Source organism: Saccostrea cucullata, unplaced genomic scaffold (genome assembly GCF_032062105.1).
Source record: "Saccostrea cucullata isolate Sc308-1 unplaced genomic scaffold, CSIRO_AGI_Scuc_v1 ctg220, whole genome shotgun sequence".
Lineage (NCBI taxonomy): Eukaryota > Metazoa > Mollusca > Bivalvia > Ostreida > Ostreidae > Saccostrea > Saccostrea cuccullata.
This window is the reverse complement of record NW_026931323.1, coordinates 419,874-474,102: the sequence shown is the minus strand read 5'-3', so window position 1 is coordinate 474,102 and position 54,229 is coordinate 419,874. Positions and strand designations below refer to the sequence as shown.

At 34.1% G+C, this 54,229-nt stretch overlaps 5 protein-coding genes across 8 annotated transcripts; 1 reads left to right on the top strand and 4 right to left on the bottom strand.

The window, feature by feature from the left end:
- Positions 1-9,288: 9,288 nt before the first annotated feature.
- Positions 9,289-10,779, bottom strand: LOC134232181 (uncharacterized). Its single transcript, XM_062714126.1, has one exon. It carries the CDS (start codon positions 10,777-10,779, stop codon positions 9,289-9,291), a length of 1,491 nt encoding a protein of 496 aa, XP_062570110.1.
- A 10,162-nt stretch (positions 10,780-20,941) lies between these two features.
- Positions 20,942-26,494, bottom strand: LOC134232199 (semaphorin-5A-like). Of its 4 annotated transcripts, none has more exons than XM_062714146.1 (6): positions 26,379-26,494; positions 25,651-25,735; positions 23,789-23,968; positions 22,828-22,998; positions 21,580-21,732; positions 20,942-21,486 (listed from the first exon to the last, which is right to left on the bottom strand). In XM_062714146.1, the coding sequence occupies exons 2-6, from the start codon at positions 25,706-25,708 to the stop codon at positions 21,416-21,418; spliced, it is 633 nt and encodes a 210-aa protein (XP_062570130.1). In that variant the 5' UTR covers positions 25,709-25,735; positions 26,379-26,494; the 3' UTR covers positions 20,942-21,415. The 4 variants fall into 4 exon arrangements, with proteins under 4 accessions (XP_062570130.1, XP_062570131.1, XP_062570133.1 ...); XM_062714147.1 differs by lacking the exon at positions 26,379-26,494 and adding an exon at positions 26,260-26,281; XM_062714149.1 differs by lacking the exons at positions 23,789-23,968; positions 25,651-25,735; positions 26,379-26,494 and adding an exon at positions 23,567-23,607.
- Positions 26,495-28,159: 1,665 nt separating this feature from the next.
- On the top strand, positions 28,160-31,567 carry LOC134232198 (transcription initiation factor TFIID subunit 9B-like). Its single transcript, XM_062714145.1, has 6 exons — positions 28,160-28,288; positions 29,301-29,437; positions 29,736-29,876; positions 30,167-30,242; positions 30,581-30,715; positions 30,962-31,567. Exons 1-6 carry the CDS (start codon positions 28,168-28,170, stop codon positions 31,156-31,158), a joined length of 807 nt encoding a protein of 268 aa, XP_062570129.1. The 5' UTR covers positions 28,160-28,167; the 3' UTR covers positions 31,159-31,567.
- A 3,521-nt stretch (positions 31,568-35,088) lies between these two features.
- LOC134232197 (norrin-like) lies at positions 35,089-37,452 on the bottom strand. The gene is made up of 2 exons (XM_062714144.1): positions 36,543-37,452; positions 35,089-35,548 (listed from the first exon to the last, which is right to left on the bottom strand). Exons 1-2 carry the CDS (start codon positions 36,705-36,707, stop codon positions 35,315-35,317), a joined length of 399 nt encoding a protein of 132 aa, XP_062570128.1. The 5' UTR covers positions 36,708-37,452; the 3' UTR covers positions 35,089-35,314.
- Positions 37,453-45,656: 8,204 nt separating this feature from the next.
- On the bottom strand, positions 45,657-47,141 carry LOC134232178 (uncharacterized). The gene has a single exon (XM_062714125.1). It carries the CDS (start codon positions 47,139-47,141, stop codon positions 45,657-45,659), a length of 1,485 nt encoding a protein of 494 aa, XP_062570109.1.
- Between the last annotated feature and the right edge of the window lie 7,088 nt (positions 47,142-54,229).

The window sequence follows — 54,229 nt, the reverse complement described above, 5'->3', positions numbered from 1 at the left end:
CTGAATTACATGTTCTAAAATCATTTCAAATACTCTTTCTATAAAAGATATTTATGGGATAGTATGATACTCAATTTATGCAGTTTTTCTCTCATAACCGGAAGTTGTCGTTTTAGTTTCCGGTGGGACTGATATATTTCAAAAATACAAATAAGATGTTATAATGTGATGCAAAAAATGTTTCACGCAAGAAAAGTTAAAAATTCATTTCAAATACATTACGTATAAAAAATATTTATGGGAGAGAAAAATACTGAAAATATGCAGTTTTTCTCTTATAACCGGAAGTTGTCGTTTTTGTTTCCGGTGGGACATATATATTTTGAAACTACAAACAAGGTGCTATAATGTGATGCAAAAAAAGTTTCAAAAAAGAAAAGTTGAAATTTTCGATTTCTTTGATCACTTCCTGTGACGACCGGAAGTAACGGCAGACAACCTTACCCCGATTGGTTTTGCCTACAGTACCGACCAGACCCTACCTGACACAAAGCAGTCCCAGAGCAGTCCCGGGGACTGCTTTCTGGGACTGCTAAAGCAGTCCCACAGCAGTCCCAGAGCAGTCCCACAGCGGTCCCAGAGCAGTCCCACAGCAGTCCCAGAGCGGTCCCAGCAGTCCCAGCGGTCCCAGAGAGCAGTCCCAGAAAGCAGTACCAGCAGTCCCAGAGGGCGGGGTTTATTAATGTAATGGGCGGAGCTAACTCAGAAATGAGATTTCCAATAAACAATGGGATTATAAAAGGCAGTTGAAATTGATTCTGGGTAGTATGCCAGGAATCCTTACATGAATGCGAAGGTCATTTATTAACAGTACGCGCAGAGAACCAATTTGGAATAATATTTATCAAAGGAAGAAGGCTTTCACACCTACATGTATAAAATTAAACTGCACATGAATATTACACCAGAGCAGTCCCAAATTAAAATTCATTAAAATTAAAATTTATTATCTATTTATTAAAATTAATCAAAATTATCTGGTATATAAATAATTCCATTTCTTTATTTTCTTTGATTGATACTGTTTCCCATATTAATTTTTTCTACAGAAAATTAAACGTGAATTATTTATTTTCCACCAGAACAAGCTTTAAATAGATCTTATCGTTATATGGCCAATTTCCATACTATCGGGATACTCTAATAAATTTTCTTAAGTATTGGGGCTTTTAAAAAAAATCTTTGTTAATTTTGCCCAGTATTATTTTTCAGTCATGATTATTTTTACTTTCATGTCAATTTAATTATTTTAAATTTCTCTATCTCTATAATAGTGTGCTTTAAGTTTTAAGTGCTTTATTATTTGTAAATGTTAGAGTGTATATCTGAAAATCACCAGAATGGAACCCTCAGATTATGTTCAAAATTAATTAATCCTGAAAGAAATTCATACACATTTCTTTTCTCAATTTTATTTTTGCTTTACATAGATTGAAATTAGGATCATTGTTGACCAGCATGTTCAATGATGTGAAACGCTGATATGTATACACAAATAACATGAATTGATTTTCTGCCCAAAGGCGATTAAAACCGCGAGTGTTGATACCATTTTTATACACATTAATCGGCCAGGTAAACAGAAGCAAAACAAAAAAGAAATATATCACAATTCCCGGTATTTTCAACTGTTTATTTTTAAAATTAATGTACTCTTTTAATAACTTGTTTATAAATTAAAAACTACCAGTAATTCATAAATAATTTCCCCAGTGATTATCCACATTGTTTATTTACGGAAGAATGGTAGCATTGATTTATTAATTTTATTTTATGGTCATTTAATAAATTGTGAGGTTTTCTATTTGAGGGTTAAAAACATGTTCCTTTTTCAATTAAAAATCTTTTATTTAAGTGTAATAATTATTTTTAAATAGTAGCAATTCAAATTTTTAGTATCTAATTTTACATTAAATACCCCCGTAATAAAAAGGCCTACATGTTGATATTTTTTCTCCTAAACCTTATCTTATATCTTATATTTAGGAGAAAAAAAATTAATATTCTCCTCAATTCCTTATTTTACAACTTTATTTTTAAAAAAAATTTTTCTAAACCACATTTGTGTAAATATACAGTCTAGGTAAATATTAATTAACTATAATAATCTCTACTTATTAAAAGATTGTAAGAAATCCTTGCTTTTTAAACAGATTAAACTCATCTCTGCTGCAAGTAAACAAAACAACAGGGGACCTGCAAATTCAGAATACACAAGGGGGCGGAGCTATCATGTCACTCAGAACCTTTTTTCACACATGAGTGAACAAAGCAGTCCCAGAAAGCAGTCCCAGGGACAGCTGGGACTGCTGGGTCTGCTTTTTAGAGCAGTCCCAGAGCAGTCCCATAGCGGTCCCAGAGCAGTCCCACAGCAGTCCCACAGCAGTCCCAGAGCGGTCCCAAAGCAGTCCCGGGGACTGCTTTCTGGGACTGCTTGGGTGTCAGGTTGGGTCTGGTCGGTACTGTACTTATCAAGATCTATTAATCATATAAGTTTGGTTTCTTAATCTCTTACCGTTTCTGAGATATGACTCGGACAAAAATTTTTTGAAAAAAGCGGAAATTGGACATATCTGACGACCGGAAGTGACTTTTGAAAAACTGGAAACTGCATCTGAAAGATATTTTTACTCTCCATCATCCCTGAAAATTTCATGAGAATCCGTCCAGTCATCTCTGAGAAATCGTCAAAACAAAAAGGCAAAAAAATAATAATAATAATAATAATAATAACTAGAAACTCTTGTTGCTACAGCAACAAATAAGGTCTTCCGTTCTCCTCTTTTATCTGTAAGAAGAATATTTTTGTATTTAAAAAAAAAAAATGCAAAAAAAAAAAATATCAATTCCTCCATCTGGTCTCGATCCCAAAACCATTAGTATGAAAGTCGGACACGCTAACCACTGAGCCACCAACTTCCACAACATTTCAGGTATTTTGTAAGCTTAGTATTTTAAGGTTGAAGGAAATAGTTTCGTAGTGAAAGAAAAAAGTTTCGTAGTAAAGTCCGGTCAAATTTCTTAAAAAACTGAGATATTCCCTGTTTGATGTGATATTTGATGTAGAAAAATGATTAGAATAATTATGAGACACATTTGCAGAGAATCAAAGTGCTTGCTGAAAACAAATGATGTGCAACATGTAGGTATTACTATGACACTTAGCATATACAGAGCTGTAAATGCGAAACTAATACACGTGGTCAGTTGCAGAGGAAAATAAGCTGAAAAGCCGTAAGCCTTACAAGAAGGTGAATGACCCCATATCAATTGGTGAATTTTCTTTAGGGCATAGATTGAGTTACAGAATACTGGGAGTTCTACCCTGCTCGGAAAAACAAACCAAAATCTGGGTAGTCCCGGGGTGCATTTTTTGGTACATGTGCACTCTACTATGCAGATTACATGTAATTTGTTGTCATAATTTGTGAGTCACGGGCATTTTCTCAACATTGCAACGTACAAAGCGAGATAACTGCAATCTATCTAACCTATCTGAATTGCGTAGAAATTCATTTGATAGGAAACATTGTTATTTCCCAGATTCCTTCAATTAATATTAAATGTAACTAAAATTGAAATAAATTCTACATATAAAAGAAATCAAGAATACTTGGTATCAAAATTTCGTATTAAAGCAGGAGAATCGAATGCTGTTGACAAAAACTGAAGAAATAGCCAATGCAAGTTTTAATTAATTTTTATGCTCATCAGCACCTAGATTTCAGACAGAAAAAAATGTAGTTTTTTCCGATACTCATTAGAATTTCATTATATACTTCAGAGACTCACCGTTACACCCTCAGGACACTTACTTTGATGTGTCTTCTACTGCAATCCTTAAATTTCATGTTGATATGTCGTGTCGTTTGAGTTATACAAAATTTTTCTATGTTGGTATTTTTTTTTTTGAAGATAAAAAAAAGGGAGAGGGGGTATATTAGTATTTGTTAAAGTGAGAGATGTAAATATGTCCACGAACTCAGGCTTGATTGTGACCTTTGGGTGAATGGGGTTAAAGGTCAAGGTCATTTATCGAGGTCAAAGGTCAAGGTCATAAAAAACCTTATAAACTTGAGTTTAATATTTGAAGCTGAATCAAGCTAAATATAATAAAGATTTTTTTAACTATTAAGTAAGGGTCAAGGTCAAAGGTCAAGGTAAAATATCAAAGTCTAAGGTCAAGGTCATTTGGGGGAAAGACATATATAAGCAATTTTAATACTTTTCCAATGACCTTGACCTTTTGATCTTGACGTAGTTTTATTTCTTATATTCGGAAATTGTTTTTTGTTTTGACTGATTAGATGCAATAATGTAATGCAAGAAAAAAAATGGAAAAAAAGTTGAAATTTTCGATTTTTTTAAATCACTTCTTGTGACGACCGGAAGTGACGTCGGAGGCATTTATCCCTATATCTGTTGCCCACTCTTCAAGGTTTATTATTCATATAAGTTTATTGTCTTGATCTGTTACCATTGCCAAGATCTGGCTATGCTTGCTACTCAGTTTGAGGACAGGAAATCACGTGACCGGAAGTCAATTTTTAAAAAGATATTTGTAGTTACTCGAGACATTAGCAATCTGAATAACGTCTAAAATCATTTCAAATACTCATTCTATAAAATATATTTATGGGATAGTAAGATACTCAATTTATAAAGTTTTTCTCTCATAACCGGAAGTTGTTGTTTTTGTTTCTTTTGGAACGGACATATATCGGATCTAGCTATGATAACTTCTCATTTTCAGGACAGGAAATCACGTGATCGGAAGTGAGTTTTGCAAAAATTCTTGACGTTAATGTAGACAGTTGCAGTCTGAATAACATATCCAAAAATCATTACAAATACTTTATAAATAAATGATATTTATTGGAAAGAAAAATACTGAAATTATATCGTTTCCCTCTTATAACCGGAAGTTGTCTTCTTTTGTTTCCGGTGGTACTGAAATATTTCAAAACTACAAATAAGATGCTATAATGTGATGCTAAAACAGTTTTATGAAAAAAAAGTTGAAAATTTCGATTTTTTGGATCACTTCCTGTGACGACCGGAAGTGACGGCGGACGATCTTATCACAGTTGATTTTGCCTACCCATCAAGATCTATCACTCTAGATAAGTTTGTGTCTTAATCTTTTACCGTTTACGAGATCTAGCTATGATAACTTCTCATTTTGAGGACCGGAAATCACGCGACCAGAAGTGAATTTTACAAAGATATTTTACGTTACTGTAGATATCTGCATTCTGAATAACATATCCAAAAATCATTACAAGTACATTACGTATAAAAAATATTTATGGGAAAGAAAAATACTGAAAATATGCAGTTTTTCTCTTATAACCGGAAGTTGTCGTTTTTGTTTCCGGTGGGACTGATATATTTCGAAACTACAGAGAAGATGCTATAATGTGATGCAAAAAAAGTTTCAAAAAAGAAAAGTTGAAATTTTCGATTTTTTTGATCACTTCCTGTGACGACCGGAAGTGACGGCGGACAATGTTAACCCAATTGGTTTTGCCTACTTATCAAGATCTATTACTCATATAAGTTTGGTGTCTTAATCTCTTACCATTTCTGAGAAATGACTCGGACAAAACTTTTTTGAAAAAAGCGGAAATCGGATATAACTGACGACCGGAAGTGAATTTTGAAAAACTGAAAACTGCATTTGAAAGATATTTTAACTCTCTATCATCCCTGAAAATTTCATCTGAATCCATCCAGTCATCTTTGAGAAATCGTCAAAACAAAAAGGCAAAATAATAATAATAATAATAACTAGAGCAAAGCTCGTTGCAAAGCAACGAGTAGGTCTTCCGTCCGGTTTTGACCGGAAGTGCCGAAAGTGACATCAACAAAATAAAGCAATGAGCTAAGTCGTCTCCAGTGACTTTATAATTTTGTATAAAGACATTCAAAATAAGCTATTTTTGGTTACTTCCGGTTTGACCGGAAGTGACAACGACGGACGGAAAATTGATTTTTATACACCCACAGACATATGTTATCCAAAAACTTGTCAAGAAAGGCAAAAATACGCGTTTTCCGACTACTTCCGGTATGGCCGGAAGTGATGACGCCGGACGTATTTTGACGACTCAGCTAGATTAGGCTTGTCATTTTGAACAACTTTGCTTCTTTGAAGTATTACAAATTATCAATACTTTTCGAGATATCAATTAAAAACTTATGGCCCCTCTAGATCCCTTATTTTAGGGGTCAGCCCTTTTTTCGAGATATCATTTGAAAGATCTCAGAACTATTCACAATTTTTGCTCTATATGTTTTAACAAAATATTTACAAGTAAAACGATATAATAGAAAAAGTGTTAGAAATTTTAAAACGCTCAATATGACTTTTTTCAGACCATACCGAGCGTTAACATGCAGTACTTCCGGTGAAAGTTAACAACACAATGCAAATCTACATTTGTTGCTCTATCTTCCAGAAAAGGTTTCATCTTCCTGTGGTGAGCGGTTTTCAAGAAGAGCGACGGACAAAATAACCCTTAAAAATCACAAAATTGCGAAAATCTTCGAACCGGAAGTGACGTCATCAAAATGAAAAAAAATGCATCAAGTTTTTTATATGTTCTATCAGACTTGAAAGTTTCATAAAAATCTAATGAGCCGTTTTTGAGAAATCGCGTGCACAAAATCGGTAAGAAAAAAAATAATAAGAACTAGAGGAAAGCTCATTGCAAAGCAACGAGTAGGTCTTCCGTCCTGTTTGACCGGAAGTAGCTTTCATTTTCAACAAAAATGAGAAATAACGCCTAAAAATGATTTGAATCATCAAAAGCTATGTTAATTAATGCAAAAATAAGCAATTTTTGCTACTTCCGGTTTAACCGGAAGTGACGACGACGGACGGAAAATTAATTTTTATGCTCCCAGAGACATATGTTACCCAAAAAACTTGACAAGAACGACAAAAATACACGTTTTTGACTACTTCCGGTTTGGCCGGAAGTGACGACGCCAGACGTGTTTGGACGACTCATGTAGATTAAGCTTGTCATTTTGAACAACTTTGCTTCTTTGAAGTATTACAAATTCTCAATACTTCTCGAGATATCAAGTAAAAAATTTTGGCCCCTCTAGATCCCTAATTTTAGGGGTCAGCCCTTTTTTCGAGATATCATTTGAAAGATCTCAGAATTCTTCACAATTTTTGTTCTCTATGTTTTAACAAAATATTTACAAGTAAAGCGATATAATAGAAAAAGTGTAAGAAATTTTGAAACGCTCAATATGACTTTTTTCAGACCATACCGACCGTTAACGTGCAGTACTTCCGGTGAAAGTTAACAACACAATGCAAAACTACATTTGTTGCTCTATCTTCCAGAAAAGGTTTCGTCTTCCTGTGATGAGCGGTTTTTAAGAAGAGTGACGGACAAAATGACCCTTAAAAATCACAAAATTGCGAAAATCTTCGAACCGGAAGTGACGTCATCAAAATGAAAAAAAATGCATCAAGTTTTTTTTATGTTCTATCAGACCTGAAAGTTTCATAAAAATATAACCAGCCGTTTTTGAGAAATCGCGTGCACAAAATCGGTAAGAAAAAAAATAATAAGAAAAACAGTGGAAAAGAAACAAACGAATAACAAGAAGGTCTTCCGCCGAAGACGGAAGACCTTAAAAACAGTGGAAAAGAAACAAACGAATAACAAGAAGGTCTTCCGCTGAAAACGGAAGACCTTAATAATAATAATAAAAAGAAAAAACAGTAGAATCACTATAAGGTCTTCCGTCTGAAACGGAAGACCTTAAAAAGAAAAAACAGTAGAATCTCTATAAGGTCTTCCGTCTGAAACGGAAGACCTTAATAATAAAAAGAAACAGTAGAATCACTATAAGGTCTTCCGTCTGAAACGGAAGACCTTAATAATAATAACTAGAGGAGATCTCGTTGCGAGCAACGAGTAGGTCTTCCGTTTGATTTTTGATAAGGTTATAAAACAACTTTAAATGAAAAAAAGTGTTCAGATCAATTATTCAAAATACGTGAGAACACATTTAAGAGTGAAATCTATCAATTTCAAACAACTTCCAGTAATATAATTCACTTCCGGTGTGACCGGAAGTACTTAAAATGACCTATGACTCCTCTCTGAGCGTTTAGGAATGATCCCTGATAATTTCGAGGAAAAATGCTCATTTTTTGGACTACTTCCGGTTTTGAAAAAATAACTTCCGGTGGACATAATTTTACTCGAGACACTCTATTTGCCTCCATTAGAAACATTTAAAAAAGAAAAAAAGAAAATTTTGCATATTTTTAAATTACTTCCGGTGGACGACGGACGCGACGGAAGCAAAAACTTTATATCCTTCTCAAATCTAGGAGTCATAATCTATTATCCCTGAAAGTTTCAGGACTCAATCTTCAACCGTTTTTGAGAACACTCTCGGACAAAATGACACTTTAAAAACAGAAAAATTGCCATATCTCGCGACCGGAAGTGACGACGGCAAAATAAAAAAAAAACGCATAAAGTTCAAATAGTTTCCAATCATTGCTGAAAGTTTCATGAAAAACTGTCGAGGCGTTCTCGAGAAATCGTCTGCACAAAATCGGTAAGAAAAAAAAGAATAATAATAATAATAGTGGAAAAGAAACAACAGAATCAGTAGAAGGTCTTCCGTTGGAGACGGAAGACCTTAATAATAATAAGAAACAGAGTAAAAACAATACGTTCCCCAACTTCGTTTGGGGAACATAATAAGAAACAGAGTAAAAACAATATGTTCCCCAACTTCGTTTGGGGAACATAATTAATGGATAAACTTCTGCCAAGTCTTTAGTCTACAAAAACTGTAGACTACTGCAAACTTAAGGAATTTTCAAGATATACGTTTAACTTTACAGCCGTTTTTGCTCGAGTACGATCGAGTCAACCATTTTTTGTCACAGGTGATCTAGATATTGACGTCATTTATCATTGTTACGTTAAAAACAATGAGCAAAACATTTCGTTTCATATGCTATTTATAGAACATGTTTATGACTCTTTGTTTGCCAAATTTCATTCTGATCTGAATTGTGGTTTCGAAAATATAGAGGTTCGCGAGCTTTTTGATGACCCCTCGTATAGTAAAACTTAATCACATTTGTGGCATAATCTGATAAAAGAAAAATTCATTCAAAATTAAAATGTATGGAGTACAATGAAAAGATATTGATAACAAGTGCATGCACTCTACTTGTAAGGGTTTATAGTTTTTGTTAATTTTTGTGAGACATAATTTAGCAGAATTGTTGTTAATCTATATTCTGTACTGAAACACTTTGACATGTCCTTTCAAGTATCCTACCCATAGTGTAGACCTGTATAGGGACAGTGAGCATGGATATTTAATTTCATCCTCTGTCAGCAAAAACTTCAGGAACAACCCTTCAGGACTCAGTAAATGGATCTGGTTGTTGTTAATGTCAGGTACGAGGATGTTACAGAGGGAGTCACACTCTGCATTACCTGGCCTAAAGTCCTCTGAGAGGTTTTGTCCACGGTAGACAGACTTCATACGACCAGAGGGAGACATAATCACTAGTTCACCTGTTGTTTCACTTGTACTGTTCACAACACAGATATCTTTATTTTTGTTCTGTTTGACTCTAACTGGCAATGTAAACAGTCTGGTCTGACCATCCTCCTGGTACTCATACTCATGGATGACGTCACCTGTCACAGTGATGTGTCTCACCAGACGTCTGCTGTTTGAATCTAATTTATAAAGATCTGATTCTAAGTCTGTCAAGGTGAGCAGTAGGCCACCGTTTATTGCCTGACAGATTCCGACTGGTCCCAGTGGTTCTGTACTGATGATTGTAGAGACAGATCCTGATGGTGACAGACAGCTGATGGAATTTTTACTGATGTTAGTGAAATAAACATCTCTATTATCAGTTACACATATGTCATTAATTTTAGTATTAGTACTAAATCTATGTTCTTTTGTGCCTTGTTGATTGACTTTTTCTATGTATTTTGAATTTAGTTCATATATGTAACATTGGTCCTCACTGAATTTCTCCAGAGAAAGTATTCTTTTTTCTCCATGTTGAAATTTATTTTCTTGAGTTGCACCAATATTATCCAAGTCCAATGTCTTTCCAACCAAAGATTCAAGAAATTCTTCATTAATTTCACCTCTAGTGAATCTCACCGAGTGTTCATATTTTGTCATATGAACCTCGACTTCAGACAGCAATTTTGTCAGTTCTCTGTGGTTGTCAATCAAGCTGTAATCTGACATGGTGCTGTTGTTCTCCTCCATAAATTTTAATGTGTCCAAAATTCCTTTCTTTTTCTTCTCTAATTCAGATTTCACATGATTCAGTTGATCATTCTTTTTAACTGAACTTTCTTTCATCGTATTTTCATGGTGATTTTTTATTTTTGTTAGCCTGGCCATTATCTCATCATAATGTTTCTGAAGCTTTTCAATTTCAAAGTCACACCGTTGCTTATTTTCTGTGATCTGTTGTGGAATCTTCTTTAGCTTCTCATCAACGTTATGTAGATCTTCTTCCTTAATCTTTTTCAGAAATTTATGTAAACCTTTTCTCCTTTCGATGGCAGCCGTAGATATAGTCTTCCAGGCATGATCTCTATGGTTAGATTTTGCACAATCACCACAAATGAATTCATCACAGTCCTCACATATCATATCAATCGGCAATTCATGAGTTCCACACATTTCAATGTGATTTTGAGGAGAGCCTAATGGATATATTTTGGTGGTGTGGGCAGCCATGTTTGTCGGGTGTATCTGAATAACCTAATTTTAGCATGCAAGTTAGATAATCAAAGAAATTGTGATGTTAGATTTTAATTTTATTGATTATCATACCTAGATGTGCAATGAAATATAAACACACAGGTAAATGCATAAATTTTAACATGAAGTATTCTTTTGAACCTTACAACAAGAGAATATATGGGATCTCTGAGCTATATATATATATATATATATATATATATATATATATATATATATATATATATATATATATATATATATATGTATGTATGTATGTATGTATATATATATATATGATTCTAATTGTGTAATTAACAGAAATGTCCTATGGATAAAAACAGATACATGTATTAGTTGTACATTCTACTGCATTCGACTTTTCACCCCCTCTTGCACTTGAAAGAATCAGGGGCAGTAAGCATATATGAGCTGCCCAATATTTTAAAGAAAATTTTATACCAGTGCTATCGTTAAGTTGGTTTATTTTTCATATAACGAGATGTCCAGTTTGATGTAAACAGCAATAAAATTTTCAACATTTGATTTGTAGTTGAGTTATCACGATGTGAAGTTGTGTGATTTTTCCGGAATTGAGAAATTTCCATCAAATTCTCACATTCCAAACAAGATTTAGATATGGCCGCACGAAAACAACAGAGTAAAAATTTAATAGATTGTTTAAAATGACATAATAAATTATATCCCAAAATATCATTCTGTTGTTCGCATGCGGCCACCCTGAAAAATATAAAAAACGATGTTTTTTGAGGCCGATTTTGATCGCTTCCGGTTTCGGTTTTTATATTCAGACGTAAACTAAGTTGGAGGAAACAGAAAATATGACAGTAGATTTATCGAAGTTCTAACCATTTAACAGGTAGGGATGAATTGAAAATCAGAGCAATTGTAATTTTACATCCACTACTTATATGCACTGTTCAAAATTAAATCCCTCCTAAACTTATTAATGATAAAAGATTCGACATGACAGACTCTGCTAACTCCATGAACTCGGGGGGGACGGTAATCAATGCATGTCAAACAGTTGAAAATAGAAAATGTGTATTTAAAATATATTAAACAGGAACACAACGTGCTATCTTCTTTCAAATAAAAACTAAATTATAAAAAGTTGACTTATTCATCGATTCTCTTTGATTTAGGCCCGAATATTCATGATTCATGAACCCTCGATCGGCCGGTTGACCTGCATGATTAGCCGCGTTTTATCAGTTGTGAAAATCTTTACATATACGGCATTAAAATATAAATAGGGCCTACACTACATTTCTATGTTGGTGTTTATTACATATTTTTCTGTCTGATTACAAATACAACCGATTCTAGCGTTTGTGTATTCAAGAGACCTTACCCTGGTACCTGTGTACTTTGTGTAAATGTATGGTGTGCTATAATGGGTGCAAGATGTTTCGGGACCACGACGTTTCAGGACCTGACTAATACGACGTTTCGGGACTAGCGACAAGACGGTTCGGGACTTGGGTAAAGACGATTCGGGACTTGGGTTAATTTTTTTTTCGGGATCTCAACAAATTATTTTATTTCATATATAATTCATATATATTTCATATATAATAGTCAAAAATAAAAAAAAATTGTAAGAGTTTTTTTTTTTGTTGTTGCAGAGACATATAAAACCATTGTAAATATAAAACCATGGTTTTATATGTCTCTGGTTGTTGTAAAACTGTTAAAGAAATAAAAAAAATTAGTTTCTTAAAAACAAGCTAACATCACTAAATCTAATTAATGTTCTTTGCAGAATAAATAATAATTATAAATAAAATTCTTTCTATTTTTCTTGTGGGAACAATGTATTTTTTGTTTTTTTTTTTTTAACCAATTAATTAAAATATTATTAACATAAAATTAAACTTTTGTAAGTATTAAAAAAAATAATTAGATTACCAAGGAATATTTTAAATTTATTTAAGTCACCATTTAAATGAAAAAAAATGTTTGTCATTACAAGCTTCATCTTTTTTGTTTTAATTTAAAGTACCCAATAATGTCCTTGCCTCTGATTTTATTCATTAAACTCAAAAAGGTAAATCAATAAAACTGCTATTTAAATTGATTTCTTGAATGAAATAATTATATATTGTACCTGGTAATATTAATAAATTATTCCCTTTTTTCATATATAAAGAAAATCTTATGCAAATGTATATACACTGTACAAGTAACCCCCCCCCCTCTCCGTCCATAGTTAAAGACAAAATGCGCATACATAATATATATAGTAATTTAATTTTGATATTCATATTTTAATTGTAGGATGCCTGGAGAAGGTCCAAAACGATATCCTGTTACTTGAGCTGTTACTTGTTGGTATTGTCAGTGCTGTGCCCATGTGACCTCAATATTGTGGTTTCTTGGCTATGAAAGACACACAAACTTTGCAGTAAGACCTACTCAAGACTGGGCTGACTACCTTGAGGATGCAGAGCTCTGTGCTTCCTGCAGTAATGAATGGCTCATCAGAAAGTGAAATGGGTGCAACGGAAGAGTGACATGAATTGCAACATTGGTTTATTGAGAGTGAACATTATTGAGAGTGAACATTCTGCAGATTATAGGCGTCTCCATATGTGTGAAAATTCTCGAGAGGAATGTTAAACAATATACAATCAATCAATCAATCTGCAGGTTATGATATCCACTGCATTAGACTCCCATTGTTGTTTTCAACAATATAGTGGAAGGCTGTGTATATATTGTTATTCATTAATTGTAAATAGGGATTTTTATGTATCTATGATTTTTAGCTCACCTGAGCCGAAGGCTCCAGTGAGCTTTTCTGATCAAAATTTGTCCGTTGTCTGTCGTTGTCGTAGTCGTTGTCGTTGTTGTCGTTGTCGTTGTCGTCGTCGTAAACTTTTCACATTTTCATCTTCTTCTCAAGAACCACTGGGCCAATTTTAACCAAACTTGGCACAAAGTATCCTTGGGTGAAGAGAAATCAAGTTTGTTCAAATGAAGGGCCAGGCCCTTTTCCAAGGGGAGATAATCATGAATTAGAGAAAAATTAATGGCATTTTTAAAAAATCTTCTTCTCAAGAACCGCTTGGCCACTAAAGATGAAACTCATGTGGAATCATCTTCAGGTAGTGTAGATTCAAGTTTGTTCAAATCATAACCCCCGGGGCAAGGGTGGGGCCAAAATGGCCGACCCAAGTTTTACATAGGAATATATACGAAAAATCTTTAAAAAATCTTCTTCTCAAGAACCACTGGGCCAGGAAAGATGAAACTCATGTGGAATCATCCTCTGGTAGTGTAGATTCAAGTTTGTTCAAATGATGACCCCCGGAGCTAGGGTGGGGCCAAAATGGCCGACCCAAGTTTTACATAGGATTATATAGGAAAAATCTTTAAAAAATCTTCTTCTCAAGAACCACTGGGCCAGGAAAGATGCAAGTCATGTGGAATTGTCCTCAGGTAGTGTAGATTCAGGTTTGTTCAAATGATGACCCCCCCTGGGGCAAGGGTGGGGCTAAAATGGCCGACCCAAGTTTTACATAGGAATATATAGGAAAAATCTTTAAAATCTTCTTCTCAAGAACCACTGGGCCAGGAAAGGTGAAACTCATGTGGAATTGTCCTCAGGTAGTGTAGATTCAAATTTGTTAAAATGATGACCCTTGGGGCAAGGGTGGGGCCAAAATGGCCGACCCAAGTTTTACATAGGAATATATAGGAAAAATCTTTAAAAATCTTCTTCTCAAGAACCACAGGGCCAGGAAAGATGAAACTCATATGGAATCATCCTCAGGTAGTGTAGATTCAAGTTTGTTCAAATGATGACCCCCGGGGCTAGGATGGGGCCAAAATGGCCGACCCAAGTTTTACATAGGAATATATAGGGAAGCCTTTTAAAATCTTCTTTTCAAGTACTTCAAAGCTATGATTAGTGTTATTTATATGGAATCATACTCAGGTAGTGTAGATTCTAGTTTGTTCAAATGATGAACGCCTGGGGGGGGTGGGGTAAATTCAAGCCCGATGTGCTCAGGTGAGCGCTGTGGCCCCTGGGCCTCTTGTTTTTCTGTTTAAATAGTGATTTCTTAACATTTGTTATATAATCGAGAAATTAAAATATAGTACATTGTACATCCCAAAAACATATTAGATTCATTGCATGAGTTTAACAAGTTCGGTTGTAAATATTGAAAGATTAATTATGTACATTGACAAATGAAATGATTTGTTATTATCATATGATTATACTTCATGAATAATTGTTATCAAAATTAATATACTGATGTAAAATGCATAATGCATCACAAAATGTTTCTCAGATAATAGTAACAATTATAGTTTATTACGCAATGTGTTTATTTGCATATTGAACTTTTTAATAATTAACATGACTATATACAAGTACTTGTTATTTTTTGTAATACAATGTAATTACAAAACCTTTCCAGTCAAACATGTACTAGTATAACTAATTCTTTGATGCTTATTATGAGTAAATGTAGTGTATAAGGCATGAGTGGTGTGATGTTAAACTTCTATGATCTTTTTGGTAAAAGTATAGGTGAGTGATGGGAGTTCTGGAATTTGTTTATGCAAACTGAAATCCCTTTTTGTTATTTTTGTCAAGTTTAATGAATTTTTATTAAAAATGTTAGTTGAATACATTTCTTGTTTGTTCACTTTGTGCATTCAATGTATTTTTATGTTAAATACATACAAGCAAATTCAAAGAATTGTGGTGCCCCGCTTTCGGTGTCTTTGTGAGTGAGATGTTATTTTTTCTGACATATTGTGTCTAATATGAACACCCTATCATATGTCATTTATTTAGAAATTATCATTGAAATTGATTTTTTTAAAGGTTGAAAACCCTAATCCTGACCGTTAAAAACTTATGGCCAAAGTGAAAGTTTTTAAAGTAGGTCAACTCCAAGGTCAAGATCAAAGGGTCAAAGTTGTTGGTATCCAATTAAAGCTCCTGCCACAAAGAATATATATGTGAAATATGAAAGTCTTATTATCTACCGTTCAAAAGTTGTGACCAAGGTTAAAGTTTTTTAAAAGTAGTGAAAACTCCAATATCAAGGTCAAAGGGTGAAAGTTGTTGGTATCCAATGAAAGGTCTTCTCAAAGGATTACATATGTGAAGTAGAAAGCCCTAGCTCTCACATTTCAAAAGCTATTGTCAAGGTTAAAGTTTATTCATAAGTACGTAAATCTCAAAGGTCAAGGTCAAAAGGTAAAGGTTGTTGGTATCCAATGAAAGGTCTTGACTCAAAGAATACATATGTGAAAAATAAAAGTCCTAGTATCTACTGTTTAAAAGTTGTGACCAAGGTTAAAGTTTAAAAAGTAGTTAAAAGTAGTTAAAAGTCCAAGGTCAAGGGGTAAAAGTTGTTGGTATCCAATGGAAGGTCTTTTTACAAGGATTACATATGTGAAGTATGAAAGCCTTAGTCCTCACCGTTCAAAAGTAATGGTCAAGGTTAAAGTTTTTTCATAAGTACGTGAAACTCCATGGTCAAGGTCAAAAGGTCAAAGTTGTTGGTATCCATTGAAAGGTCTTGCCACAAAGAATACATATGTAAAATATGAAAGTCCTAGTACCTACTATTCAAAAGTTATGGCCAAAGTAAAGTTTGGAATTTTTGTGTAAAAGTGGATTAAACTCAAAGGTCAAGGTCAAAAGGTCAAATTTGGTGGTACCCAAAGAAAGGTCTTGTAATAAGGAATACACAAGTGTAATATGAAAGTCATAGCTCCACTAAATCAAAAGTTATGGGCAAGGTTAAAGTCTTTGTGACGGACAGACTGACAGACATAGACTGACAGACAGATGAATAAGATTTAATGTCCCCCCGCTTTCGCGAAAACTGGGGACAAAAACAACTGTTTTACATTAAAATCCGTTTTTTCACCACTTTTAGCTAAAAAAATGGTTTCTATTCACATGTTTAAGATCATTTCTGTTGTATTTGTATTAAACATCCATCTTTTATTTCTTTAATCATATTTACAGGGGAAAAAAATTATTAAGAATTTCCAGAAATCAGTGAAAATAGTGTTATTTTTGTATTGACCCCAAAATGTCTTAATAGTGGTTTTTTTCATCAAAATATGTCTAAAAAGGTGTGATTCAATCATAATTCTTTTAATATTTATGATATTTTGTCCATTATGGTTGGGGCATATTTAGGGTCTTAATGCCCCTGATTCTTTTTTTCACTTGTATTAAGTTCCAATAATCGAACATGTCGAAGGACCTTCTGGCAATTTGGTTTTGCATGTCAAAGCTGAACAGCCTCTGTATCTCAAATCAATAGGAAATTCTAGCTAAAACTATGCTGATTTTTCTTTTTTAAAAAATGGATTTCCATCATTTTATATCTGGTGACAACTTGTGGTAATCAATTTATGCTATTTTTCGTATGACAGCATCTTATAGTAGTACTATGATTTTAAACTGAGAATATCTTGGGAGAGGTATATTGTACTATGTTCTGTAGATAAAATTTTAAAGTATTTCTCTATAAGTCACTTTATAAAACTGTTGTCTACTTTTTTAAACCAATCTAAAACAATGAAACTTATACATGTACATTGTACAAACTTCAATTTTCATTATATAAATTTGCTGCCAGTTTGGTCAATTGTGGCCGTTCTTTTGTTAAGCAGATTTGTAGAAGATATCCGTATACATTGTACAATGTATTTTCTATACTAGCTGTACAGAATTATGCTTTGAACTCATTTAAAACATTTATCCTTATCACTGATGCCTAAATCTGGGTCAGTGCCCTAATAAGGTGATAGTGGATCGACCAGAGGTTGAGATAAATGTAAAAGAGCCTACGTGGAAGGAATTCAAAGAAGTGGACATGAGAGCAAGATCAGGCTCAGTTCCGCGACCACATTGGCTACTATACATAGTGTATAAGAGGTGCCCAAATTAAAGTTACTGAGAAGATTGTGGCAACTTTTTCGAGTAATCTGAAAAAAAGGAACGATACAGAATGCTGGAAAGAGGCAGAGGGATGTTTTGTACCGAAAGAGGAGAATTCGAGGAAAATCAACCAGTTTAGGACAATATCTTAAGTTTGCTAAATGTGGAGGTGAAAATGTTCATGTCAGTACTATAGCAAACGAATATCAGGGTACATGGTGGAGAATAGATACATATATCCTTCTATTCAGAAGGCAGACATACCTGGGTACTCCTGATGCCTAGAAAACACAAGTATCATAAGTCAGCTCATCAAGGACGCCAAAAACGGCAAGAAAAAATTGCAGCAGTGTGGGTAGAACTAGCCAACACGTATGGATCTGTGCCCCACAAGCTGTTGGAGTCGGAGATGAAGCGGTACCATATACCAGAGAAGGTTCAGGGGATTGTCAAGAGCTACTTCGGGGAATGCAGATCCGGTTCACTGTGGATGACTACACCACATCCTGGTAAAGAGTAACTGGTTTAATGAATCCCCCACAGATAAAGATAGCATCGAGGACACAAAGAAGCTCCTTGCTTGGTAAAAAAGGGTCAATGGAAGCGGCGTACCTGGAAAATATAAGGCATGGATCTATCAGCACGGGGTCCTACTAAGACTTATGTGGCTGCTCCTCATATATGAAATTGTAACTACTACAGTCGAAGCCATGGAAGGGAAAATTAGTGGGTATCTGAGGAGATGGCTAGGAGTTCCAACATCATTTACATCGATTGGACTCTACAGCAACTCACCCAGTTACGCATAGCAGTTTCCTCCGTGGTGGAAGAATTCAAGGTAGCAAAATGCCGCTTGGTAATGACGTTAGTGACTCAGCAGATGACAGGGTTGCACGAGCAGGGATCCAGACAAAAACATGAAGAAAGTACTCCGCAAAACATCAGTGGATCAAGCAGAGAGTATGCTATACTCACGAGATATGATTGGAAAACACAAGCACTGGCCATGGGCGACAGGGCGTGGGAATTTCACACTTCCAGCAGTAGTCAAAAGCAGCATTATCAGAGAGACGCACCATGGTTCAAGGTGAAGTTCGGCGCACTGAGGAAGATCATCGGATAGCAAAATCAACAGAACTTGGAAAACAGGGGGCCTGGATGTAGTAGGACTTCAAAGAGCGGGAATTAACCTTCTTCTAGGGAGAAAGCTGATGGAAAACAAATCCAGATAATAATGATGAACAATCAACTTCCATCCTCCAAGCTCCCATCTCACAATATTTCTCAACTTTTGATCAAGGCAGTTCAAAGATGCAAAAAAAAAAAAAAAAAAAAGAAACGTAAAAGATTTCCGAAATTAGACTGATAATATTTTGACGATTTGCAGAGTTTGAAGAGGTTTATCTTAGAAAACGGAACAGAAATATAAATGTGCAGTGCCTGTGTTCAACTGACAGAAAGAATGTTATAAACAGTATCCAACATTGATAGATTTTTTATGCATAAGGACTTTAAGCTGTTGAGTAATAAAGGAATCAACAACATCACAATAAACTGTTTTGTTGCTGTTCAAAGATGAAAAACAAAATTGGGTGAAGAGCTAAAGACTAATAGCCATTAGCACCCATGCGTTCTTTTAATATGAAAAACCAAGCGCTTCTGAAGAAAGTGGGTTAAAATCAATCGAAGTGCTAGTGAGAAAGAAGAACAGACGATTGATTCTGTACCAAAAAGTCATTAGTGATCGATGTTGTTGGAGTAAGTTACCGCTTAAAAGAAATCCGAGATATTTTCATCATTTTTTAAAAATTTTAACATTCACTATGAGTTGAAATATAGATTTGATCATTTATTGGAAAGTTACAGTTTTGGTTTCTGTAACTAGGAATAAGTTTCATTACTTTGTGAAAATTTGGATTCAATGCATGCTTTAAGATATTTATATCTTTGTTCTGTATTATGAATCCATAAACGTACCCGAAGAAGTCCAGTTAGTCATTAAGAATACTATTATTTTTATAAATGGACTGATTTTAAACTTATTGGACGGTTACAGGAAATTTATTATTGCATTTTTTGAGTCTTTAAAGAAATAGAACATATTCAGTTAAATAACAAATCAAAGATGATGTCGTAATAATGTTTTAAATATTGAAATTAAATGTCCAAGTTGTACAAGTATTACTTTACAATGTTATTAATTCCAAATTCTGCACCAATTGTGACGTCAGTCCGCCATGGCCGCATGTGCTGGATATTGACATATTTCAACTTTTCCTTGTTATATGTAATAATGCTAGCTGCTGTGTATCCCACACTATAAACTCTATATAATATTATTTAAGAAATGAATTTAATTTTTGAAGATTCATGAGGTTATGAACTACGATGCTTTATGCCGGCATATTTCATGAAGCGCGTTAGCGCTTCATGATAAATATGCCGGCGTGAAGCGTTGTAGTTCATATACCTCATAAATCTTCAAAAAATCAAATTCATTTCTTATATTTACATTATTTTTCTGATGACTTGCCATAAATTTACGCCGTTTAACTGTCATTTTTAAAACAAAACAGTGTGCACTATATTTTTTGACTTTTTGACGACAAGAGCGGTATTATGACGTAACAGTGGATATATTCATGCTTATTCGTGATACATACCTAATGTAGTTCATGAGAAAATATACTGCATTTTATTTTGTAAAGAATCATAGGAGAAATTTATTGGAAATGTAAATATTATTATAACAGTAGCTTGATCCGAAGAGTCGTATCATGTCGAGTTGACAGGCGCGGATCATCAGATCAAACGAGACGTGAAGCGTCGAGTTTGATCTGATGATCCGCGACTGTCAACGAGACGTTGACACTTATAACTGGCTAAATATATTAAAATAAACCTTTAAAGATAAATTGGATAATATTAATCCATTAAACAAAGCATAATAACAAGGGACTTTTTAACGCGCAAGAAAAATAACGTCATATTTCTGCGTACTACGTCATCAGTTTCAGAGAGTGGTGATATGGATTCAGAAAACAACATGTTGGTGATCCGGAAAATCGGATCACGACGTCACGTGATAGCGTAAATTCAACAGTAAAATTGGGTGATACACATTAGGTATATAATAAAGTTCATGATCAAAATACAATAATCTTATAATATATACATATTTTAATTTGCATAAAAATATAGGCAAAAATATACAAAAATAAATTTTAAAAAGTTCACAACGTTTACAAAGCATAATAACAAATGATGAGACAACTTGAACTATATTCAAAAAGCACCATGCAAAGAGAAAAACGCATCAAATACAGTTCATATTGACTACAAAATTTCAAAAAAGCAAACACACGAATCTACGTGTTTTGTGGTGACCACATTTGTACAACTCTCTCACACACGCAGAACCATATTATATCCAATATGCATTTAACAACATTTCTAACTTTGTTCATGAAATAATAGTACAATATACCAGTAAATGTCTTTTTTAAAGAAATATCTACAAAAAAGTTTTCGCATGATGTTCGTGTTTCACTCCTTTTGTCAACAGGATAAGAACAAATACACACACCCTCAACTACACACCCTCACACGTTTTTACATCCAAATATATCCCTCTCTCTTTCAGCTCCTTTACAGTTTCCATATTTATTCATATTTCAAGTTTATTTATGCTGCATGTAAAAGAAATAGTACAAGAAATATATGATATATTGTCTTTGATATTTCATTCACGATACCTGCAAAAAGAAACAGGATTGTTAATTACTCAAGAGAAATTATGTTTTCTAATTCTATCAATAACAAATATTGCTAAATGCACGAAATATTACCATGGTTGACATATCTGCAATTCAATTCGTCACTTCCGTCATGACATTGTAGCGTTTTGTCACATTTCTGCGCAGCCGGAACACACTGTCGTCTGCTGTTACACATGAAGTCCTCCTTTGTACAATCCGATAAACTAAAGGACGGAGGAATGGCTGAAAATTACAAAAAAAAAAACCTTAAAAATTTGTCCTTTTTCTTAATTTCAATTGAAAAAAAACCCATTTCATTGGCTTCAGAGATATTAGAGGGGGAAATGAACATTTTTCCTTTTGGAAAGGAAGAAAGGGATCGCTGGGGAATTAACCTTTCCCTTACTTAAGTAATTTTTGTCAGTCCTTACAAAAACTGAAATGAGCAGCCAGATGTGCTTCACTTTTCTATATCGATAATATGTTTTATGGTGTAACCGTTGGGGCGAGCGCAGTTGTACTATCAAAAACACTTGAAAAATTTGATCAGCCACTTCAAACATCAAGCCGCACGAGACATCTCGACTACTGTAGCTGTGACGTCAGATGACGTCACGGAGCTCGTCGGAGCTTACGGAGACAGCCGAGCGTCTGGTTTAAACTATAGACCTAGTGCAATATTGGTCGAAATACATTGCAGAGTTATTTTTTTGTTTCTTTGAATGATTTCTACAAACTTAAAGCCTTTTATGCCTTACGCTATTATTTATTTATTTATTGATTTATTCGCGCAAAGGACATTGGGTAGTAAAGGAATTCTGGGAATGTTTCACAGAGAAATTTGCTTGACGTATGTACAGATTTCATTCCGAATTTCCTCTGTTCTTACACGTTAGTCTATTGAGCTCGCTGCGCTCGCTATAAGGATATGGAGATAACGAACAGTGTTCAGTCTCAAAGTCCATTAAACAATACAAAATAGGAGCAGAGCAACCACGGACCTCCGAACATCAGAGGTGGGATCAGGTGCCATGGAGGAGTGAGCATCCCCTGCCGACCGTTCACACCCGCTGTGTGCTCCTTGTCATGATCAGGAAATAACGGTAAAAATCCGTCGTCAATTCAGTGTATAAATAATGAACTAACAATTGGTATGAAAAACGTCAGTCAGCATTTGACTCAGTGATAAATTGTATTTGCTGAATTTATGATCCAGTCCGAAGACTGCAGGAATGGATCTGAAACACTTGTCTAGCATGGATGAAGGTCACATTGTGTAATGTAGGGCCATCTAACTGCCTGGGCGTTAAAACGACCACTGTATATGTATCTACTTACTAGGACATGGTTGTACTTCACAAGCTCTGCTCTCATTCGCCAGGCCCGAGCAGGGCATTCCCCCGTAGGCGGGTTTTGGGTTGACGCAGTAGCGGTATCTCTCCTGGCGCCCAGGTCCGCAGATCGAGGAACACCAGTACCACCCCGACCACGTGGTCCAGTTACCGTCCACTGAAACACGCCAACTGATTGGTTAAAATAGTATCCCACAGTGTTAATATACATAATCAATTGCCATTACAGTATGATCATGCAGGGAACAACATGAAAGAAAATGTAACAGTTACAAGTATCGAAGTAATAAATATATTTATTGAATAATTACATGTATATATAGTGTTCACTAAAAAAAAGATTCCAGAATATCCTGTGTTGTCTGTACCTTATCAAATGTTTTGGATGTAACTTACCATAGCAGTACTTGGAGATGTAATACTCCATGAGCGTGTGTTATCTATAACTTTTCAAGGCTTTGCGATGTAGCTTATTAGGGTAGGATTTAGGGATGTAACATCTCATGTTATCGTGTGTTGTCTGTAACTTACCGGGGCAGGATTTAGGGATGTAACATCCCATGTTATCTTGTGTTGTTTGTAATTTACCAAGTCTTTGTGATGTTACTTATGAATTACCAGGACATGATTTAGGGATGTAACATCCCATGTTATCGTGTGTAACTTACCAGAACAGGATTTAGGGATGTAACGCCCCATGTTATCGTGCGTTGTTTGTAGCTTACCGGGACAGGATTTAGGGATGTAACACCCCATGTTATCGTGCGTTGTGTAACTTACCGGGACAGGATTTAGGGATGTAACACCCCATGTTATCGTGCGTTGTGTAACTTACCGAGACAGGATTTAGGGATGTAATACCCCATGTTATCGTGCGTTGTGTAACTTACCGGGACAGGATTTGGGGATGTAACACCCCATGTTATCTTGAGTTGTCTGTAACTTACCGGGGCAGGATTTGGGGATGTAACACCCCTGGTTATCGTGAGTTGTCTTGTTTGTCCTCTGTCCATTCTTGTCGATCCAGTAAGCTTCCCTGTATATCAGACCGTAACCGCACGTGACCGAGCATGACGTCCACCCTGACCACCCGCTCCAGGTGGAAGTTTTCTGCTCAGGGGACACCACTGACAGAGGAACGAGATAAAATATTAATATTGTTAAGGTTCATCTAATAGATACTCTGTCCGCTCGTATACATGTATACCACCCAATGCCCTTTATATAAATTTACAATTAAACCAATCATTTTATTTAAATTCTCATTATACGTGTAATTTAAATGCACATTATTGCAGCATATGCATCGTGAAAAAATTGACTGAAATTGCCTTAATATGAGGTTGGCATTTTATTAAGGAATGAAAGCCGCTTTTGTGTTGTCTCTCTTATCAGACGGTCAATTTACCTTTTAAACTTGAATCACTTGTATTAAAAAAATCTTGAATTACGGTATATCCTATTCTAAAGGACAAATTTTACTGTCGTTTTGTAATCTATAAAAACTTTTAATTAATAATTAAGTCTTTCTTTCTTAAGCTTGTTTCTTTCTTTTTTAAAAATAAACATTGCATATAAATTTACAGCTTGTACAGCATCTTGTATAATAGCAATTATGATACATGTAATATAATTCAATAATTATAATAATATATGAATAGAAAGAAATGTATGGAATTTAATTATTTTTGATCTTGCATTACACATTCTTAAATTCTATATAACAAACGCGAAACGCGATTTATGTCAGATTTTATTGTTGTGAGTTTTAGATGTAAAATACATATGTTATACAGTTATCATTTTAAAAATTCCAAAGTTTTAAGATTTTTGACAATGACATTTTAAATCGAAATTCTAGTTTGTATTATATATTTTCGATTCATCGACGAAGGAAAAAAAGTCGTGTCTGGGATTTTGAATGACTTTTGAGCAACCTATAAAAATTTTAAAAATGTGGACATTTTTATCAACGACAAAAACGTTATCTTTTACTCTTTCAATACTTTTTTCATCTTGTGATAGACTGTTTTTAAATTCATCCTGTAACAATACGCAATATTTAGACAAGTTCTCCCCGGAGTGGAGCCTTTGTTGTCTTTGGACCCCAAGGACAGAATTAAACGCGTTCTGCAGGACCTGTTCTGTGCTGAGGAATTTTAATTCAATCGTTTTAACAAAGCTTTATTTATTGTACATATTTAATGGGTACGAGTCCCATTAAACACGTAATATTATGGATGTATTTTATATATAGGTACCGATATGTATCTATATGGGATAGACATAGTATCTATAAATTAGCCTTTCTACAATAGTTATATGCTAAAGGCAACTTTTTATCATTTAGTGGGTTTTTTTTTGGTTTTTTTTTTACATGCGGGTGGTTGAAAATCAACGAAGAAATAAATATACATGATTATGGGTATATCCTAAAATTATAATCTGATTCAGATTTACAAAATCTTGTTTCAATAAAGATGAACTTATACCCCCCCCCCCTTTATTTTCAATTTTAAACAGTGAAAGCTTTAGCTAGTTGTTTATAAGAAAAAAAATTAACAATACAATTCTCTTTTCCCCCAGTCAATAAATTACAGAAATACGCCAATCCTATTGTCATCTTGTCAAAATTAAATACATACAAGTGTTAATTGAATTTTCAAAACAGTTTATTGGAATTAATATTTTGACAGAATTTTGAAATCATATATACTTTAATGAATTCATTCTGATTCATTCTGACACATTCGTATGTGGAGAGAGAGAGAGAGAGAGAGAGAGAAGAAATAAACAGAAAACCACATACCTGCATAAAAACAGCTGATTATCACCAGAGAAAACACTGAGAAACACCTGTGTGTCATTATTACACCTGACGGGGACCTTTACTTCTGTAAATAAAGTCATACAAGATATCATTACGGGGCATCGACAAACCTGCCATTCTTCTCTGTAGATATCTTGATTCGGAGCAGTTTAATTAATGTCAGAAATACCCTCTGTGTCCCCTATATATACAGCATGTAGAGCAAGCGCCCAGTTCTTTGTGCAGTCTAAGCGCGTCTCTTTTAAGTTTTCAAGTCCATTGAACCGAGAAAACGTCAAGATATTTTTATGATTAGAAGAAATAGATTGTTCAAATCATTTTGGGATTGTGAAAAGTCGAATGAATGGGTATATACGTAGAATATACTTGTACAAACACTTGACTGAGACACTCATCTCGACCCCTTTCTCTTTACACAATTTAATTATTGTGTCATTTTTTTTTTCATTTCTCCTCTACAAGAGAAAACTTTCTATATTGGGGCAATATTTACATTGTAGCGATCACACTCCTAATCAAACAAAAGGTAGATTACGTCGTACAGACTATAAACAGTAGACTTTTAATTTACACTGTACATATACATACATGTACACTGCGCTGTTGGGTTGATAAACACGGTGGTAGTCGAGTGACCCCAATTTTAGGACAATCGCGGGAGGGTACGTTTCAGACACGGCAGATGATCGAAAGAAAAACCTCCTTACCTCAGAATCTTGTAGATAAGTGGTGGCTGGAGGACATTTCACAACATCGTCTTGTCCCTGGCGTCATTAGATTTTGTCATAGCATGGCTGCACAGTGGCCTAGCTGTTAAATGAATCACTGCGACACACACATTGTGAAATGTTTTTAATTTTTGTATGCCAGTGTGTAAGAGGAGGCGGATCTAAAATTACCAACATACCTCAGGATATTTTTTTCTCTTGAATCTACATAAGTGGTCGAGAGAGAGAGAGAGAGAGAGAGAGAGAGAGAGAGAGAGAAATTTAAATTACATTTTTTTTTTACAATATATACTGATCGAGATCAGATTTGTAACTATTCACATTAAAGCCTCGAATTACTAATTTGTTTAAACGTATTGATAACTTGTTATAATTATTATCATTTGTAAATTAATTATGAAAACAAACTGATAATTTGTTAAAATAAAATTAAAAGTAAAAGTAAAACTTTATATAAATTTATATATAAATTTCTGAACTTGTGAACGTCAGGTCCTTTTGACTCTTTGTAAATAAAATTCATTCAGACATTTCTTATTTCAGTTTATTGAAGTCAAGAAGCATAGATCTCAGAGACAATATTTACTATCATACATTTGAACATATATCGGGTATACTATATGTTAATATCAAAAAACAAACCCAAACCGTGGGAGATATAATGATGAATTATAAAAATTTAACATGTACAAATCATATATAATATTTTCGGTAATTTATAAATCAGTTGAAGTCACGTACTGTTCTTGATGCACTCGCTAATTTCAAAAATTTTCCTAGATTACATAATTCTTTTACATTCTGTGCCTTTAGTAACTATACCAATTTGAAGACACTTGGTCTTCGGGTGTAGTAGGTTTTAATGTATTTTTCTCTTATAAAATTCAATACAAGAATTTAACAGATTTACCCGGTGAAGGATCGGGAGATCGAATGGTCCGGAATTCCTTTGTTTCTTTAAATAAATGTATATACATAATAATATTCCCCTCCCGAAATGCGCCTAAGAACACCCCCACCCCCGCCCTCTGTCGCTTTTTTCCAATAAAAAAGAGAATTGATTTAGGAAGAAAAAAAATCTCTAATACCTATCAAAGTCGTAAAAAAAAAAGCCTGGAGAACGTCGGATATTTCGGATTATCTCATAGAATATTAATTAAGTTATCTCCTTACAACCTTCAATTATAAGGACTTCAGTTATTTCGACATAAAAATAAACTAGCTATATTTTCTATATTTCCTATACACCGGTAGAAATTGGCAGAATTACTGAGTGATTTGAGACCCGTGCCCCTTTAGTTGGTTAATAAGACAATCTATCTTCATCATAGTTCATGAGACGATATACTAAAAGATTTCATATAATAATTTTTTTTATAAAAAAGTATAATCACAGTTCTTAAAGCCTCTTAGCATTTTACACATCAATTGCATTTTTTTCTATTTTTAATTTTAAAGAAAGGGTGAAATAGCTATGAACATACATATTTTGATTGCATTCCAATCCGTACCCTCTCTAGCTGACTCCTAAAAAAATCGATAAAACAACTCTTATGTTTAAAAAAAAAAATAATAACACCCATTATTGCAGTACTTGTAAACCAACAAAGATTGTGCTAAGATTTTATATATTTTTTAAGATCATCTTTGTCATTATTTCTTTTTAATCGTCTGATGAGAATGGTGAAAATATGCATTTGTCAAGTGGTTAAAAGAAAATTCATTATATTCCTCGGGTTCGACATTCTCTTTTCAAAAATCAAATAAAATGGCGTCTCCAGCGAAGAGTTCTCCACGAGATGCACAAGTTATGGGTGCAATTTTAAAAGAAATGGGTGTTACTGAATACGAACCTAGAGTCGTGAATGTTATGTTGGAGTTTGTTTACCGTAAGATCATGTTTTCAGTTTGTAATGCTGGGGTTTTCAACCAAATCATTAATCATGTTATAATCGACATCCTTTTGGGCTTAGTCTTACTCTTACTGAGTCTTAGTTTCAAATATTTGAATAAAAATAATGATGCAGCCTTTTGTAAATACATTACGACAATTGACCCGAGTCGTTAGCAATATTTTAATCCCTGCATATTTTATTTTAAAGTTCAAATCTGTGTGTAGTAACTACTTTTTTGTAAGTGTTTTAAAACATGTGAATAAAATCATTAAACAGGTCCAGTCCAAAGACTATTTCTACCTACGTAGCTATTAATAGCTACCTAGGTATTTAAAGCTACCAAAAGTAGCTATTTTTACCTACTTTATATAATTTCTGCATTTTGCGACCAAAAGACCAAACGGCGCAACATGGTAAATACCATATATTTTTATACGGTCACACTAATGATAAATACGACAAAATTTTAACCAAAAAATGATTACTTCCTGAATCGGCAATTTTACATTAGTTTCTATGCAAAATTGATAATATACGAAGTTTTCAATTTTTGGCCAAATTTTTGTCATATTCATCTTCAGTGTGACTGTATCAAGAAATTGTGTGCTCACCATGTTGCGCCGTTCCTGCATTTGGCCACAAAATGCAAGTAAAGCACAAAGTAGGTAAAAATAGCTACTTTGGGTAGCTTTAAATACCTAGGTAGCTATTAATACCTACGTAGGTAGAAATAGTCTTTGGACTGGACCTGTTAAATGTAAAAAAAAAAATATATATTTCTCTGTCAAGGATCAAAACAGTTTTAAATGTAATTGCGAGATATTCCATTTATCCCTTTTCTGCCTAAGGCTGCTTAAAAAATTATAGAATAAAAGATTTTTTTCCTTAACATGCTTAAGATGTTAAAACGGGTCAGGGAACTACTATGCTTTCACTTAAAAATTGATTGTTATGATTTTCTGTGCTTCGCCTTCAGTTGGATTCAGTATATTTCTCTTCTTAATAGGTTATGTAACAGACATATTGGAGGATGCAAAAGTGTACTCGAACCATGCCAACAAGAAATCTCTGGATGCAGAGGACATAAAATTGGCTGTTCAGTGTCGTATGGATCACTCCTTCACAAGTCCACCCCCCAGAGACGTAAGACACAAGCAACAATTCTTTATTTTTTGTTTTTGGTGGTAACTTTAACAGGATGAGATCATTAGGAAATGAGAGTGAATAACTCATTTTGTGATGATTTTACTTGTCCCAACCTGTATAAAGCTAGATTTTCATCAAGGAAAGAAAAAAAAACGATAAAAGCTTGTTTTAGATTTCTTTTTGAAATTGTTTCTAATGTACATATGAAGTGTATTTATTCATCATGTTCATATTAAAAGAAAATGTAGTTTCATTAATTAAGTGCCTCACTTCTCAGCCTTGACTCTCTTTTCAGCTGCTGATGGAGATTTCTAAACATAAGAATGGACAAGTTTTACCTCTCATTAAGACGTACACTGGACTGCGACTACCTCCAGATAGATATTGTCTGTCTGCCCCGAATTACAAAATGAGCAGCCATAAAGCAGTCAAAAAGGTGTGCTGTACTTCTCATCTTCAAGAATATTTGAATCTTGTTGATTTCTATTCATTGCATTTGTTTTGCCAAAAAGGAATTGAAATAATTAATAAATACATAAAATGTTTTTTAAAAAATATAGGTTTAGTTGTTTCTTTATCTTTATATCACATGTATAGCGTGTGTTCATTTGTTACCTGAATTTTTTTTTTTGAAAGGAAGCTATCAAAGACATTCATTAGACAAGTATTACAGTACATGTATATATTTGAATGCACACTACATTTATGAATTAATTTTGACCCCAGCATCAGGCAAGAATACAGATCGGTCTGCCACAGTTCCAGCAGAGAATCAATCTGAACCAGATGTCAATGACACCAGGTGAGTAAAGGATCAATGAGAATTGGCAACAGGTAAGTTAAAAATAGATTTTAACCAAATGTTGATGATGTCAGCTAGGTAAAGAACTCACTTGAACTTCTCGTTTTCAACAGTTGAGTAAAAAAATCAACCTGAATCATGTGTCATTAACAAAGGTGAAGAACCCAATCCAGATTATGTCAGAAAAAAATGACCTTTGACCCAATTCAAAAGATTGTTTCTGGTATCAACATCTCATCAGCATTTTCTCCTCATACAAACTTTTTGTATCCTATCTAAGAGTTATCTCACATTACCTAGTACATGTGTGTACTGATTGTGACTGATTTTATTACCAGGAAAACTTGGCCCTGGGGGTCCACATCTCACTGTAGTGACCAAACCCGGGATGACTGTTCCCGCTGTTACCATAGTTACCAAACCATCTGGTCAGCATCATCCAGTACCAAAGCCAGCCATACGGATATCTACAGGTGTGTATCCGACTCCTCTGCAAGATGTTTTTGAGGATTTTCAAGCTTTCAAAGTACATATGCAATGTATGATATGTAGAAAAGCCTTGTAAAGTAAAACCTAAATTTATGGAAGTACCTGTCCTTATATAAGATACATTGTATTTTGAATCTTAACAGTATTTATACAATGCAAGTTTTTATTCGTTTACTGAAAATGTTTTATACTGTTGTGAAATTGAGAATTTCTATCTTTATGCTCTGTAGGTCCATCATTGAACTCGCTGAATCAGACTCGTACATTCCAACACACAGTTCCGATGTCTGGGGGTCATCCCCCTGCCCCTCAGCCCACTATACAGTTCCAGCCCCTCCAGAGTACCACCACGTCCCTCATCAGTGGACAGTCATCAAACCCGCTCAAGCGTAAAATGGAAGACGAAGATTATGATAATCCTTCATAAGGAAGGGGAATCCATGATAATGTTACAGCGCAAAGAATTCTCCAACCACAGAGAAACTTCATCCGAAGTATGTTGTGTTGTGTTTTTCTAGCCACAGATTATTGGGGATATATACATTCATAAAAACTGAATAGAATGGGAAGATCCTGAAGGTTTTAGGCCTGTAAACGGGGATCTTGTGTTTCCTGGCTGATATCAAGACATTACCATGACATTGTATGTATGTGGTCGTAAAGATTATCATGTTGTCATTGTTTTACACATTCATGAGCAGGTAAATGAAACACGAACTTGATTGTTAGAAGTTGTATATATGTGATACTTTGTATGCTGTCAATTTAACTGAATGAAAGTTGTAGAGTCTTCTAATGCTCAAAAGTATTTATTAATTAAATGTTATACTTCTACACATATTCCTATTTTTTTACCTATGGAAAACTGTGTACATTACTGTATTTATTCATTTCTTAGTCTGTTTTTCTTATAGGTTTTTTTCCCCTATGTGTTTGATATGCGATTAATTGATTATGAATATGCTATACATATATTTTAAAACACTCCTCATTTTCCCTCTGTATCCATAATAAAATTAAATAAACATCTCTAGAGGAATCACTGCTGGGAATGGAAATTTGAAAAAATAAAATAAAGACAATAATATAAGAAGTCAGAGCATCACTATGGCACAGTTTTTGTCTTCATGACACAGATCTCTAAAGACGTTACAACTCTCAAGTGTACCATAGTGAACCTCTACTGTCCTCTAGTGAATCACAGAGGGTTGATACAAAAGTACATGGAATGTCACAAATGCTATTAAATTCTTTACTAATCAAAAGTTATATATACATTCCCCCTATTTATTTTGACCTTTTCCTTAAATATCATTTTAATTTGCACCTCTTCTTTTGCTTTTTGATCTGACATTTTTCTGGGGTCTCCCAGAGCAAAACATGAACTTTGCCATTACTGTATATATTAAATCATATGGAACGCAGGGGGGGGGGGGGGTAGTTAACATTTAGTGAGCTCAGTGCTCAAAGTCCCTCCATTTTACTATTAAAGATTTATAGCAATTGAGACATTTCTTTTGGATCAACCAAAGTACATTCATCAATATTTTCAGCTCACATCATGAACTTTTTTGCCGCATGGTGACACGTTTTCTAGAGTCAATCTCAGTCCAGAGGAAACAATGACTTATTGCTCATGTAAGTTTTATATCATCTTGGCAGTGCCAGGGGTCTTGATTGGATGGTTGACTCAGGACCCCTAGCATCTTCGCTAGCCAAGGGTGACGATCCACGGTGTTTCTGAATAGAGAAACACCGTGGATTGTCACCATTGGCTAGCGAAGATGGACCCCTAGCACTGATTTTATTACTATATGCACACTTCATACTTGACTGGCAGACTTGGATGAGTAAAACACACTTTAAGGGATCCACCTGCGATTAACTTGATTCGTAATAAGCATAGTTCTCTTTATCGAATAGATTTATTATTTTCCCCTCGCGAGTTACAGTTAATAATAGAACAGTTTTTAAGGATGTGTGTGTGTTTGTTTGTGGGTGATCGACGTAGTCCTGTACGAAAGGGAAGTGACGTAATCTGCATTGGGATCGATGTCGATTGCTCACAGGCACTTATTTCTGTTCAGGTATTTCGTATACGGAACACCTACTCAAAATAAGTAAGGGTGTTCCGTATACGAAACAAGTGGCTGTGCGAACGCTGTCTTAAATTAAAGATATATGCTCCTTGCGAGGGTATACTCCACTTTGCGGAGCCCTTGTTTTTTTTCTCCAAAAAATATAGGAACGGAAATCACTTTGCTCATTACTAAGATTCAGTGGAACCTTGTTTTACTGTACATTACTCGCATAGATTTAATTCAAGTGTTTTTCGTTATCCTTTCTAAATTATTTAATTTGGTTCAACTTTAATTGTTAAACATTTACATACTATGACATCACGAACAATTCTTAACGTGTACTTTAAAAGTGCCACTTCTAGTGTCAGATTTAATCCCAGCTCTCCATATCTATACAATATTTTAAATATAAATGCATTACAGGACTGGAAAATAACATTCTGAAAATGACAAATTTCTGACACTTTATAAACAAGTCAATTTAGTGTATTTTTATGACAATTCGGTTGCGATAAGAAAGCTCATTTGATATAACAGATACATAAAAAACGCTCAAAGATAAACCGTTTCACGGCGTATACTGTTGAGAAATAAAGCATGATGTTTTTTATGAATATAAGAAATCAAATATAATTCTAGGGTGAATGAATTTTTCAGGATCATAAACCATCTTCCAAGCCTTGGCTCGACTTTCACAAGATAAGTTTAATGACTTTTTTGTTTCTGTATCGTTAAGGGTATAGTTTGACACGCGTTATAATATTGAGGGGGTTCTTCTGCCAATTGTAAGTCGACATTTATTGTCTTGCTGTGTGAAGTCTGACATTAAATCTGATTACCCGCTGCCAGAAGTTAACGGATCTGACTGGCACGTAAGTGTCCTAGGTCGCGGATTCCAAACGATGTGGAATTTCGAGCAACGTCACTTCCGGTATTTCGAAAATTACTAAAAAAATTTACATTTCTGTCAGGTATGTTTTTAAGGTTATCCGATCCTCAGGTTCTGAAAATCAAGCATTGAGTAATTGAAAATGCTCACAAAGATGTCTCTAAATTCTAAAATTAAAATGTATTTACCCACGGTGTTTCTTTAAACATCATCTTTAGATTTAATCATATTATATAGGGAAAATTAGTAAATCTCAAATATTTTTTTCAGGAAATGCGATTTGAACTATATACTGCATATATTTTAATTGATAATTGATCAAGAAATACATTTTAGGAATAAAAATCATAGGTATCCAGGCTTTTAAAGAAAATTGCATGAATTTTACACTTATTTAGTACTTTACTATCTCCTACGTACTTCCATCGTTTCATAATGCATAGTGTATGAAGTGTTTCCTTTCAAAGAAAACACCGTAAATCACTTCTTATTTCAAATCATGCTTATAAACATTGGTAACTAAGGCTAAATTAAAAGAAATTTGATTCTTTTTAAATATGCAAGGGTTATGTAATTTTATGAGGTACAAATGTCAAAATTTTTAATACCGTTTCTTAAAACTTTAAAGAACATTGAATCATACGTAGAGGCATAATATGAAAATTGTTGCATGAAAAAATTTCAATTTCAAGCTTTATTTTAAGACTTTTTGAATTAAATTATAAATTAAAGAGTTATCCTTCCTGGCTGAGGATCGTATATCCTTAACTATTTTTTTTTTTTACAAAAGTCAAAATATGTTGAAGTTTAGATTTTAGTTTTGCTTCTCTTTGGTCTTATCAATCAACAGCTCTAGCTTTGTCATCAGCCAAAACTGAGAGGAACAAATTGTTTCTGAGGGGACCGTTCGTTGCACTGAGGCCAAACCTGGATTCATATTGTTTTTTCTAAACAGAAGTATTTTTAAAAACAAAGTCAATATTTGGCGGTATATAGTACATGTAATAGCAGATAGTGCAATTCTCTGTCATCCTTTGACTTTCAGTAAGGCGTCGCATTCTCGACGCTACGTAATTATAACGTCTCTAAAATGGCGCCACCTCTTTGCCATACGAAACGCTGTCATTGGATAATTGGTACACTTTTTGGCATTCGCCCGCATTTCTATCCCATGTACATTTCAACAGTGAATGAAAAGCTGTGTAAATTCAGACGCTAATTATGTAACGTCGGGAATACCACGCCTTACTGAAAGTCCAAGGTTAACTGAGAATTGTACTATAGGATAAAAAATGGACAAAGATTGCGAAGATTATCTTTAATAGCACACTCCTTTCATTATAACAAAGTTCTGTCCGCCTTCAATATTTTGGATTTTCCCCCAACGTTTTCATCACTTTGCAAAAAGTCCAGAAAAATGCATTTATGACCCGTACTAACTTTCATGCTTTTTTAAATACATCACAAACTTAAGAAACATCCAACAAATGGCACCGTAAAAGCACCTGTCACAACCTTTCACGTCATAAAGGACACCATTTTGTGACGTCACAATATGTTGTCCACGCTCTTCTCTAACGACAAAAGCGAAGCTTATATCACAGATAACTGGACTACCACCTGCTGAAGTTACAGTTTCTGCATTTGCACCTGATGATGTATCGGTATGTAGCAAACACCGACTGACCGCCCTCACAATTCAGTCGGATAGCTTTCATAATGGACAGGGAGTCTCGGCAACACTTGCAGTGGTAGTTAAAGGGGCGGTACAGGACCGGGCTAAAGGTCACTCGTGGCTCTGTCTTGGACTTATTGCAGAATCCCTTACACCGCACCAGCAGAACATGCTGAAAAAAAGATGACCGTACGTAAAGTCAGGTAAATTAAGCTCTTTAGTAAACACAAGATTTTCCATGGCCTTATCAAGATAATCATGAATTACGATATATACTTCATTAAAGCAAGGAAATCGTTTTGAAAAATTAATATACCTATAAATAGTTTTGACCCGAAAAATTTAAATTCACATTTTTAGATGATAATGCACAGAACGAAGTGAAATAGTTGGGGTGGCTCTAGTCAGACTGGACTCTAGCTCTTCTTTGACACAAGTTACCGGTACAAGATCATTCATCAACCCGTTTTATTGTAATACTCCAAAGGAAAAAATCTAGAATGGTAGGCATAAGCTCTCCAATAATACTGTGTTTAGATAATCACTTCCTTCATTATTTAGAAACAGAGGAACACTCTGGAATGAAGAGTGTTTGACAGAAACCTATTCACTTTTCTTCAACCTTTAGTTTAGATCGGATTTGTCTTAAATTTGTAGCGCCATATACATGTACTCTTAATAAAATTAAACAAACTATGATATCAGTGTAGCCTACTGAATCATTTGTCTTCAGTATTTACCCCGGCTCATCACGAATAACGTGACTAAACTGTTTAAGGGCATCCAAACATGGATGTTAGGACCAAGAGAACCTGGCATTTCACAGTCCCCAAAACAAAGCGGGTCTTATAGGAGCATTGAGTTTTCACAAATTGTTTTACATGATGTTATTACCCAAAGAACGCTCACACAGAACTGAAAAACGTTGAAAGTACCGAGCATTTTAAAAAAGCGAAAATGAAATAAGGTAACTTAAAAGGGGTCAAAAATTGATATTTCGTTTTGAAACATTTTTTTTTTATCATAAACAAATTTTTGCCCGGAATGGGTAAAGCATTTATTAATTGCAAACAACGAAAACAGCGCAAAGAACATTTAATGAAGGTTAATTGTTACTAAAAATTGGTAACAGGTTAGTTTCCATGCAAGAAGTGATAGTTTCTTACCTTCTTCTCACAATTCTTTTTCGGATGTTCGATAGTATGAACGAAATAATGTCTCATACATTTGTTTTCTTTTCGTTTCGAGTCTACCATCTGAACACTCCACAACAGTACAACACAAATAGTCCACACGAATAAAGCGCCTCGGCTACGTGGACTTTTTACCATATTAAGTCATCAGTGGTTAATCGTTTGGCGCCACAGGCATCTAGCTTACAAAACTCTGGGTATACAATTATTTTTTTTAAAACTTGCTGTGTATGAAAAGCGGTTAGAAATGTTATCTCATTAAACAATGCCTCAACTGCAGGAATTGTTGACTGTCTCCGGTTGTCAGACGACCAAACCTGTCCTTACAGCATCCAAACAAAACAGATTGATTAATCTGAAGACTGTCAACCGACTAAATCTGCTAATCCCAGCCGTAGATAAATTCTAACAAACTTGCACAGAACGCGCTAGAAAGGTTTTCAAATGTCATTCAAGAGAACTATCCGCGATAAGTTTTCATTTTTCTAAACAATGAAACTCTCCAGCTAGTACAGACTCTTCGAGTTTGACGTAGGCTTGGATTAGCTGCAATTGACGGCACATTTCTGATATTCCAGTCCAAATTTCGTCAGAGGTGTTCGGGTCGAGTTTTCCGGTACGAATTATAGAAAAAAGGGCCAGAATAACTATTTTGTCTTTCTCCCAAACGGGAAAAAATAATATTAGTTTAGAAATTAGTTTTACGTATAGGAACACTATTAAAGGTTTAAATCCAATTCTATTGTTCTATTTTCCATGGAACATTTTGTAAGTTCTTCACGCTTTTACGATATATCAATTCCCGTATTCTACAACTCCGTAAAGCTACTTATATTCCTCTTAGCTGTTTAACATCTTCATGTAACCCTTTCCTTCAAAACAAACAATTTAACCACTTTGTAATTTTTAGTAATTTATCCACCGCAGACACGATACGATCATATTTTTCAAACTCAAGGCCTTTTTTTTCTTATAAACAAAAAATGTAAATCTATTATCTTTCATCTTGCACTCCCCTTAATAACACGAGCATCTTCCCCCCTTTATTCACGAGGGATATCGACGTTAATGAAATCTATTATCATGGTTTATTTTTATTCTCATCTGATATTGGCACGATATTAAACTGTAGCGAACTTGACGGAAGAAAATGGATAAAAATTAATCACAGAATTATCGGAGAATTAATGACGGTGTTTAACACCTTGTGTTCCTCCGCAGGCAAGGGTTATCACTCGGGGTCACCTGGCACTATATTGCCGCGGCGGAAACTTCGGGGGTGGTGAGTGATTGGTGAGGACAGCATGTATACAGGTGATACAGGTGCGTGGGGCTGATTTTGTGTGAGGGTACATACCAGTTTGAGGGTACCATTGAAACGTTTTGTCGTTTTGTTCAAAGCACGTTATAAATGATATCAAATGAAGGATTTTGCGGGTATTTCTAACAAGGAAGATTAATTTCAGCTAGAACGGAAAATATTTATCTCTACCCTATCTCTTGTTACTTTTAGAATCATTGACCAAAAAGATTGATTGATTGTTTATCATTATTATTAAACATTTATTAAATCTATTATTATTGGTGTTTTTGGCGTTTTACGCCGAGAAGTAGCACAGCATTTTACATTTTTCCTGTATGTATTACAATATGTGTCACCCTTTAAATTGTTATGCCCCCGTAATCGAAGATGTAAGACTAATATAGTTTTTGCCCAGTTTATCCGTCTATCTGCCTGTTTGTCCGCAAAAAATAACCTTGCCCATTTCTTTCGATTGATTAGAGCTATGGCTTTCAAATTTGAATTGTGCATTCTTTGACATTTTTTGAGTAACAATTTCCAAAAGTTTATGAAACACGTTCTACTAGTATACTATAATTTTTAAACACTTGGAGCTATAGGGCTTTCATACTCGACCTAATTTCCTTGGACCTGTATAAATATTTTGACCTTTTGATCTTTTTCTTAAATTATGGCCCACTATAAAATAAAACTTAATCCTTGATTATAATTCCTTAACATTTTACATGATGCATTTCATATTTGTCAGATGTATTCTTCCCTTTGGATACCAACAATTTTGACCTTTTAGCCTTCAAAACTTAAAACAGTTTGTGCGAAGGTTTTTAAAATTTCATCTGTGCATTTTTTCTGACAAAACCTTAATTTGGATAACATTAATTTTGACTTTTTGACCTTTGTGTTAGATTTTAACCCAATTTTTAAAAACTTTGACTTTGACCATAACTTTAATTTTTTAACTGTTAATGGCAGGGCTTTCCGGCATATCTCACAGATACGGACCCTTTCAATTTGATATCTTGACCTTGACCTTGGGGTTTGTCTAGCATTTGATAAACTTTATCCTTCGTCATTAGCTGCATGCAATATTGTTCATTGTATTAGCTATAATACATATAAACGTCGGTTTGTTTGAAGATATGAAATTTTGACCACAGCTTATTTTTTGACATCATATTGTTTATGTGAAGTTAGTAAAAAGGTGTTGCTGGCTATCGGATGTCGGCACTACCAATGAAATGGCGTCAACTATTTATCTGGATTCTTTAGCATCTCTTTCATTCCAAATGAAGAACAATGGGTGTGTTGTATTGTTATTGGAGGTAGTAATTTAGATCAGGTCATGGCTAAGAGGTCAAATTTGGTGGTATCCAAGGAAGGGTTTTGTCACAAGGAATACATCCATGAAATATGGAAGTTATAGCCCCACCCACTCAAAACTTACATGTATGGGCAAGGTTAAAGTTTTATGGACAAACAGACAGACAGCCAAACACACGGACGGACAGGACAAAAACTGTATACCTCCAAATCTTCGATTACGGGGGCAAAAACAAAAAAACAAAAACAAAAAAAAAAAAAAAAAAACAATTTAGCCATATGAAGCCGGATAATCATTGCTTTATGAGTATATGGAGTCTTGAAACCTAAGTTCCCCTTAATTTTGGTCGAATAAAAACTGAGTGTCTTTATATAGATGAGTTTGATAATTTCTTCCAGGCGTCGGGATTCTAAGATATTATAAAAGCCTGCTAAATCAAGAATATCAAGTCTGCATATAATAATTGATGACATGGAAAATACGGCATTGCGTAAACCGTCTCCTGTGTTTAAGCAGTGTTTCCTTAACTTTCTGACAATTTTGCTAATCTGGATTTATCTTAAAGTTCATGATATACTTTTTTAAAAAAATAACTTGTTCTGCTTTACATCCTTTTTACTTCCTTACCTCTTTTTTTTGAATGTATTATCAATAAAGGATATATTCTTTCTTAATTAAAACTAAGGTTTTAAAAAAAGTCGCGTGCATATTATGAACGATGCAAATGCTGTAAAATGCTGCCTCAAAGATTGCAGTTTTATGCGTAGTAATGAATTTTAACATGTTTGATTTTATATAAATTATGGTGAAATAATGTAATAATAATGCATTAATTTATATAAACACATTAAAAATAAATTTTATAATCAAGTTTTCTCACTTTAATTTTACTTTCAGCATATCTCTTCGAACCAACACATCGCTGATATTAATACTGCATACGAAAATCCAGAAAACGTTCGTAATTCACCATTTCTTTTGAGTGGAAAGTCTTAACGTGTTAATCCCTACCAGACATCTACTAAAACATCTAACCTCGGCCGCTGCGGCTGCTCTATTATTTTTTTATTTAATTTTTTACCTTGCTTTTTTATATTATCTTCGATGTAGAGATGATACGATGCGGCTTTTTACTTTTGGTAATGATTCGCATCAAAGTCTGAAGTACCCTTACAATGGGCCACTTCACTTGAATGTTTCAGACTGATTATTTCACAGGTGTCAGTTAACCGTCGCCTATAAAGTCAAGTACCTGTAAAAAGCGGAGTCTACAGCATTAGGTGTCTACATTAATGTGTAGTGTGGTTACCAGTGAAATTCTTCTGATCGCCCAGCGGTATTAATTCTTAAAACCAGATAAGACGAGATCTCTCAATGAAAACGCAAAGAATCCACATTTCGTAAGTTTGCTTCTTTTAAAGGGTTCAACAATTCTTTTTTTTATTGAAAGATGTTTTCTTAAATTTGCAACTATAATGTGTGCAAAGATATTGAGAAATGCACGTTTTTGTTCAAACCGTTGCCGTTATAAGACTATTTCTTAATGTAATATTTAAACCTCCTCCTTTGACTGCAATTAAAAATTATATTTATTTTAATTTTTAAAATTGCTTCCCATTGTGCAGATAAGACATTAATTACGACTAACCAAACAGCCACTGGAAAAAATCGTAAGAGTAAGTAAAAGTAATACGCAAAAATCAATTATTGTTTAAAATTAAGAAGCCAAAAATCTATTGTTACAAGTTTCTTACTCGAAGAACACAATAATTATCACACATGGATGTGAAATATCAGTTTGCATCCTGTCTCAAAGACATGAGACACTAAAACAGGTACATGCATAACATATAGATATTTTCCCCATTTTAAAATATTCCTAGATTTTTGTTATATTTTAAGACATGAATTATGTTTTTTTAAACCAAACCATGTGATATAATTCGTACATTTATGCATAAAATGTTGTTAAAGAAAGGAATGCAAAATACATAAAACACTGTAGATATTTAATCCTATTCTTTTTTTTAATCTGATTGTAATACATATTAATTTAACTATCAACAAATCAATGCAATACCTAGCAAAGAGTTGCTACAATGTACTGTTGAATGATAAACGTTATATTTACGTCCCTGAAACCTTCTTTTCGAGTCTTCTTTGACATGTTTAGATGTCGCTTTATCTTATGTAATGCCGACAAAGTTAATATCAATGTAAGTTAAACTCCAAATACCTGCACAATTTTGTAAATTATTGCATGTTATTTTATAACTGTCCCTTTTAATTTTTTTTTTTTCAAAGATATAAATTGACTTTATGTAAAATTTTCATCAAGTTTTCAAGAGAAATAGCCTTACATATCAACATATATGCCTTTTATTTGCTTAAGACTCTAACATTCAAAGAAAGGCTTCAGGGATTTAATTTTCCTACTGAGAAGTAAAGTAGACCTCTTTTATTTATCTAGTCCCCAGACTGACAAACGGAAGACCTGGTACCCAGCCCCTCTTTACAGCTGTTACACTCTTAAGAGTTTCTGACAATCATTTCTCAGTCAACAGATAGCACTTGACAAGCTGTAAGCGTGGAGAAGATTCCCAGTGTGTTAAGGAATCAACCAGATCAACAGTCTACTGGCTTCCTATCACCTGTGTATATATGTAATGAAATAGGCCTGTATAGAGATAATGAACAGTATTTAAGCTCAAAAGTCCATTAAACAATACAAAATAGGACCAGAGCAAACATGGACCCCCAAAATATCAGATGTAGGATCCGGTGCCATGGAGGAGTGAACATCCCCTTCCGACCTGTGTTCATTGTCATGATCGGGAAATAACGTGAAAATCCGTCGTCAATTCAGTGTTACAGTATAAATAATGGACTAACAATGAATATGAAAAACGTCTGTCAGCATTTGACTCAATGATAAATTGTATTTGCTGACAAGGTCATTGTATCGACCATAGAACTTTCGAAATTATGACTTTAAGCGAGACAACAGACTGTACCCACAGTGTCGAGTTCTATATACCGTATCTAAAAGAACCGATAAAAATTGCAATCAATAAGAAGAAAGAAACAGAAGTGAGGTCCTAACATAAAATGACAATTTAAAACCAATGATTATCATGTTGAATGAAATATATGGAGGGGTCATATGAACGGAAGTAACCATTGTTAATAGATTAAGATGTGTTAATATAATTATTGAAATGTTGAAGGTCACATGAAGAGTTTTCTTCTTCTCATGTAGAAGATTCAAATTTTGAATAATGCTTACCGTTAATTAGTTCCTGTCATGATTTCAACAGTGTGTTGGAAGACTTGGTTACAAAAGACTACGTAAATGTTGTCAAGAAGGAACTCTTGCATTTTCAAAATTGACCTTAAAGCACTTGTGATTAGAATTTTAAAAATAATTTTTACAGAGAAATTTGACGAAAACAAGGTAGGCTACTGACAAACAAGAGGATGATAGTTGATACAAAGGTTACATAATCTTGTTCAAAGTCATCATTTTACAGATTTTATTGTCGACACAGTGACCTTTTTTGCAACTTCAATTTATCTTAATATAATCACTCATGTCTTTCAAGCATATCTTCATTTTTCTTTCGAATCCCACTGTGGGACGTGGAGACCTGTCGTTTGGATGAAACCGTATAAACCGAAGTCCCGTGTCGCAGTAGATGCTGACACAAAAAAGATCCCTCACATCTCAATGGTCCTGAGTACCAAGCACAAAATTTGCAGCTCTCCACTGACAAGTGGTGGCGTCTGACTCTCCATTCCATATGAGTGAAAATTCTCGAGAGGGACGTTAAATAACATACAGGGTGTTTCACAATATACGTCACACATCTAAAGACAGATTTCATAAATGATAACAAAAGCTACATATACATTTTATATATCATTTTAATCAGCATATATTCAAAATTAATATTTTGAGTCAGAAGTATCGAAAATTCTCTTCTTTAGTTACTATGGCAACAAATCCTAAAATGTTATTCTCCAAGTGTTTTCTGAACATTGTCCTAAATAACTTAAGAGACTTATGCTTATAAATTTCTGATCACTGTTTTGTAAGTTTCTCAAGATTTTTGAGACATTTCTTCTTTTATATTTGGCTTTTTAGAACATCTGAATTGCAAATCTGTTTTTATTTAAAGTTGCATTTAAATTAATGTGTCGTTTCAGAACTGCCGGTATGTGTTAATTGGTGTCCCACTTCTTTTGCTCTTCCTTAATTTCAGTCAATCTTGTAAACCTGCATCGAATGTCATTTGACTTTAAACGTTAGAATCTTGTGTGTATAGACAAACTTTACTCAAACTTAAGATTTCGAAATACTCCTAATACTCTTACTGGCATTGTTACAACACATCTCCCTAAACTCAGATCTGACTTTCATGAGGTTTTCTCATTGATTGACTTCACTCTGATATTGTTTTTATCTCTTCTTGATTTTTTGGGGGTGGGGTAGGGTGGGGTGAAGAGGAGGCAGGGTTTAGCTGGCTTTTATCTTTACATTAAAATTTAATTAAAACCCTCTAATTATTATTAATATAAGAAAAATAGACAGTAATTGCTGATCTAGGTATTTTTTATCATAACCCCTGTAACATATTTAAGATATCTTAAACGGTTCTTATAATAAAAGTTTACAAAAAAAATTTTGCTGCAAGTTTTACACAATTTTGAGAAAGCTGAAATTATGACAGCACTGGTTATATCATAAACTACTTCATGGTTTACTATAATTTTCCCGATACTATGCAATATAATAATTTTAGAACAATATGCTTAACTATGGTGTTTTGGTATTTTTGGTATCAGTCTCGATATTCAGACTATAACCATTTAGATGTGTGATATATATTGTGAAACACCCTGTACATACAATCAATCATGTTTCGTACAGAAAGGATTGTAAATACTTAGAATTTTCACGCTTATTCAAAAGGATTATATTTTAATAAGAATGTTTTTGGAGAACTTATATTTTATTTAAAAAAGGTAGAGTTATTCCAGAGGATAGTAGATTGATTTAGATATTCATTCAGAAGTCTATGGTTAGCGTCAGAAATTGATTTGTAAATTGAAAATTATACTCACTTAATTTTAACTTTACTACAGTAACCATAGCTAAATGTTTTGGAAGTTGGTCTATTTTGCCATAAAGCAAACATTGTTAGATGTTATAAATTTTTGAGTTTACATGTATATGAGGATTAATTAAAAGAGTGGTCATTTAGATTTAAGAAAGTTAGATTTAGTCAATACTGGGGCAGAAACAGGATCTCTACAATATTTAGGAAACACTACTAGCTAAAATATGTACACTTAATATCTATTATCAAGACATGCTTTAGGACCAAATGCAACTCATCATTTGAAAAAAAAGGGAAAATGTGATCGACCACAAATGTTACCCTAACTTAGTCCTATGGGATTCACTGTTAAATTCATTAAGCCTTATTCTAGGTTTAAGTATAGATGATAGAGTAGTTGCCCTTTGATCGAAAACACCAATAACCAGGAAATAGTCCTAAGTGCAGCTTCCATCTCCTATGTTGATGGATTCTTTAGCATAATAGGTATGATCTTTGAGTTAATATGCTAAAGAATATTTCCTCTGCTTCAAACAAGCAACAGCATAAACGTGCATGTTACTCGCCTAAATATTTCGACCATTATGATTCAGGAATCACTTCTGGTTTGTCGGTATACCTTGGCATCAACGAAAGTGGGAAACATGGTATGATTTTCATAGATTGGCAGTAAATACAACAATTGTAACACGAATTATCATCTTGTAAATTATGTTTTTTGTGATTTTTTTATTTTCTGACCAAAAATGTATTTTTAAAAAAACATACATTATAGTTTTAAATTTGATTGTTTTTGTATATCTTTATGTGGAGTTCTTCTTCTAAAGGAGATCAACTAAGTTCGAATATGGCCACGACCACCCAACCGTCTTAAAATTTATTTCAAAATTCCTTGAATTAATTCAAACATTCTTTTTTAAAAAGATAAACGTCAAACTATAAATGTATCACAAGAATATATAAGACCGATTTTTCGTCAGCAAAAAAATAAATATTGGATTTTCGGAGTTTCAGATTCATATCCATATAACTTGTAAATTGGTTACCCCAGAGCACTCCTTGGAACCTCCGAGAAAATGAGAGACTCTTGTTTATTGCCACTTTATTTATACACGACATAAAATCACAGTTTTTCTCAGTACCTATTGATGTCTGAAGGGAATCATGGTTTACCCATGAATTTAATTTTGACTCGAATGCATTTTTCATGCTACAATGTATTTTGTTAATGCATTTGTTTGATAAGAATACGAGAACTACATTTTAGTGAGTTTTGCGACCCTCATTCATACCCCTGTTAATTTAGTATAAATGGATTCAATCAAATCTAGGTGTATTGCATTTTACGATTTGTATTGAAATACTTTGACAAGTCCTTCATAGTATCCCACCCAAAGTGAAGACTTGTATAGAGAAATTGAGAATGGAAGGTTAACTTCATTTTCTGTCAGTAAGAACTTTAAAAACTTTCCGTCAGGACTCAGCAGATGGATTTGCCTGTTATTTTGGTCTGTAACTAGGATGTTACAGTGGGGGTCACACACCACATCAGTTGGCAAAAAGTCCTCAGAAAGGTTCTGTCCACAGTAGGCAGACTTAATATGACCAGTGGGAGATATAATCAATAGATCACCTGTAGTTCGACTTAAACGGTTCACAACACAAATATCACTGTTACTGTTCTGTGTGACTCTGACTGGTAATGTAAAGAGTTTGGTGTGACCGTCCTCCTGGTACTCATACTCGTGGATGATATCACCTGTCAATGTGATGTGTCTCACCAGACGTCTGCTGTGTGCGTTTAATTTGTAAGGATGTGAGTCCTTGTTTATCAAGGTGACCAGTAGTCCCCCAGCCATTGACTGACAGATTCCTCCTGGTTCTAATGGATCTGTACTTATGATTGTAGAGACAGATCCTGATGGTGACAGACAGGTGATCGATTTGCTGATAAAAGTGGTACAATAAACATCATTAGTATCACTAATAAAACTGTCAAAAGGTTTTATATTAAAAGTATGTTTTTTCTCGCCTTCTTTGTTCACTTGTTCAGTGTTAGCTGACTCAAATTTTCTTAAATAACATTGCTCTTCACAAAATGCTCTCAAAAAAATTATTCGTCTGTCTCCATATTTGAATGAGCTTGTTTCCTCCAAATAAACATCATCTAAATCTAAAGTTCTTCCAACCAAAGATTCAAGAAAGTCATCATTTATTTCACCTGTAGTAAATCTCACTGAGTGTTCATATTTTGTCACTTGAACCTCTAATTCAGAAAGCAGTTTTGTCAGTTCTCTGTGGTTGTCAATCAAGCTGTAATCTGACATGGCACTGTTGTTCCCCTCCATGAATTCCAAGGTTTTAACAATTTTTCTCTTCTTTTCGTTTAGCTCAGATTTCACATGGTTCAGTCGGTCATTCTTTTTAACCAAATTGTCTTTCAACACTTTTTCATGGCGATTTTTGATTTTTGCCAGTCTGGTCATTATTTCATCATAATGCTTCTGTAGCTTTTTAATCTCAGAGCCACACTCTTCTTTGTTTTCTATAATCTTTTTTGAAACATTCGCTATCTTTTCATCAATCCCAGGCATTTCCTCTTCCTTGATCTTCTTCAGAAATTTCTGCAGACCTCTCCTCCTTTCGGTGGCTGCCGTGCGTAGAGTGTTCCAATCATGATCTCTATGATTTGTTTTAGCACACCTGGCACAAATGAATTCATCACAGTCCTCACATATAATATCAATAGGTAATTCATGGGATTCACACATTTCAATATGCACTAGCGGAGAGCCCAGTGGATATTCTTTTAAGGTAATTTCAGCCATGTTTGTCTGTTGTTGCCTAATAATGATGTAGGTATGTGGTGTGCAGACTGTGAAGTAGGGCTTTAAATTCATTCTATAGGAAATACAAAGGGTGCAACGAAATGTAAAATACAGGTTTATTTTAAGGCATAAAAGATATTGAATGAAATATATGGATAAAATGAACAGTATGCTAGCTCAAAAGTCTATTGAACAATATAAAATCTGTACAGAGCAAACTCAGAGTTCCAAAACCTCAGAGATGGGAACAAATTGAATTTATTTACATGTAAACATTAACCTGGTTGTGTTGCAGCCCTTCACTATTGTGCCCAAGTATGAAACTTAATGAAAGTAAAATGTCTAACGTAGCAGTGATATGCATAAATTCTGCATAGAATCGATAATCAGGAAACGTGAGGTATTTTGATCAGTTTTCAATTCTGAAGCCGGTTAAGTGCTATTCTTAAACGTCATCAGCAAATTGTAAGTGGCTTCTTTTCACATATAAGATTTTGGACAAATTCTGCTTCATATAAATACAAAAATAAGTTTGCCAAAAACGGATCGAATTCGATACCCTTGGAAATTCCAATAGATTGTTGGAAGACTTGGTCTCCGAAAACCACATTTCTTCAAAATTGTATGTCAGTTTTGAATATTTTTAATATTACAAGCAATTCAAATGAATTCGAATTACCATATCTGTATTGAATTCTGAAACTTCATCAAAAATCCTTTCAAGCAAAGATACCTAGCCTCGGAATTGAAAATTAAATAGACTTGTAAATATGTTACAATTTAATTGTGTTCCATTAGGAGAAAATATACAATTCAATTTTTACAAGAAATCAATGGAATGATTGATTGATTGCTGTTAAACTCCGAGTCGGCAGTATTTCAGCCATATTTATGCGGTGGAATGATTGAAAGGGATTCCTAATGAAATGTGTCAAAATGCATTAAATTTAACGATGACGTCACAATGTTTGTCCTTTGGCCTCTTGTAAATAAAGAATGAATACTCCTTATATATGATAACATATCAAGTCTTTACTATGTATGAATCTACAGTTGTTTTTCATTTAATAACAGACAATTGTACTGCACTTAGACAATTAGAATCAACATTCTAAAATATAGGCATCCAAGTGACCATTATACAGTATAAATGTGTCTTACACTTACAATAGCAAAATATAGCGAACACGTGTCAAAAATTATTTTAATTTTTTTCAAAGATCATTGATTATTGACAGCAAAAGTGATATTATTCTTTTTTCTCATGTACTTTAAAAGAAACGGGTTAAAACAGACTGTATGTTTTTGTACTAACTTAAGCATATCTTAATTGTACTGAAAAACTTTGACAAGTCCTTCCAAGTAGCCTATCCACAGCGTAGACTTGTATAGGGAAATGGAAAATGGACTGATCTCTACATCTTCTAGTAGTAGGATTTGAAGGTACTCCCCATCAGGACTCAACATAATAACCTGTTCGTTGTTAATATCAGGAACAAGGATGCTACAGAGGGAGTCACACACTACATCAGTTGGATTAAAGTCCTCTGTCAGGTTCTGTCCACGGTAGACAGACTTCATACGACCAGAGGGAGAGAAAATCACTAGTTCACCTGTAGTGTTACTTGTTCCGTTCACAACACGGATATCACTGTTACTTTTCTGTGTTATTCTAATTGGAAATGTAAACAGTCTGGTCTGACAGTCCTCCCGGTACTCATACTCATGGGTAACGTCACCTGTCACTGTGATGTGTCTCACCAGACATTTGCTGTGTAACTCTAATTTGTTATAATTTGATTCCTTGTCTCCCAAGGTGACCAGTAGTCCACCGTCCATTGACTGACAGATTCCATCTGGTATCAGTGGATCTGTACTGATGACTGTAGAGACACATCCTGATGGTGACAGACATCTGATGGAATTGTCAAGGAAGTCGGTGAAATAAATATCATAATTATCAGTTAAACAGAAGTCATTCGCATCGATACTAAATTTTTGTGTTTTTCCGCCTTGCTGATTCACTTTATGTATTCTGAGTCAATATCTTGGATGTAACATTGATCTTCGGTGAATGTCTCCAAGGAAATTATTTTGCTATTTCCGTATTGAAATGAGTTAATTTGAGTCACATGCACCTATGTCATCTAAATTCAACGTTCTTCCAACCAAAAACATAAGTAAGCCATCATTGATTTCACTTTGAGTTAACCTGACTGAATGTTTACAGTTTGTTGTATATACCTCGAATTCAGATATCATTTTCCTCAGTTCTCTTTGGTTGTCAATCAAGCTGTAATCTGACATGGTGCTGTTGTTTTCCTCCATGAATTCCACTGTGTCAACAATTCCTCTCTTTTTCTTCTCCAACTCAGATTTCACATGGTTCAGTTGACCATTCTTTTCGACCAAATTGTCTCTTAATGTTTTTTCATGACGTTTTTTTTAATTTCTGTTAGCCTGGCCATTATCTCATCATAATGCATCTGAAACTTTTTAATCTCAGTATCACACAGTTCTATATTTTCTATGATTTGTTGTGGAATCTTTTCCATCTTCTCATCAATCCCAGGCAGATCCTCTTCCTTGATCTTCTCCAGAAATTTAAGCAGACCCCTCCTGCTTTCGGTGGCTGCCGTGGGTAGAATTTTCCAATCATGATCTGTATGATCTGTTTTAGTACACTTGGCACAGATGAATTCGTCTCTGTCCTCACATATAACATCAACAGGTAAATCGCGAGATTCACACATTAGAATGTGCTCTTGAGGAGAGCCCAGTGGATATTTTTTTTGTACTTCTTACAGCCATATTTGTCATGTGATGCCTACCTGAATTGCCAAGTTTTCCTCTGCATATTAGATAACAACAGGGATTGTGAAGTTGGATTTTAAATTTATTGAATACGACACATAGCTGGGCAAATTGAAATGTAAATATATAGGTAATACCTAGATACATAACGAATGGTAAAATACAGGTGCATGCTATACCAAACAGGAGATAATTAATGTGAGTGAACCAGGGGAAAAGGTTGCTTTAATGTACAATTTTTCAGATGTTACTTGTGTATAATTCCAATCTTATTCATTTATTTATTGATACCCCGAAGTTTTGAATGGACGAGAACAAATTCAAGAAAAAGGTATCACATCGATAAAATTGTCATTCAGAATACTTTCAATACTTTCTTGACCTAGATTATCTAAGCTTTTTGTAAAAACAATGATTATGAAAACAGTAGTTCCTTCTAGTCTGATTTAGCTAAATTATGATTACAACATACAAAATTATTGAAAACGAAATTGGCGACAAACAGGACTGACAGACGGGAATGTTATGTTTATGTCACTGTCAGATCACGAATGAGAATTTTAAAAAATCGCAAAAATGTCATACTCTTGACGTTCCTAATACGAAGCAAACCAGCTCATGCAGTTGGTATCGTTGTGATAGTGAAAAGAAACGTACTTCAGATTGTTGCCTTAGTAACATAAAATTCCTTTTTTTACATCCTAAATAAAAACCAGGCTTTTTTATATCATTGACAGCTGCTTTTTCAATAAAAATGGAACTCGTAAGTTTACTTAACCGGTCATTGATCGTTTGCAAAATTATTTTTTTCCAACATATTCAGATTGCACACACAAGTACTCTGAAGTTGGCATCAAAAAGTTGCTTGAGTTTCTGATTGACAATATCTATGTAGGTATGGGAGACCAGATCTTCCAACAATCTATTGCAATTCCCATGTTATTAAATCTTAAATTAAATTAAATTAATTTAATTATTAAATCATTAAATCTGAATGACTATTTTAAGATACGAACATTACACCATGGGTACCAATTGTGCCATGTTGTTAGCAGACCTAGTTTGTATTCATATGAAGCAGAACTTGTGCAAAATATTAAACGGGAAAAGAAGAAAACACTTGCTGTGTCCTTCAACTCGACATCAGATATATCGACGACGTATTGTCAATAAACAATGGTAATTTCCATTCTTATGTCGATGCGATATATCCTGGTGAGCTTCAGATAAAAGATACCACAGAGTCTGACACATCTGTTTCATATTTGGATAATTTAATTAAAAAAAAACATTAATAGTAATCTACATACATGTACCAACCAACCACGATGGCAAACGTGATGACTTTAACTCTTCTATCGTCAACTTCCCTTACTAATGCAGCAATATAAATCTTCATCGCCTGCATACGTTTTTCATTCTAATTGTTTGTCCATTACTTATACATTGAGTTAAAGACGGATTTTTCATTATTTCCCAATCATGACAAACAAGGAGCGCACGGATATGACCGGTCAGCAGGGGGTGCCCACTCGTCCATGGCATGTGATCCCACCTCCAATGTTTTTGAGGACCGTGTTTGCTCTGCTCCTATTTTGTATTATTTCATGGACATTTGATCTTGAATACTGTTTGTTTTCTCCATATGTTTCATGTACTTTTTGCAACAAAGATATCAATGTTACTGTTCTGTGTGACACTGTATTGTAAAGTAACCAGCCTGGCCTGACCGTCTTCCTGGTACTCATACTCATGGATGACATCACCTGTCACTGTGATGTGTCTCACCAGACGTCTGCTATGTGACTCTAATTCGTAAGGATCTGATTTATTGTCTTTAATAGTAACCAATAGTCCTCCTTCTACTGACTGACAGATTCCTCCTGGTACCAGTGGATCTGTACTGATGACTGTAGTATCAGATCCTGATGGTGACAGACAGTTTATGGAATTTTTTCTACCATCAGTAAAATGAACATTACCACTTTAATCAAACACGTCATTAGGAGTGATGTTTAATTCCTGTTCATTTTTACCTTGCTTGCTTTGGTGATAATCACGGAGTTCTCCACCGGACAGATGATCACCAACTTACATACAAGGATGAGGATATGTTAAAAATGTAAAATTGTTCAAGGTATAACCCTGGGGCAAAGAGCGTGATCTCAAGATCACTTCAAAACTAACCTAAAATTTTATCTTATAAAACGTTTACATTTTGTTTACTATAAAGCCTAGGATCATCAAATCTTGTAAGATGACGCATCTTAGGTCTTCACATCATGGTAACTCAAAAGAAGGTCACAGTGACCTACTTTTTGAATTTTGCGGGCATTTGTTTAAAATTGATCATGATTTGGAGGCATATTTTGGACACTTTAAGGCCTTTAATGATCACACTTTGTCATTTGATGCATCTAGGGTCCTGAAACAACTTCAACTTAAAAGTAAGTCACCTTGACCTACCCGGTATCTTTTTGAATGTAAGACTAATACCTTCAAAAAGATTTAAAGCAATTATTTCAGATTCTGAGAGGTTTAGAATCACCAAACCTTGTACGTTGATGTATCTTGGGGCCTTAAGGTGTAATATCCCTCTGATAAGAGAGATAACTTTCTGAATACATTTTTCCATTAAATTCAATGAATTTTCATGTCAGATTTTTCAGATTTCATTTATAAAGACCATTTCATAGTCAACTCCATCGAATCTGTTCTATCGTATAGATTTTGATTTTCTAGTTTCTATTACCAATATTTTCATTAATTATATACAATAGTTTATCTAAAACTGTTATACTTAGTTCTTTAAAAGGTGTAAATTAAGATATTTATTCTCTTAACGTATAAGTCATTTAATTTTTAAATAAATTTCAGATGCAGATTTTTTTTCATAAACATGTAATTAATATTTTGTTTCATAAAAAAATATTTTCACGGACGATAATGGAAAGATAACTCTTGCTGGATGCGTATTATTTAACAAGCACAGAAAACAGTTTGATATTCTGATTTAAAAAGCAACGCTTCAGTATGCTTTCTAATGAGAATTAAATATGTATGAGAGTAAACATTATTTTCATATTTACCTCATATTCCTAATTTATTGTGAGATAAAAAACAATTAATCTTTCTATTTACCATGTCAAATTTTCTTCACATCATGATTTGACATACTATTCATTTCTGAAAAAGTAAGCAACGCTTCATACTTCAAAGTATTTTGCATTTGAATCTAATGTTTTTGTTGTTGATGAAAATTAATGTTTGGAAATTTAAAAAATGGTGCATTATGGAGCAGAGGGATATTTCACCTTAAAACATTTTTATCGAAAAGTAGGTCACAGTGACTTATTTTTCAAATTTATAAACCTACGATGACCTACTTTTGATATTAATAAGGGGCTAACAATCATCACACTTTGTCAGTTAATTATCCTGTGCTCTCAATGTATTTTAACCAAAAACTTTTGCATTTTCAAGGCTTTATTCATATGTACAAGATACTTAGAGGCGTCGAATAGAAGTGATAGAGTGAACATTTATCAAAGAGCAATTCAAGGCCCCTGGACCTCTTGTTTATGTAGCAATATACCTTTATCAACTGAACATGCTGAATATGGGCTCAATGTCTCACACTTAAGGAGGCCCGGTTAAAAAAAATGTGAAACAAGTTTTATTTTCAATTGAATACCCTTAATAAGTCATAAACTAGCTAAGAAGTCCATAAAAGACATGTGTCTCGCTGTATCTCGTAAAAAATCAACAGCCATTATTTAACATAATCTCATTTGTTATTGAATTTTTCACAAAAACTTTTCTATCGTCAACTTTCCTTACTTATGCAGCAATATACCTTCATCACCTGCATACGGCGTTCATATATCTAAGTTGATTCGATACACAACAACATGCTCTACATATGGACAATTTCTAAAACGAGGTAAGTTTGACAAACAAGTTGATGAAACAAGAATATCAGCAGTCTTCTTTAAAGACATCATTTCTTAAATTCTTTGGTCGATAAAAAGACTTTGACAGCAAATATAATTTATCATTGAGTCAAATACAGACTGGCATTTTGTATACTAATTGTTAGTCCATTATTTATGGACCAAATGGACGACGGATTTTCCCTTATTTCCCTATCATGACAAGGAGCACACGGCGGGTGTGTTCGTTCGGCAAAAAATACTCACAGTTGTAAATAATTAAACTAGGAATCCTAGAACATGTTGATGTTGATAACCTGCCCTGGACTGGATTAGAAAATA

Coding starts and splice junctions, on each gene's coding strand:
- LOC134232199 (XM_062714146.1), bottom strand. CDS start 25,708: ATGACACACAGGTGTTTCTCAGTGTTTTCTCTGGTGATAATCAGCTGT. Junction 23,969..25,650: donor AATCAGCTGTTTTTATGCAG/GTATGTGGTTTT, acceptor TTCCTCTGTCAG/TGGTGTCCCCTGAGCAGAAA. Junction 22,999..23,788: donor CATCCCCAAATCCTGCCCCG/GTAAGTTACAGA, acceptor GGCGTGTTTCAG/TGGACGGTAACTGGACCACG.
- LOC134232197 (XM_062714144.1), bottom strand. CDS start 36,707: ATGGTAAAAAGTCCACGTAGCCGAGGCGCTTTATTCGTGTGGACTATT. Junction 35,549..36,542: donor AAAAGAATTGTGAGAAGAAG/GTAAGAAACTAT, acceptor TCTTTTTTTCAG/CATGTTCTGCTGGTGCGGTG.
- LOC134232198 (XM_062714145.1), top strand. CDS start 28,168: ATGGCGTCTCCAGCGAAGAGTTCTCCACGAGATGCACAAGTTATGGGT. Junction 30,243..30,580: donor CCAGATGTCAATGACACCAG/GTGAGTAAAGGA, acceptor TTTTATTACCAG/GAAAACTTGGCCCTGGGGGT. Junction 30,716..30,961: donor AGCCATACGGATATCTACAG/GTGTGTATCCGA, acceptor TATGCTCTGTAG/GTCCATCATTGAACTCGCTG.
- LOC134232178 (XM_062714125.1), bottom strand. CDS start 47,141: ATGGCTGAAATTACCTTAAAAGAATATCCACTGGGCTCTCCGCTAGTG.
- LOC134232181 (XM_062714126.1), bottom strand. CDS start 10,779: ATGGCTGCCCACACCACCAAAATATATCCATTAGGCTCTCCTCAAAAT.